This window comes from Musca autumnalis, unplaced genomic scaffold (genome assembly GCF_047663935.1).
Source record: "Musca autumnalis isolate F117 unplaced genomic scaffold, ASM4766393v1 scaffold_1, whole genome shotgun sequence".
NCBI classification, from domain to species: domain Eukaryota; kingdom Metazoa; phylum Arthropoda; class Insecta; order Diptera; family Muscidae; genus Musca; species Musca autumnalis.
Genome location: NW_027411644.1, coordinates 64,476,610 through 64,548,698, shown reverse-complemented (window position 1 = coordinate 64,548,698; position 72,089 = coordinate 64,476,610). Strand labels below are relative to the sequence as shown.

Genomic DNA, 72,089 nt, shown 5'->3' with positions numbered 1-72,089 from the left:
AATTTTTCTTTAAAAAATCCACGTTTATTTATCTGTGGATGCTTGAAAATTTTTCTTTAAAAAATCCACGTTTATTTATCTGTGGATGCTTGAAAATTTTTCTTTAAAAAATCCACGTTTATTTATCTGTGGATGCTTGAAAATTTTTCTTTAAAAAATCCACGTTTATTTATCTGTGGATGCTTGAAAATTTTTCTTTGAAAAATCCACGTTTATTTATCTGTGGATGCTTGAAAATTTTTCTTTAAAAAATCCACGTTTATTTATCTGTGGATGCTTGAAATTTTTTCTTTAAAAAATCCACGTTTATTTATCTGTGGATGCTTGAAAATTTTTCTTTAAAAAATCCACGTTTATTTATCTGTGGATGCTTGAAAATTTTTCTTTAAAAAATCCACGTTTATTTATCTGTGGATGCTTGAAAAATTTTCTTTAAAAAATCCACGTTTATTTATCTGTGGATGCTTGAAAATTTTTCTTTAAAAAATCCACGTTTATTTATCTGTGGATGCTTGAAAATTTTTCTTTAAAAAATCCACGTTTATTTATCTGTGGATGCTTGAAAAATTTTCTTTAAAAAATCCACGTTTATTTATCTGTGGATGCTTGAAATTTTTTCTTTAAAAAATCCACGTTTATTTATCTGTGGATGCTTGAAATTTTTTCTTTAAAAAATCCACGTTTATTTATCTGTGGATGCTTGAAATTTTTTCTTTAAAAAATCCACGTTTATTTATCTGTGGATGCTTGAAATTTTTTCTTTAAAAAATCCACGTTTATTTATCTGTGGATGCTTGAAAATTTTTCTTTGAAAAATCCACGTTTATTTATCTGTGGATGCTTGAAAATTTTTCTTTAAAAAATCCACGTTTATTTATCTGTGGATGCTTGAAAATTTTTCTTTGAAAAATCCACGTTTATTTATCTGTGGATGCTTGAAAATTTTTCTTTAAAAAATCCACGTTTATTTATCTGTGGATGCTTGAAAATTTTTCTTTAAAAAATCCACGTTTATTTATCTGTGGATGCTAGAAAATTTTTCTTTAAAAAATCCACGTTTATTTATCTGTGGATGCTTGAAAATTTTTCTTTGAAAAATCCACGTTTATTTATCTGTGGATGCTTGAAAATTTTTCTTTAAAAAATCCACATTTATTTATCTGTGGATGCTTGAAAATTTTTCTTTAAAAAATCCACGTTTATTTATCTGTGGATGCTTGAAAATTTTTCTTTAAAAAATCCACGTTTATTTATCTGTGGATGCTTGAAAATTTTTCTTTAAAAAATCCACGTTTATTTATCTGTGGATGCTTGAAAATTTTTCTTTAAAAAATCCACGTTTATTTATCTGTGGATGCTTGAAAATTTTTCTTTGAAAAATCCACGTTTATTTATCTGTGGATGCTTGAAAATTTTTCTTTAAAAAATCCACGTTTATTTATCTGTGGATGCTTGAAATTTTTTCTTTAAAAAATCCACGTTTATTTATCTGTGGATGCTTGAAAATTTTTCTTTAAAAAATCCACGTTTATTTATCTGTGGATGCTTGAAAATTTTTCTTTAAAAAATCCACGTTTATTTATCTGTGGATGCTTGAAAAATTTTCTTTAAAAAATCCACGTTTATTTATCTGTGGATGCTTGAAAATTTTTCTTTAAAAAATCCACGTTTATTTATCTGTGGATGCTTGAAAATTTTTCTTTAAAAAATCCACGTTTATTTATCTGTGGATGCTTGAAAAATTTTCTTTAAAAAATCCACGTTTATTTATCTGTGGATGCTTGAAATTTTTTCTTTAAAAAATCCACGTTTATTTATCTGTGGATGCTTGAAATTTTTTCTTTAAAAAATCCACGTTTATTTATCTGTGGATGCTTGAAATTTTTTCTTTAAAAAATCCACGTTTATTTATCTGTGGATGCTTGAAAATTTTTCTTTAAAAAATCCACGTTTATTTATCTGTGGATGCTTGAAAATTTTTCTTTAAAAAATCCACGTTTATTTATCTGTGGATGCTTGAAAATTTTTCTTTAAAAAATCCACGTTTATTTATCTGTGGATGCTTGAAAATTTTTCTTTAAAAAATCCACGTTTATTTACCTGTGGATGCTTGAAAATTTTTCTTTAAAAAATCCACGTTTATTTATCTGTGGATGCTTGAAAAATTTTCTTTAAAAAATCCACGTTTATTTATCTGTGGATGCTTGAAAATTTTTCTTTAAAAAATCCACGTTTATTTATCTGTGGATGCTTGAAAAATTTTCTTTAAAAAATCCACGTTTATTTATCTGTGGATGCTTGAAAATTTTTCTTTAAAAAATCCACGTTTATTTATCTGTGGATGCTTGAAAATTTTTCTTTAAAAAATCCACGTTTATTTATCTGTGGATGCTTGAACATTTTTCTTTAAAAAATCCACGTTTATTTATCTGTGGATGCTTGAAAATTTTTCTTTAAAAAATCCACGTTTATTTATCTGTGGATGCTTGAAAATTTTTCTTTAAAAAATCCACGCATATTTATCTGTTGATGCTTGAAAATTTTTCTTTAAAAAATCCACGTTTATTTATCTGTGGATGCTTGAAAATTTTTCTTTAAAAAATCCACGTTTATTTATCTGTGGATGCTTGAAAATTTTTCTTTAAAAAATCCACGTTTATTTATCTGTGGATGCTTGAAAATTTTTCTTTAAAAAATCCACGTTTATTTATCTGTGGACGCTTGAAAATTTTTCTTTAAAAAATCCACGTTTATTTATCTGTGGATGCTTGAAAATTTTTCTTTGAAAAATCCACGTTTATTTATCTGTGGATGCTTGAAAATTTTTCTTTAAAAAATCCACGTTTATTTATCTGTGGATGCTTGAAATTTTTTCTTTAAAAAATCCACGTTTATTTATCTGTGAATGCTTGAAAATTTTTCTTTAAAAAATCCACGTTTATTTATCTGTGGATGCTTGAAAATTTTTCTTTAAAAAAATCCACGTTTATTTATCTGTGGATGCTTGAAAATTTTTCTTTAAAAAATCCACGTTTATTTATCTGTGGATGCTTGAAAATTTTTCTTTAAAAATCCACGTTTATTTATCTGTGGATGCTTGAAAATTTTTCTTTAAAAAATCCACGTTTATTTATCTGTGGACGCTTGAAAAATTTTTCTTTAAAAAATCCACGTTTATTTATCTGTGGATGCTTGAAAATTTTTCTTTGAAAAATCCACGTTTATTTATCTGTGGATGCTTGAAAATTTTTCTTTAAAAAATCCACGTTTATTTATCTGTGGATGCTTGAAATTTTTTCTTTAAAAAATCCACGTTTATTTATCTGTGAATGCTTGAAAATTTTTCTTTAAAAAATCCACGTTTATTTATCTGTGGATGCTTGAAAATTTTTCTTTAAAAAATCCACGTTTATTTATCTGTGGATGCTTGAAAATTTTTCTTTAAAAAATCCACGTTTATTTATCTGTGGATGCTTGAAAATTTTTCTTTTAAAAAATCCACGTTTATTTATCTGTGGATGCTTGAAAATTTTTCTTTGAAAAATCCACGTTTATTTATCTGTGGATGCTTGAAAATTTTTCTTTAAAAAATTCACGTTTATTTATCTGTGGATGCTTGAACATTTTTCTTTAAAAAATCCACGTTTATTTATCTGTGGATGCTTGAAAATTTTTCTTTAAAAAATCCACGTTTATTTATCTGTGGATGCTTGAAAATTTTTCTTTAAAAAATCCACGTTTATTTATCTGTGGATGCTTGAAAATTTTTCTTTAAAAAATCCACGTTTATTTATCTGTGGATGCTTGAAAATTTTTTTTTGAAAAATCCACGTTTATTTATCTGTGGATGCTTGAAAATTTTTCTTTAAAAAATTCACGTTTATTTATCTGTGGATGCTTGAAATTTTTTCTTTAAAAAATCCACGTTTATTTATCTGCGGATGCTTGAAAATTTTTCTTTAAAAAATCCACGTTTATTTATCTGTGGATGCTTGAAATTTTTTCTTTAAAAAATCCACGTTTATTTATCTGTGGATGCTTGAAAATTTTTCTTTAAAAAATCCACGTTTATTTATCTGTGGATGCTTGAAAAATTTTCTTTAAAAAATCCACGTTTATTTATCTGTGGATGCTTGAAAATTTTTCTTTAAAAAATCCACGTTTATTTATCTGTGGATGCTTGAAAATTTTTCTTTAAAAAATCCACGTTTATTTATCTGTGGATGCTTGAACATTTTTCTTTAAAAAATCCACGTTTATTTATCTGTGGATGCTTGAAAATTTTTCTTTAAAAAATCCACGTTTATTTATCTGTGGATGCTTGAAAATTTTTCTTTAAAAAATCCGCGTTTATTTATCTGTGGATGCTTGAAAATTTTTCTTTAAAAAATCCACGTTTATTTATCTGTGGATGCTTGAAAATTTTTCTTTAAAAAATCCACGTTTATTTATCTGTGGATGCTTGAAAATTTTTCTTTAAAAAATCCACGTTTATTTGTGGGTGCCTGAAAAATGTTCTTTAAAAAATCCACGTCTATTTGTGTGTGGATGCTTAAAAAATATCGTTTAAAAAATCCACGTTTATTTGTGTGTGGATGCTTAATAAATATAGTTTTAAAAAACCACGTTTTTTTGTCTGTGATGTTTAAAAAATATTGTTTAAAAAATCCACGTTTATTTGTCTGTGGGTGTTTGAAAAATATTGTTTAAAAAATCCACATTTATTCGTCTGTGGATGCTTGAAAAATTTCTTTGAAAAATTCACGTTTAATGGTCAGTGGGTCTTTGAAAAGTATTCTTTAAAAAATCCGCGTTTATTGGTCAGTTGGTCTTTGAAAAATATTCTATAAAAAATCCACGTTTTTTGTTCAGTAGGTTGTTGAAAAATATTCTTTAAAAAATCCAAGTTTATTTGTCTGTGGATGCTTGAAAAATATTCTTTAAAAATCCACGTTTATTAGTCAGTGGGTCGTTGAAAGATATTTATTAAAAAAATCTGCATTTATATAACAAAACAAGTGAGCAAAGGCTATAGTCGGGACGGGGCCGACCATGTGATACCCTACACCACTACCCCTGTGCATATGCTTTTCACTGGTAAACATGCCTCTTTCTCTCTAGGACCCCCATAAGCAACCAAAATTTCGTGACCATCCGATCAAAATTACGACCTGTAGCTGGATTGCAAAAAAATGGAAGAATTGGATACATTACGGACTATTGTGGTATCTCCATTGTTTGACCACCTTCGCCAACCTGCTTTACACCAATGTAAAGGTAATATTTTCATCTTCCATTGACAGGCTTTGCCGTTGGAATACCCCAATATGTTCACAAAGAATAAAACTTTGAATTTGTCTCCAAATGAGTTTTTACCCATTCCGAGCCCTAAATATTATCCGACTATCACCAAAATCAATGGGGGCCCCCATCTACCCCCAAAATTTTCGTCACTATCCGATCAAAATTCCAACTTGTAGCGCGATTACAAAAAATGTAAAAATTGGAAAATTGGATGCATTATCGACCATTGCCATATCTCTGCTATTTGACCACCTACGACAACCTGCTTTACATCGTTGTAAAGGTGATATTTTCTACTTTCCTTGCCAGGTTTTGCATTAGATATACCTCTTAAAGAAACAGAGATATTGACTTTGAAATAAAGCGTCGACCTTTCTCCAAATAAGTGTTTGCTCATTCCGACCCTGAATATTATCCGACCATCATCAAAATCAATAGAATTCTTCATCTGTGAGACCCCCATTAACCCTCAAATTTTCGTGACGATCCGACCTAAATAGCGACCTGTTGTGTGATTTCCAAAAAAATAGAAAAATGGGATGTATTACCGACTATTGCGATATCTCCGTTATTTGGTCACCTACGCCGACCTAGTTTTACTTTCATAGTCAGGCTTTGCTTTTGAAAAGTTTTCAACCAAAGCTGTGATATTCGTCAAAATAATTAAAATAGCAAAAATGAAAATTGGGGTTTTATTTGCTACTATTGTGATATCTTCGTTGTTTGATCACCTACGAGCACCTACTTTACATCATTAGAAAGGGGATATTTTCTACTTTTATTGTCATGTTTTGCTTTTGGCATACCCCATATAGAAGATGAGATATTCGCTTTGGAAAAAAACGTTGTCTTTTTACCCACCTAGGTTGTTTGCCCTTTCCGACCCCTAAATATTATCCGACCATCACCAAAATCAATAGGCTTCTTCCCCTCCGGGACCCCCATCAACATGCAGAATTTCGTGACGATCCGATCAAAATTGCGACCTGTAGCGTGATTACAAGGTTTAGATGGACAGACGGACGGACGGACACACATAGCCAGATCGACTCAGCTCGTCGAGACATTCATTTTGGTATATATAAGTATGGGTCTACGACCATTATTTCGATGCGTTACAATGTTTTTGGCCAAAACCAACTTATAATACCCTCCCCACATAGTGGTGTAGGGTATAAAAAATATTACACGTTTCAAAATTATTATTCACGGTTTTAATTTATTTTGTAAATTCGCAAAAATGATATTTTAAAATGTAATAATTAATTTTAAATTTAATGTCCATAATATATGATCATTTTTAAAGCAACAACAATATTTGAAAATGCATTATGTTCGGCCGGCCGAACTTTTTATATGCTCCGCCCTGAAATATTTTGAACAAAGTTTTAATAATTAGTTTCCTTTCCCTTTTCAAAATTTTAGGTTGATAAGTTTTTTTTTACCATTGGGTGACAAATGTATGTCAAAACTTCAAATTACGTCAATTATTGGAGTTATATCAAAACGTGGACCTATGTCCATAATTTTTTGATGGCAAAGTTTTATGACCACTGAGTATCTCATATGTTAAAGTACAACTAATTTGGTCAAGAATATACATAAACTCCGAAAAAATACTAAAAATCAAAATACACCGGTGTAGATAGTACTCTAACTGGATCTGTCTATGTAAAAATACACCCAGTTGCATTAATTACAACATACGGACATGATAGTATATACTTTGTTGTTATTTCGATGAATTACAAACAAACTTAAAATACCCTACACACTATGGTGAGGGTAAAAAAAGCTTTAGCGGTTCCAATAAGCGAGCAACTAGATAGTTAGATGTATGTAAATATGAAAAATGTATATGACTTCCAATTTTACTTTTCATACAAAATATAAAGGTATTTTACATTGTCACAATTCTTATATTGTGATTTCTTTATTGGCTGAACGATTAAGCCTTTCATTGGGTTTAGTTCACATAGCTTTGAATGAAATTCTTAAATATGCCGTTATTGTATAATTTTCGTTAGAGTGTTTTATCCATTTTTTTTTTTCAAAAATCAACATTCTGCAGATAATACCCTACATACAGTTCTACAGAGTGCCCAGAACGTATTGTTTCCTCCCGTTCTTCTGTTGCACTCACATATCCTAGTGGTTTCTTTAATTCACGCAGTTTGCCAATTAATAAACATTCGAAATTTTTCGTTTTCAAGGAGTAATATTTTAGCTTCCTTATTCCAAACTTGTATTTCTGTAGACTGAGTGGTAGTTGTAGGTTCTGGTATTTTTTTAATAAAACTTTCCGTTTACAATAATCCGATAAACTCTGAAGCTTATCGTGGACGTAGTCTCCCATAGCTATAATCATATGGCCTGTTCCCGTACTTTATAAAGTGGTAAAAGTCGTAAAAGTTGTAAAAGTCGTAGACGATTTTCATATAAATTTTGCGTACGAGAACGCAAAATGTGTAAAAGTGGTAAAGGACCATCTGATACATGTAGCCTTGGCTTAATGGGACCAAGCGGTACCTGCAAATAACGGCAATCAAAGTCAAATAAAATAATTTCACACATCTTACACCAGTTTTGAATTCTTCATCGGTTCTGGGATTTATGGCAATAAATAAAACTTTCTTCTGGCCATTGAGATATTTTTTTTAAATATTCCACATGTTGTTCATGGGCACACTCCAGAAAATTTTCGATAGACAATTCAACAGATTGTTCAGAACGCTTCGCTTCCTTCAGTTCCTCAGTTGTACTCACATATCCAGGTGTTGTAGTTTTTTCGCGGTAAAAATTCTATAACTTTTCTACAAATAACACAATCAGCTTTCCGATGAATTAAAACAAGTAAAAAAGCATTAAGTTCGGCCGGGCCGAACTTTTCATACCCTCCACCATAAAATATTCATTCCTGTCCCCAACTTTAAGTGAGTACGTTAAAATGTCAGATAATGTACATAAAATGCTTCATTCGGGAGGTCCTTTTTTATGGTGCCTATATCTAACTGTTGACAATTTTTGGTTGGCTAGAAATTGGGAGGTACTGTTATATAGGGGTTATAATAAAACATGGGTCTATGTTGACAGTTTTTGATGGAAGCCTTTAATGTCAAATAGCTCCTAATTCGGTTAAAAAATTTAGCCAGAATCTTCAAAATATCGAAAATCGGTACATAACGTGGGAACTTCAAATGTCATTAACAGCTAGTTCGGAGGTATCTGGGCTCTACGAAAATATGAACTTAAATGAACAAATTAAAGAAAGTTCGTCTAAAAAATAAAGCTAAGGTACGGAAAATCGGGATGTTTGCTTTGTGGCTATACAAAAACATGGACCTACGTTCGGTTAAACATTTTAACTAAAATCCTCAAAGTACAGAAAATCGGGAAGTATCGTTATATTGGGGCTATGTTGAAAATTGTTGATGCAGATGTGTGGTGACCGCTACAACCTTCAAATGTCAAATTACAGTTAGTTCTGTTAAAAATTGTAGCTAAAATTGCCAAATTACTTAAAATTGGGAGGTACCGTTACATGGGAGCTATATCCGAACATGGACCTATGTTGACAATATTTGATGGAGAGGTGTTGTGACCACTAAGAACTTCAAATGTCAAATTACTGCTAGTTCGGTTTTATATTGTAGGTAAAATCATCAAATTACTGAAAATCGGAAGGTGCCGTTATATGGGGGCTTTCATGACAATTTTTGGTGGAGAGGTGTGGTGACCACTAAGAATTTCGAATGTCAAATGTTCAAATTACAGATAATTCGGTTAAAACTTGTAGGTAAAATTCTAAAGATACCTGAAATCGGGCGGTAACGTTATATGGGGGCTATTCCAAAACATGGACCTATGTCCACTAGTTATAAATGTTTATTGACATTTAAGAACCCTAAATGTCAATTGATAGCTAAATCGGTCTGAAAATGCAGATAAAAACGTCAAAATGCCATAAATCGGGGGGTACCATTATATGGGGGCTATACCAAAACGTGGACCTATGTCCACAAGTTTTGTCACAGAAGTTTATTGACATTTAAGAACTTCAAATGTGAAATTATAGCTTCATCGGTCTGAAAATGTAGCTAAAAACGTTAAAATACCGTAAATCGGGGAGTACCGTTATATGGGGGCTATACCAAAACGTGGAGCTATGTCCACAACTTTTGTTGTATAAGTTTATTGATACTTAAGAACCCTAAATGTCAAATTATGGCTAAATCGGTCTAAAAATGTAGCTAAAACCGTCAAAATACCGTAAATCGGGGGGTACCGTTATATGGGGCTATACCAAAACGTGGACCTATGTCCACAACTTTTGTTATATAAGTTTATTGGCATTTAAGAACCCTAAATGTCAAATTATAGCTACACCGGTCTGAAAATGCAGCTAAAAACGTCAAAATACCGTAAATCGGGGGCTACCGTTATATGGGGGCTATACCAAAACGTGGACCTATGTCCACAAATTTAGTTATATAAGTTGACTGACACTTAAGAACCCTAAATGTCAAATTATAGCTAAATCGGTCTGAAAATGTAGCTACAAACGTCAAAATACCGCAAATCGGGGGGTACCGTTATATGGGGGCTATACCAAAACGTGGACCTATGTCCACAAGTTTTTTTAAATAAGTTTAATGACACTTAAGAACCCCAAATGTCAAAATATAGCTAAGTCGGTCTGAAAATGTAGCTAAAACCGTCAAAATACCGTAAATCGGGGGGTGGCGTTATATGGGGGCTATACTAAAACGTGGACCTATGTCCACAACTTCTAATATATAAGTTTATTAACACTTAAGAACCCTAAATGTCAAATTATAGCTACATCGGTCTGATAATGTAGCTAAAAACGTCAAAATACCGTATATCGGGGGGTACCGTTATATGGGGGCTATACCAAAACGTGGACCGATATAGCCCATCATCGAACTTGACCTGCCTGCAAACAAAAGACGCATTTTCCCAAAATTTCAGCGTCCTATCTCCATTTTTGTGGATGCTAGAGTGATTACCACAGACGGACGGACGGACGGACGGACGTGCTCAGATCGACTTAGAATTTTACCCTGATCAAGAATATATATACTTTATAGGGTCGCAAATGAGTATTTCAATGCGTTACAAACGGAAAAACAAACTTAATATACCCTCCATACTATGGTGGAGGGTATAAAAACGCTAAAATTCGGACTTGCAGAAGAATTCTGGGGCAAAGGTAAATTTTTGAGTTTTTTTACAAATTTTCATCAAAATATTAGTTCGAAATATATACTGAAATGGTCAAAATTAAACTGTTGAGTTTTTTTTTTTTGTTACACTGTGCAAAATTTTTGAGCCAATCGCGTGCAAACAACTTCTGTCCAGAATTTTATGAAAGTAGAGGACCAATAGGCAAAAACCATATTTGGGTTTTGTTTTCTTAGATCGGGTTCGGTTTTTATGGCCTCATCTAAACATGGTTAAAGATCAAATTTTTAAAACAAATAGGGGCTGTATCTCTGAAACCAATACGAATCTTGTTTTGACATCTGCAGCAAACTTGTAGACAAGAGCAAGAAGAAAATATTTGGAGGAATAGTGAACTCGAAAAATTGCATTTAATGCCTCAAATTTTATAATATATCTAAAAATTCTATAATTTGTGTATATTTCGCAGCGTATCTCCCAAAATGTTAAATTCTTCTTAATGTTACCTTTTGGGAAAATATTCTCTGGAATGTAATACACAACTCTTCAGAACATTATATTGTTGTAAAATGCCTCTATCCCTTGTTTATAGCAAATTTTTCAACAACAATTTGGGAAATATTTCAATAATTCATTAAAATCCCCAACATGAGAATAAACAGCCTGTGTAAACATTGTTTGAAATAAGTTTTGTAAAAGGTATGTTATGAAATACCCCTTAAACAACGTGAAATAATCATTTTAGAGTTTCAGAATGTTCTGAAGAATTAATGGTCACATTATTTGGAAAATTTTTAGAATGGTTACTTGTTTCATCTTCCAACAGTTTAGTTGTTACTGACCAGAATTTCAGAAATTATGTAAACTTTTCTATATTTTAACGAGTTTGATGCGCTAGATGCAGCTTTTCCTAGTTCATCTGTTTGACACATAAGTTCTACTACTTTAGGGCTACAATATTGCTGAAGACTGCAAAGCTAAATTCTTATTAGTTTCGGAGATAAAGGTCCGATCACTGGAAAAAAGGATCATTTTAGGTCGGTTTAGACGAGGCCATAAAATCTAAACCCGATCTAAGAATACAAAACCCAATTAAGGTTTTTGTAGTCTCAATGTGTACTTTCAGAAAATACCCATTAGAAGTAGTTGTTTGCATTTCCAGTGTTGCACAGTGTTATATTCTATCAAAATATTAGTGTTTTTGTGTTTTTTATCTCTTTCGATATATTAAAAAAACATCAAAACTCCATAAATAAACAATAAAAATAGTAAAAACATTTTTTTTAAATATTTTTTTTTAATTTTTTTGGTTAATTTTTTAATAAAAAAATTATATCTTTCTATAGAAAATAAGAAAAACATTTTTTTATTTTATTTTTTTAATCTTTATATATAAAATAGAAAAATGTTTGTATGTTTGTTTGTTTGTTTGAAATTTCTAGACTCAAAAACCGCTGAACAGTTCTTGCTGAAATTTTCATTGTATATTACTACATCGCCTGAAAGTAACATAGGCTATAAAAAGTTTCGAAATTCCGCTCTGATCCGGAGATATAGCATCAGAATCGGAGGTACCTCCAAAAATTTTAAACTTTGTATGCAAATATCTATAGAACGGTTACAGATACAGACTCCAAATTTGAAATGTGTGATGGATTTTAGCCTAAAAATAAATGTGCCAAAATATATCGAAATCGGTCCCGATTTGAATATAGCTCCCATATATATTTTCGTCCGATTTCAAGTATTTGATGTACCAAACACGCTCTATATGTCCGATTTCCATGAAATTTGGAATGTGTGACTAAATTTGTTGTAGAAATGAGTATGCCAAATTATATTGAAATCGGTTCAGAAACTTTCAGGGTATATTACCACATGGCTTGAAAGTGTCACAGGCTATATAATTCTTAAAAATTCCGCCCCGATCTGGAGATATAGCCTCAGAATCGAAAGGTACCTCCAAAAAATGTAGACTTTGTATGCTGATATCTAACGAACGATTATCGATACAGTCTTCAAATTTGGAATGTGTGACGGAATTTGGTCTAAAAATAAATTTGCCAAAGTAATTTGAAATCGGCTCAGATTTAGATATATATTTTCGGCCGATTTAATGCATTTGATGCATAAAACTCGTTTTGTATGGCGAATTCCAATGAAATTTGGAATGTGTGACGGAATTTATTGCAGAAATAAATGTTCCAAACTATTTTGAAATCGGTTCAGATTGGGATATAGCTCCCATATACATATATTTTCGGCCGATTTCATGTATTTTCTACACCGAACACGCCATGTATGTTCAATTTTGACGAAATTTGGAATTTAGTAATTATTTTGCCAAATTATAATGAAATCGGATCAGATTTGGATATACCTCCAATATATATTTTTGGCCGATTTCATGAATTTTATGCAATAAACACCTTATGTATGTCCAATTTCAGTGAAATTTGAAATATGTGGCGGAAATTGATCTACAAAAAAAATGTCAAATTATATTGACATCGGTTCAGATTTACATACAGCTTCCATATATATTTTCATGTATTTGATGCACCAACCACGCTATGTAAGCCCACTTTCAATGAAATTTGGAATATGTGGCGGAAATTGGTCTACAAAACAAATTGGTAAATTATATTGAATGAATTTCAGTCAATAGAATTTCAGGAAATGCGCGAACGTACGAATCCATTGATACTGTGGCAACTGAAGAAGACGCGGTTACCTATCCAGTTGAATTCCTAAATTCGTTGGATCTTCCAGGCTTTCCACCACATAATTTAGTGCTAAAAGTTGGTGTTCCTATTATTTTATTAAGAAACATACACCCACCTCGCCTTTGCAATGGTACAAGGTTAACAGTAAAAAAACTACATAACTATTTAATTGAGGCAAAGATTATTACTGGGAAGTATATACATAGGTTCAGGTGTACTGCTGTTGCCAATAGCAACAGAAACGCCCTTCAATTTTATAAGATTGCAGTTTCCTGTACGTTTGGCATTTGCAATGACTATAAATAAATCCCAAGGACAGACTCTTCGTGTATGCGGCCTAAATTTAGCATGTTCTTGCTTTTCTCATGGTCAGCTCTACGTTGCATGTTCACGTGTTGGTAGACCGGCCGATTTGTTTGTTAACGCTCCTGAAGGAAAAACAAAAAACATTGTATATCCTGAAGCATTACAATAAATACTTTACTTTAAATTTTTGAATTTGATTTCTTTCTGATTTCAAAAAATCCGCAAAATTTCAAATGCATATCAATCTAAAGGGGTAGCGAAGCGCACCGGGTTCAGCTAGTTAATTACTAAAAATATATACTCCTTGTTTTTTCATATCTTAATATATAAAAGAGCTTACTGATAAGTGAGTGAGTGATTGCCTGACAGCTCATCGCCCAGGTAAAACGCTAAAACTAGAAGCTTGAATTTTTGAGTGTGGATTGTCCTTAGTGTGTAGGCATGATATACGGCGGGGTTTTTTGGAAATACGAACGAGAAGTGTACGAAAAGTACTAAATGTGATACCCTTTGTATAAAGCAAACGGGCGGAATGTGGATCACCAAAGGATTTTTGGGAATTCGAACTATAAGTGTACGAAAAGTACTGAAAGCTCCTATAGTTTGTACCAATTGTATATTTTTAACGGATTTTGGAAATTCGTACTTATGTGTACGAAAAAGTACTAAACACAACTATAATTGTTTTTTGGAGAACATATAGAGCTTTAACTGAATATCGCGGTTGGGATATAGTTTTGGATTCAGGGATGTACTTTTTGAATCTTATATCTATTATGAGTACTGAATTTGATAACGTTTTGATATTGCATAAAGGTATATAGCTGGAATTTCGAATTTTTTGTATTAGAGTCTTTTGTAATGTTTAGATAAGGAGTTTTTGAAATACATACAAATTCTGAAAGTAGAAGGTATGGAGGTCGCTAAGGACCGAATTATTGAATTGGTGTTGGAAATACGAAAAGTAAAAAAAGGTACTGAATTTGGTATTGGCTGAAGCTGAAATTATATAATGGGAAAAGTACGAAAGTGCAATAAATTTGATATTGGGCTGAGGAATTAAAGTGAAATTCTGATTAATTATTTATTTGACAGGTTCACTGTTAGAGGTGGTAGTACAATAAGTGTACTAGATATATTAAATAACTCCAAATATTGAAGTTATGAGCATCACTGTTGAAATTGGATCAGAATATTTAGGAAAATCTGCCTTTAAAATTTATGAAATGTTTCTACATGTAATACCATGGATTTTAAATGTTGTACTGAATACCCCCATTATTATAAGTGTTCTTTTGTTATAGTTTGGATTTGCCGAAAAGATTTATAACGTTCCGGTTAACTTAAAGTTAAAACTGATGATTGAATTTCAAGGAGGAGCTTCAAGTCATTAACTTTCAATGTGAAAATTATATTTTTATGCCTCCAAATTAGTTTATTTTGCATTTTCAAATCCATCAGATAGTAAAATAACACATGTAATAATGACCCATAGTGCACTATTGCGTTTATGTTGCTTTCATGTTAAAATCAAAAACTCAAACGTATCTTTAAAAAAAAAAATTGTTTTTTTTATTATGACAAGAAAGTACATTTGAAAAGTTAGATCTTTTTATCCCCTGAGAACAACAAGGCCTAAATTAAAATGTCTCAAAAAATTAACTGTTAACAGGTCAAAGCGTGAAGTAAATTTTTTTAATAAAGGTTTCTTACATTCTGATTTCACAATTTCTGAAATTACACCTACTTCGGTTGGAAAATGTGGATAGATCTTCAAAATACCCATACCGTTCTAATAAAACGTAGACTGACATTTAAAATGTGGGTTGATGTTAATGTGTAGGGGTGCAATAAGGTCTGTTTTGAAAATTCGAACTAAAGGTATCTATATGTGCCCTTGAAAAATATTGATAAACGAAACTAGTTAAGTTTTTGTTATTTTGCGCAGTAGACATTCTCAATCATAAAGACGGTGACGCACCCAACTACGCCATTGTCAATAAAGAATAGCCATGCACTTGCAACGAAAGTAGATAAGACGGTGTGTGTCCCAATTTAATGAACATATATACATACATATGTATTAACTTCCTCCATAACTCACAGAAAATATTATTGAGTGTATTGTGTGAACGATTAAAGTCAGTGATCAACGAATTATTTGTGCCATAACACCTGCCCTGTTAGAACTGGCAAATCTATCATACGTACCTCTAACTTATGGTAACCAATAATTTATGGAAAATGCAGAAACTGAGGGAACCTTTTTCAGAGACTAGATATAGCTCGAACATATACATTATTATACATCAACGTACACAAATAATAATTTGTAAGTAACATGTATAGACATTGGACGAAATAAATTAGGGGGTACTGTAGAACTCCCTGGGAAGAAAGAATTACTTCGTTATGGAACAAATTCGTTATAAATAGCAAAGTGTGCGATAGTTAGTATTTGGAAAGGTATACAAAACAACCAAAAACATGTAAAAAAGTATCAGTCGGCTTTGCCGACAGAGATATACCCTCAGCCTGTGCAAATTAAAACACTTTTTTCACAAAAAACTTATGTATTTAAAAATGTTGATTAGGATTAAAGTTCAAAAATTTTGCGGAAAAGATACTTAAAGGAATGGACCGACATAGACCTTGGGGGTGCCATAGGGGTTTTTACACACTTCGGGCTGTTTTCTCAAGAAGTATGGACTTGCCCCTGAACCAATTTTAACCATCGTAATTGAGACAGCGAATGTAAGTTGCTTCAACAAAAATCAAAGTGATTCAATAGCAGGTCTCAAAGTGAACTTATCCGAAATTTTGTGTGGGAGGTACGGGACTGAGTGGACAAATATAGTCCATATTCGAACCTGATCTATATCTGGTAGATATTATGAGAATGTGTAAAGTATGGACCAAATCGGTCACTCCCATCAAGAGTTATCGGGCGCACAATTTTTATACCCTCAGCCTTTAGGCTAAAGAGGGTATTTACACTTTGATACGACCAAAAATGTGCCTCATCGAAATAATGGTTTTAGACCCCAAGTATGTTTGTACGATATCCGTTTCAGACAATTTTGAGTCAATCTAGCAATGTCCGTCTGTCTGTCTGGCAGGCTGGTGCGCACGATAACTCTCGAACGGATCAATCGATTCGGTTCAAATTTTGGGTATCGAAATATTTTGTCCAGATTTGATTTAGGTTCGAAGATGGGCCATATAGGTCCACTCCTTCAGGTACCTCCCCCACAAATGTTCAACAATTGTCGCAAAACTTGTGCGCACGATAACTCTTGAAGGGAATAACCGATTTGGTCCATACTTTACACATCGTGTAATTTCTACCAAACTTAGATGCAGTTCCAATATGGACTCAATCGGTCCACTCCTTCGGGTACCTCCCACACAAAATTTCGTAAAAGTTCAGTTTAGGACCTGGTCTCGAATCGCTTTGATTTTTGTTTACGCAAGTTGTATTCGCTGTCCTCTATACGACGCTGTAAGTTTCATTAGGGGCAAGTCCATACTTCCTGAGAAAATAGTCTGAAAGTTACAAAAAACCCTATGACACCGTGTGTAGTGGTTGGAGCGCAAGATAACTCTCGAACGGATCTGCCGATTCGGTCCAAAATTTGGTTTTCGTAATATTTTGTCCAAACTTAGTTCAAGTTCAAAGATGGATTATATCGGTCCACTCCTTCCGGTACCTCCCCCACAAAAGTTCGAAAATGTTCGGAAAATTTGTGCGTACGATAACTCTTGAAGGGAGTAATCGATTTGGTCCATACTTTGCACGTTATGCAATTTCTACCGGACTTAGATGAGGTTCCAATATGGACTCAATCGGTCCACTCCTTCGAGTACCTCCCACACAAAATTTCGGAAAATTCAGTTTAGGACCTGCTCTCGAATCGCCTTGGTTTTTGTTGTAACATCTTGTATTCACTGTCCCCTATACGAAGGTACAAGTATCCTCAAGGGCAAGTCCATACTTCCTGAAAAAATAGCCTGAAAGTTGAAAAACAAACCGTATGACACCATGTTTATGGGTGGAAGCGCAAGATAATTTTCGAACGGAAATGCCGATTCCGGCCAAAATTTGGCCTTCGTAATATTGTTTCCAAACTTACTTTAAGTTCGAAGATAAGCCATATCCGTCCACTTCTTCAGGTACCTACACCACAAAAGTTCAAAAATATTCGGAGAAATTGTGGGCCCGATAACTCTTGATGGGAGTGACCGATTTGGTCCATACTTTACACATTCTCATAATATCTACCAGATATAGATCAGGTTCGAATATGGACTATATTTGTCCAGTCCATCCGGTACCTCCCACACAAAATTTCGGATAAGTTCACTTTGAGACCTGCTATTGAATCACTTTGATTTTTGTTGAAGCAACTTACATTCGCTGTCTCAATTACGATGGTTAAAATTGGTTCAGGGGCAAGTCCATACTTCTTGGAAACAATATTACGAAGGCCAAATTTTGGCCGGAATCGGCATTTCCGTTCGAAAATTATCTTGCGCTTCCACCCATAAACATGGTGTCATACGGTTTGTTTTTCAACTTTAAGGCTATTTTTTCAGGAAGTATGGACTTGCCCTTGAGGAAACTTGTACCTTCTTATAGGGGACAGTGAATACAAGATGTTACAACAAAAACCAAGGCATTTCGAGAGCAGGTCCTAAACTGAACTTTTCCGAAATTTTGTGTGGGAGGTACTCGAAGGAGTTTACCGAATGAGTCCATATTGGAACCTCATCTAAGTCTGGTAGAAATTGCATAACGTGCAAAGTATGGACCAAATCGGTTACTTCCTTCAAGAGTTATCGTACGCACAAATTTTCCGAACATTTTCGAACTTTTGTGGGGGAGGTACCGGAAGGAGTGGACCGATATAATCCATCTTTTATCTTGAACTAAGTTTGGACAAAATATTACGAAAGCCAAATTTTGAACCGAATCGGCAGATCCGTTCGAGAGTTGTCTTGCGCTCCAACCACTACACACGGTGTCATAGGGTTTTTTGTAACTTTCAGGCTATTTTCTCAGGAAGTATGGACTTGCCCCTAATGAAACTTACAGTGTCGTATAGAGGACAGCGAATACAACTTGCGTAAAAAAAATAAAAGCGATTCGAGACCAGGTCCTAAACTGAACTTTTTCGAAATTTTGTGTGGGAGGTACCCGAAGGAGTGGACCGATTGAGTCCGTATTGGAACCAAATCTAAGTATGGTAGAAATTACACGATGTGCAAAGTATGGACCAAATCGGTTACTCCCTACAAGAGTTATCGTGCGCACAAGTTTTGCGACAATTTTTGAACATTTGTGGGGGAGGTACCTGAAGGAGTGGACCTATATGACCCATCTTCGAACTTAAATCGAATCTGGACAAAATATTTCGTTACTGAAATTTGAACCGAATCGATTGATCCGTTCGAGAGTTATCATCCGCACCAGCCTGCCAGACAGACAGACGGACGGACGGACATTGCTAGATCTACTCAAAATTGTCTGAAACGGATATCGTACAAACATACTTGGGGTCTAAAACCATTATTTCGATGAGGCACATTTTTGGTCGTATCAAAGTGTAAATACCCTCTTTAGCCTAAAGTAAGAGGGTATAAAAAAGAAACAATATTTAATATGAAAACAAGTAAAAGCGGACGAGGCCGACCATGTGGCACCCTACAACACTTCCCCTGGACACTAGTTTTCCATGGAATTCATTTATATGATTGCGAATTCTCCCTTGTTCATTCGGGGTTGTTGTGGGAATATATGTATGTATACACTCCCTGGCATAATTATTTTGAAAAAAAAAATATAATTTAAAAAAAAATAAGTTTCAGTGTTTTATTTAGAAATGCACTTAAAACTAGGAAATAATTTGTCGCTTAGCCTCAATAAATATATTCTTTCTCATGATGGAATCTCTCAAATAAAACGCTTGCCGTTTAATTTTGCCACCATTTATAATTTAAATGCAAGCGTTTTATTTGAGAGATTCCATCATGAGAAAGAATATATTTATTGAGGCTAAGCGACAAATTATTTCCTAATTTTAAGTGCATTTCTAAATAAAACACTGAAACTTAATTTTTTTAATTATATTTTATTTTTAACCTTTTAGTAAATACATTTTTTTGACCACTGAGAACAAAATTATAGTCAATTTAGGCCGAAAATTTCGATAAAAACTTTAAAATGCCGGAAATCGTGTAATACCGTTATATAAAGGCTACACCAAAACCTGGACTTATGTCCATAATTTTTGGTGGGGAAGTTTCTGTACCATTGGGGACTCCAAATGCCAAGTTACAGCCAATTCGGCCTCAAAATGAAGATAAAATCCTCACAATACTTGAAATCGGGTGGTACCAGTATAAGGGGGCTATACCAAAACCTGGACCTATGTTCACAATTTTTGTTAAGGAAATGTCTGTATCATTGGAAATACCAAACAGTAGTGGGTATATGATTTTGATTATTCTGACTCAATTGTGCGGTCAACAGATTTAGGAGGATACAGAAAATTTCTCGTTCTGTTTAATTTTCTGGTCACTCTTATTGACCTGTTTATCGACACCGAGTCAGCGGTTAAGAGAACTGATGAGGAAGTTTGGCTGCTTCCGAAACTATAGTATTCTCTGCCTCCGCTCGTAGTAATCAATTTCATTATCCACTGTTAAACATTTTGTTTCTTCAAATTTTGAAGCAACAAAATATGGACTATAGCTGAAATAAATACACAACAAGGAAATACCAAATGATAACTAGTTCGGGAAAAAATGAAGATAAAATCCTCAAAATACCTGAAATCGGGTGCTACCGCTATATGGGGACTGTAGGAAAAAATTGGGCCCATATTCATGTATTGTCATGTAAATCTAAAAAGTGTGCAAAATTTCAGTTCGATTGGTCAACTGCAACTGTGTTAAAAACAAGTAAAAAAGTATCGGTCGGTTAGAGATATACTCTCAGCCTGTGTGGATTGAAATACTTTTATTCCCAAAAAAAATATATGTATTTAGGGGTGTTTTCAAAATGTTGGGCATATGAACCGACAAAAGTATGGATAGGATTAAAGCTCAAAAATTTGCGGGGATATCGATAGATAGAACTTTTTTATCACACTAGCCTACGAACAACATAATATCGCTGTAAACAGGACCACTAGGAAAACCTTCGGTAAAAATGTCCAAATTGTTGTCGAACAGACCCTTAACCACACAAAAATGTTGAACATTTGTGTGGGTGGTACCACAAGGATTGGCCAGATGGGGCCCAAATTTGAACATAAATTAAGTTTCGACAATATTTAGAGATCCAAAGCTTGGACCAAATCGGTTGCTACGTCTATGAGCAATTGCGCGTAACCTTTTAGCGAATATTTTCGAACTTTTGTGGGGTAGGTACCGGAAGGAGTGGACCTATAAGCACCACCTTCGAATTTCATCTAATATTCGAAGAAATATTACAATATCCAAAGTGTGGACGAACGCATTATGGTGCCATACATATGGTGCCATAGGGGTTTTTTACAACTTTCAGGATGTCTTCTCAAGAAGTATGGACTTGTCCCTGAAAAATCTTTTACTGTCGTAATTGAGGCTGCGAATGCAATTTGCTTCAACAAAAACTAAAGTGATTCGAGAGCAGGTCTTACAGTAATTTTTTCCAAAATTTTGTGTGGGAGGTACTCGAAGGTGTGGACAAATATTGTCCATATTGGAACTTGATCTATATCTGTTAGACATAAAGAGTTATCGTGCCCACAATTTTTCCGAACATTTTTGAACTTTAGTGGGGGAGGTACCTGAAAAAGTGGACCGATATGACTTATATTCGAACTTAAACCTAAGTTTGGACAAAATATTATGAAAGCCAAATTTTGGACCGAATCGGCAGATCCGTTCGAGAGTTATCTTGCGCTCCAACCACTAGACACGGTGTCAAAGGGGTTTTTGTAACTTTCAGGCTATTTTCTTCGGAAGTATGCACTTCCCCCGATGAAACTTATACCGTCGTATGAGGAGCAGTGAATGCAAGTTGCTACAACAAAAATCAAAGCCATTTGAGAGCAGGTCCTAAACTGAACTTTTCCGAAATTTTGTGTGGGAGGTACACGAATGAGTGGAGCGATTGAGTCCATATTGCAACATCATCTAAGTCTGGTAGAAGTTTCACGATGTGCAAACTATGGACCAAATCGGTCAATTTCCTTCAAGCGATATCGTGCGCACAAATTTTCAGAACATTTCCGAACTTTTGTGGGGGAAGTACTGGAAGGAGTGGACCAATATAACCTATTTTCGAACTTAAACTAAGTTTGGACAAAATATTACGAAAGCCAAATTTTGGAGCGAATCGGCAGATCCGTTCGAGAGTTATATTGCGCTCCAACCACTACACACGGTGTCATAGGGTTTTTTTGTACCTTTCAGGATGTTATATCATGAATATGGATTTGCCCCTGATGAAACTTTTACCGTCGTATGGGGGGCAATGAATACACGTTGCTACAACAAAAATCAAAGCGATTCGAGAGCGGGTCCTAAACTGAACTTTTCCGAAAATTTATGAGCGAGGTACGAGAAGGAATGGATCGATTGAGTCCATATTGGAACATCATCTATGTATGGTAGAAATTGACCAAATCGGTTAATTTCCTTCAAGCGTTATAGTGCGCACAAATTTTCTGAACATTTCCGAACTTTTGTTGGGGAGGTATGGGAAGGAGTGGACCTATATAACCCATCTTCGAACTTAAACTAAGTTTGAACAAAATATTACGAAAGCCAAATTTTAATCCGTATCGGTTGATCCGTTCGAGAGTTATCGTGAGCTCCAGTCAGCCAGACAGACGGACCGACATGGCTAAATCAACTGCAAATTGTCTGAAACATATTTCGTCCAAACATACTTGGGGTCTAAAACCATTATTTCGATGAGGCATATTTCGCCCGTATGAAATTGTATATACCCTCGTTAGCATAAATGCTGAGGGTATAATGAGTTACCAGATTTGAACTTAACGGAAGAAAGCAAGTTAAATAAAACACTGTAATAAAAAGGTCGGGTTCAAACCAGAATAGACCCCTATAATTTTTGGCGATGATCGTGAAATATTTAGGGGATGAAATGGACGAAAAACAAATCATTCACCCAATTTTGTAGCGGTTCTGTGGGTTGCAATGGCAGTCTTATCGGCGAAAATTTTTATGTAAGGTTTGGGTTTACGACAGAAAGTAGCTTGCAATGACCAGAACTTTTGTGTGAAAATTGATAAAGTGTTTGGTGACTTGACTATATCTTTATTACTGGAAACGGTGTTAAACCCATGTAAGTTATATTTAGAAAAGAAACGCATGACCTTTCCATTGATGCTAATTATGTTTATGTACTTGGTCAAGTAACAGAGTTACAGCCTAGTATATTGGCCGTAGATCTTTTGAAGAATTTTTCTCTCAAACACACCAAGCACTGCGTTATCTGCTTGCGCATGTTACCAGGCTTCGGAACCATACATTAGCACGGGTAGTATCAGTGTTTTGTAAAGCGTTGTTTTTGTTTGACGAGATGTGACTTTGTTTTTAACTGCTTACTTAAGCCAAAGTAGGGTGCCACCGTGGTGTAATGGTATGCACACCCGCCTTGCACGCTAAAGGTCTTGGGTGGATATAATATCTCTGAAACTATTGAGCCGATGTTCGTGAAAATTTTCGTGATGGATAGCTTTTTGAATTTCGGAAGGGGCGGGGCTATTTTTGAAAAAAAAAAAAAACAAAAGTACTTCGGTTAGCAAATATATCCGTTTCAGACAATTTTGGGTAGATCTAGCAATGTCCGTCCGTCCGTCTGTCTGTCTGGCTGGTGCGCACGATAACTCTCGAACGGATCAATCGATTCGGTTCAAATTTTGGGTATCGAAATATTTTGTCCAGATTTGATTTAATTTCGAAGATGGGCCATATAGGTCCACTCCTTCAGGTACCTCACCCACAAATGGTCAAAAACTGTCGCAAAGCTTGTGCGCACGATAACTTTTGAAGGGAGTGACCAATGTAATCCATACTTTGCACATCCTAATATATCTACCAGATATAGATCAGGTTCGAATATGGACTATATTTGTCTCCTCCTTCTGGTACCTCTCACACAAAATTTCGGATAAGTTCACTTTAAGACCTGCTCCCGAATCACTTTGATTTGTGTTGAAGCGATTTGCATTCCCCACCTCCATTAGACGGTAAACGTTTTTTTTTCAGGGGCGAGTCCATATTTCTTGGGAAAACAGCCCGAAAAGTGTAAAAACCCCCTATGTCACCATATGTGGCGGTCTTAGAGAACGATAACTCTCGAACTGTTCAGCCGATTTGTTCCAACATTAGGTCTTCGTCATATTATATCCAAACTTAGTTTCATGGGGCAATACCGGTCCACAACTTCCGGTACTCCTCCCCAATATTTGAAAAAGTAACTAAAATGTTAGGACGATATCACTTCAATGGAGCAACCAATTTGGTCCAAACTTTAAATCTCCTAATATTTTGTCAAAATTTAGTTTAACTTCTAAAATGGCCCATATCGGTCTTTCCTATGGGTACCTCCCCCACAAAAGTTCAACATTTGTGTCTTAGTGCAGTTAATTCCTAATCCACATTTTTGTCAACAAGTTTAAATGTCCAAAAAGGGCCTTAAAATTCAGAAGAGACCTTAAATACATTCGATCTGTCCGCAGGTGAAAGTTTCACTTCACATTGACTGAGGGTATATATCTGTCGGCAAAGCTGACTGACACTTTTTCACTTGTTTTAAAAAGGCTCCGGTGATTTTTTTATTTTACTCATCTGTAAACATTGTAGTTGCAGAATCCGCAGAAACTTGCCAAGTGTAAGCACCTTTCATTTAAAGTTGTTTCAGGCGCACCGTGACATATATGTAAGTGTGTTTTCCTTTATAGTTTTAGTTTGATTTTAAAGAACTACGTTTACCTTTAATGCAACAAAATTTCGCAACCATGATAGAAAAGTATAAAAATCATGATGCAAATTACAATGTTGTACGGGGTTTTGAAGTTTTTATGCTACTGTCGAGGTTTGGAGTCAATAGCAAGGCGATATCGGTACTTGCCAAAACCTCGACTATCTGTAATTATCGGCGCCAGATACTATGTCAAAAAGGACTACTCAAACGTCAAATCATTCTGTCAAAACAATCATCTGTTAACCTTTGAAGCAGAAGCAGCAACTTTGCCGCAAAAGAATTAATTATAAAATAAATAAAACCAAAGTTCAGACCGCCTGCGTCTATTAAACTAAGTGTTTAATTTAACCTACACCACCAGTTTCCTAATAGCAACACGTAAGTATCGCCTGAATACTTGTTGTGTTGTCTATATTCATTGAAGTGCTGTTGTTGTTCGTCTTTGGACAACAATTAATTTCGGCTCTAAAACTACTCTGTAGATTTAGAACCCCTACAAGTCCATACGCCTGCATCGGAACTTGTACAGCTACCTTTGTAATACCTCGAAATATTGATCTCTTTCATTGATCGAAACGGATAAACTCACCAAGAGCTATTTCTAAGTACGTTTGGTATTTTTTCTTTCTTAATAAACATTTTTAATTTTTTAAAGAAATAAATATGTATAATAGAAATAATATATAACATGTCGCAATCATACATATATATTCTTCCCCCAACGAGGTTAAGTTCGCAATCATATAAATAAATTCCTCGGAAAACTAGTGCCCAGGTAAGTGGTGTAGGGTATCGTATGGTCGGCCCCGTCCGACTATAGCCCTCTTTTACTTGTTTTCTTCTCTTAAATACATGAGAGCGTAATATGGTATCCTCTTCAAAAAAGCTTTCTACTAGGCAAATCTTTTCGAGCAAAAACTACCAACATGCTTACTGACATTTCCAGCATTTGTGATAACACAGACCAGTTTAGACGTTGGCGTTTTGACGTTGGCGACAACTACCGCCAAGCGACATTCGCAATGGGTGCAGCGCTGCAATTGTCCATTGTTTAGATCGATTGCGGATTGTGTGAAGTGGATCTTAATGGTCTTACCATACATACATACATATGTGTGTGTGTATGTGTGATTTTTTTGATAAGCCATATGTTATAATTATCAGCTTGTACGGTATGTGGTTTTACAGCAATTGTATAAAGAGGCTATTTAGTTATAGTATTTCATAATAAAATGTTAAGTATTATTTGTTTTTAGCGAGAAACGTCTCCCCCTGTCTCTTCTCATAAACTTGCATATGTATGTAAAAGTCTTTGTAGAAAAATATTTTATTAGTTTATTTCCCATCGTTTGACCGCCCATGCTCGTTTCGTTTGTTAGGTTGTTGTTGTTGTTGTTCTTGTAGAAATTCCATGAAATACCGAATAATAACTATTTTAATTGATATTTATTTTCAGTTAAGTACTGTTCGAACACATTTAGTCCGAATTAGCAAAAAAGGCATTATCGCAGTGGCAAAATACCACTCAATAATGTTGGCGACATTTCCTTAGTATTTCAGCCTTATAAAAGTGTATCGTAAACACGCCGTTTGGGCTCGGCGATAAACAGTAGGTCCCATATCATTGAGCTAATATGAATCGGGGCGAACTCTTTGATATGAGAGAAGTCTCCCTTGTCCCTTCTGGGATGTTTGTGGAACAATTACATTAAACCAAAGTAGCATCTGTTGACTAATACAATTCTTCTTCTTATTTGACAACTGATGTTGTTTGTTGTGTGTTGGAGGTGCCGAGGCAGACGAAGTCTTTTACTACCTCAAAATTATAGGAACTAACTTCAACAGTTGGTCCGAGCGCAATGGACGCATTGCGCGTCGACACCACATTACACATTATAGATCCACATTAGCAGATTCTCCTTCGGTCAGTTACTTATTTTACTGATCGTCCCATGATGTCTATATCATCAGCATAAACAAGTAACATGTGACTATTGGTGTAGATTATGCCACTTATTTTGACGTTTACCTCACGTATAACAGAATGTTGAAGAGATCACACGAAAGGCTGTATCCTTGCCTGAAACCTCTTTTGGTACAAAACTCATCGGAGAGGTTTTTTCCTATTTTAACTGAAGATCTTGTGTCAGTTAGAGTCATTTTACAAAGCCGTATGGGCTTTGCGGGGATACCAAATTCAGACATGGCTTGGAATACTTTTGAACGTAGCGGGATGTCAAGAAGGTGGTAGGTGTCGATCTGCATCTCTTGACTCTTCTCCAGAATTTGCCTCAGGCTAAATATCTGGTCGATGGTGGATTTGCCCTATCTAAATCTGCATTGGTATGGCCCTAGGGTGTCCAAAAACCGGTTTTTCCAAACAAAACGGTTTTCGGTTAACCGAAATTTTCAATATTTTCAAAAACCGGTTTTCGGTTTTCAAAAATTTTCAAAACCGGTTAACCGGTTTAAACCGGTTTTGTTTAAATAGGTACAAATTTGCTCATAATTGATATATATTTGATTAAAATTGTGGGGCAAGCGGTAAATTAAGTATAACGACTTCGTTATTATATAATTATCTCATAATATCCTTGTTATTTGACAATAAACCTCGAAGTGGGGACATCAAAATTAGGACCGAAATTCTGCCCTATGAATAGTAAAAGCTCTTACAAATATAAAATTGTGTACCAAAAGAATTGAGTTTACATTTTATTATGTTCGGATTCTTCGTCTTGCTTTGCCAATCTCAAAATATAGTAAAATTATTGAAAATTCGGCGACAATTTGATTAATGACTAAGTTGAACCAAACATTCGTTTTATATTGTAGATACTATAGCTATAGTTCCTAGTTCACTGCATTAGTTCCAAAATGTATGAGCAACTTCATAAAAATTAACGTGTGTATATTTTTCATACAAATGGTGTGTACCATTGGAACTGCGTAGTGAACTAAATTGGCACAACTATACATTTTACACACAATATTTTTCAAATTTAAAGGTATCTGACATTTAAAACTTTGCCGTACCTTGTGTTAGTTAATTTAGTTTACCTTCAAGAATACAATTGTAATGAAATATTAAAAATATTACTATTTTTTTAAAACCGGTTAACCGACACAAATAACCGGTTTTTTTCGGTTAACCGAAAATGACGTTTTTGGCGAAAACCGGTTTCGGTTTTGTAACTCAAAACCGGGTAACCGGTTAACCGGTTTTGGACACCCTATATGGCCCGCTTATTTCGTTGACCATAGGCTTTAGTCGTTTGCACAATATCCCTGACACGATCTTGTAGGCAATCGGGAGTAGACTTCTGCCCCTATAGTTAGAGTATAAACTCTTATCCCTTTCTTGTAGACAGGGCAACGGATACTCAGTTTCCAATCGTGGGGTACTCGTTCTTTCTGCCAGATGGTGCTAACTAGCTGATGAATACACCTTATCAGGGTGTCACCTCCGGTTTTGAACAGCTCGGCTGGTAAGCCATCGGCTCCTGCTGCCGGTTTGGTCAAGATAGGGCCCATAATTTTTCTTACGAAAACTGAACTTGAAAACCAACTCTTGACCTATCACTTGATGAAAATTATATCAATGTATCATAGATGAGAAAAATAAAAAGAAAAAAAAAAAAAAAAAGATTGTTTAATCAATCGCTGTAAAAATTTCACATTTTTAGGATTTTGCTTGGAAACCGCAAATCCCATTGAAATGGGATTAGAGAAAATGTTGTAGCTGTGGAAATTCTCTACAAGGTTGAGCTTTATGATATGATAGAAGTTCAAATTGGGACAATGTACTGACTGTATCGCCTTAGCTAACTTTAAATGAAAACCGCTTACACCTGCGACATCTTTGCAGATTCTGAAACAGCAATGTTCATAGATAAGATAAAATCCAAAAACAAGAAAAAATTGCTGGAGGGATTTTTAAATAAATCGAAGTAAATTTTATATTTTAGATTTTTTTAGGTTTTCAGGATTTTACGTGGAAACCGCAAGCCTTATTAAAATGGTACTAAAACAAGTAAACAAGTATCAGTCGACTTTGCATACAGAGTTATACCCTCAGCATATGTGAATTGAAACTACGGACAAATTGAATGTATTTAGAGTGTTTTCTGAATTTGGTCTATGTATTTTGGATGTGGACCACTAGTCATTTCAGTGGGTCATCGTATAACTTATTGACCAGTATGCCAGGAAACATAGACTTGTCCACGAAAACATAATACGCTGTAAGCAGGACAACAACAAACAGCATCGGTATACATTTTCAAAGGATCTTCGAACAGATCCTAATCTGCACATGCACAGAAATGTTGAACTTTTGTGGGGGAGGTACCCTAAGCAGAGAACCGATGCGGGCCAAGATAAACTAAATTTAGACAAAATATTAGGTCATCCAAAGTTTGGACCAAATTGGTTGCCCCGTTCAGGAGATATCGGTTGATCAGTTCGAGAGTTATCGTGCTCTCCAGCCACTACACATGGTGCTTTTGAGGGGTTTTTACACCTTTCAGTTAGAAGATAAGCCATATCGGTCCACTCCTTCAGGCACCTCCTCCACAAAAGTTCGAAAATGTTCGGAAAAATTTTTCGCACGATAACTCTTGAAAGGAGCGGCCGATTTGGTCCATACTTTCCGCATCCTAATATATCTAACAGATATAGGCCAGGTTCGAATATGGAATATATTTGTCCACTCCTTCGGGTACCTACCACACAAATTTTTGGATAAATTCACGTAAGACCTACTCTCGAATTACTTTGATTTTTATTGCATTCGCTGCCTCAGTTTTTTTTCAGGGGCGAGTCCATGCTTCTTGAGAAAACAGCCCGAAAGTTGTGAAAAACCCCTATGGCACCATATGTAGTGACTGGAGAGCTCGAACCGAATACTGCGTTCGTCCACACTTTGGATGTCGTAATATTTCTTCGAATATTAAATGAAATTCGAAGATGGTGCTTATAGGTCCACTCCTTTCGGTACCTCCCCCACGATAGTTCGAAAATATTCGCTAAAATGGTACGCGCGATATCTCATAGATGCAGCAATCGATTTGGTCTAAACTTTGGGTCTGTATATATTGGCGAAACTTAGTTTATATTCAAATTTGGATCCTATCTGTCCGATCCTTGAGGTACCACCCACACAAATGTTCAAGGGTCTGTTCGAAGATCCTTCCTGTTAATAGCGATATTATTTTTTTCGCAGGCTAGTATGGTAAAGAAGGCCTATCTATATACCCGCAAATTTTTGCGCTTTAATCCTATCCATATTTTTGTTGGTTCATACGCCCAAAAAAAAGTATTTCAGTCCACACAGGCTGAGGGTATATCTCTGTCGGAAAAGTCGTCTGATACTTTTTGCTTGTTAGTTCGCTTATCTATGAACATTGTAGATTCTGAATCTGCAAAAATTTTCCAGCTTTAAGCACTTTCCATTTAAAGTTAGTTAAGGCGCACCGTACATGTCATTGGTTTATAAGGAGGAGTCAGTGCATTGTCCCAATTTGAACTTCTATAGAATGTAAAGGGAACACCCGCGGTGAAAATAGGCTATATATTTTTTTGGAATTTCGGAGGGGGCGGGGTACCTCCCCTTATTACCATTTTTATACCCTACACCACTATGTGGTAAGGGGTATTATGTGTTAGTGCATTTGTATGTAACATACAAAAGGAAGCGAAATAGACCCATACTTCCTTCTAGGGATATACATAGAATCACTTTCTGAGTCGATTTATGCATGTCCGTCCGTCCGTCCGTTCGCAACATACAGGTCGCATTTGTTGACCCATTTCGCTGAAAATTGGGGAATACCATTTTTTTAGCCGTCGGAAGATCAACTTCGAAGATGGGATATATCGGTCCACGTTTTGGTATAGCCCCCATATAACGGTAACCCCCGATTTACGGTATTTTGACGTTTTCAGCTACATTTTCGGACCGATTTGGCTATAATTAAACATTTAGGGTTCTTAAGTGTCAGTAAACATATATAACAAAACTTGTGGACATAGGTCCACGTTTTGGTATAGCCCCCATATAACGGTACCCCCCGATTTGCGGTATTTTGACGTTTTTAGCTACATTTTCAGACCGATTTAGCTATACCTTGACATTTAGGGTTCCTAAGTATCAATCTATATTAATAAAAGAGTAAAGTGATTGACTCACTGACTGACTGATTGATTCATCAACGCCCAGACGAAACGGCTGAAGCTAGAATCCTAAAGTTTTGGGTGTGGATCACTCTTGGTCCGAAGGGGTCAGATAAGGCTGGGTTTTTGCAAATTCGAACTGGAAGGGTACGAAAAGTACTAAAAGGTACTAAATATGGTACCGTTTGTATTTGGCGATCCGGTAGAGCTAGAACTTCGAAATTTGAAATGAATGTCACTGATGGAGTGTAGAAAAGATGTGCTAAAGGGTTTTTGGAAATTCGAACTATAAGTGTACGAAAAGTACTAAAGTGTACTAAATTTGGTACCAATTCGTATTTTGTGAACGGATAAATTTGGTGTGAGAACCAAAGTTAAAAGGTACGGTTGACGTAAGGTGGTGGTTTAGGAAAAGTGTACACATGTGTACGAAAAGTACTAAATGGTACTAAATTTGGTACAATTATGATTTGGGCGAACGGATAGAGCTGGAATCCTGAAATTTTGAATTAAGGTTACTGTTGGAGAGTAGAATGGACGTTGTTTTGAAAATTCGTAGTTATGGGTACGAAAAGTACTAAATGGTACTAAATTTGGTACAATTATGATTTGGGCGAACTGATAGAGCTGGAATCCTGAAATTTTGAACTAAGGCTACTGTTGTAGAGTAAAATGGAAGTAGTTTTAAAATTCGTACTTATGGGTACGAAAAGTACTAAATGGTACTAAATTTGGTACAATTTGGATTTAGGTTGAACGGAGAGAGCTGGAATCCTGAAATTTTGACTTAAGGCTACAGTTGGAGAGTAGAATGGAAGTAGTTTTGAAAATTCGTACTTATGGGTACGAAAAGTACTAAATTTGGTACAATTACGATTTGGACGAACGGATAGAGCTAGAATCCTGAAATTTGAATTAAGGCTGCTGTTAGAGAGTAGAATGGAAGTAGTTTTGAAAATCTGTTCTTATGGGTACAGCAAGTACTAAATGGTACTAAATTTTGTACAATTTGGAGTTAGGTTGAGCGGATAGAGCTGGAATCCTGAAATTTTTTAACTAAGGCTGCAGTTGGAGGGTAGAATGGAAGTAGATTTGAAAATTCGTACTTATGGGTACGAATAGTACTAAATGGTACTAAATTTGGTGCAATTATGATTTGGGCGAACGGAAAGAGCTGGAATCCTGAAATTTTGTACTAAGGCTACTGATGGAGAGTAGAATGAAAGTCGTTTTGAAAATTCGTATTTATGGGTACGAAATGTACTAAATGATACAAAATTTGGTACAATTATGATTTAGGCGAGCTAGAATCCTGAAATTTTGTACTAAGGCTACTGTTGGAGAGTAGAATGGAAGTTGTTTTGAAAATTCTTATTTAAGGTTAGGAAAAGTACTAAGTGGTATTAAACTTGGTACAATTTGGATTTAGGGTTAACGGATAGAGCTGTAGCCCTAAAAATTCGAATAAACATTGATGTTAGAGTATGGGATTGAGATAATTGGGAAATTAGTACTTCGTAGGCTACATTTAGAGTGTAAAATGGAAGTAGTTTTGAAAATTCGTACTTATGGGTACAAAAAGTACCAAATTTGGATGAACGAACAGAGCTGGAATAATTAAATTTAGAACTAAACTTGCTGGTGGGGTGTAAGATGGAGTTACTTACTTACGGGTAAGAAAAATACAAAATTTGGTATAGTTTGGATTTGGATGAACGAATAGAGCTGGAAACCTTAAATTCGTAATTGAGATTACTGTTGAAGTGTAGGATTGAGGTAGTTTTGGAAATTCCTACATATGGATACGAAAATCACTAAATTTGGTATAATTTGGATTTGGGTCAACGGATAGACGTAGAAGCCTGAAATGTGGAATTGAGATTTCCGTTGGATTGTAGGATTGTGGTAGTTTTGGAAATTCGTACTTATGGGAACGAAAAGTACTATATTTGGTACAATTGGGATTTGTTGAAGTCTAGGATTGAGGTAGTTTTGGAAATTCGTACTTATGGGTACGGAAAGTACTAATTGGTATTAAATTTGGTACAATTGGGATTTTAGTGAACGAATACACCTGGAATCCTTAAATTTGGAATTTAGATTACTGTTGGAGTATAGGACTAAGGTAGTTTTGGAAATTGGTACTTATGGGTACAAAAAGTACTAAATGGTACTAAATTTGGTACAGTGGGTATTTGGAGAAAGGGATAGAGCTGGAATCCTGGAATTCGGTAAGACTACGGTTGGAGTGTAGGATTGAGACATGGAGGTAGTTTTCGAAATTTGTACTTATGGGCACGAAATATAGCAAATGGTACAACTTGAATTTGAGTGCACTGATAGCGCTGGAATCCTGTTTTTTGGAATTAAGTTTACTGGTGAAGTGAAGGATTGAGGTAGTTTTGGAAAATCGTACTTATGGGTACGAAGAGTACTTAATGGCACTCAATTTGTTGTTGGGTGTAGGGACATTTTTGGAATAGGTATTTTTTTTTTTGGATTTAGTGTGAGTAGTGGCGTGCAATATTGGTCTCTGACTGACTGATTGATTCATCAACGCCCAGACGAAACGGCTGAAGCTAGACTACTGAAATTATGGGTATGGATTACTCTTGGTCCAAAGGGGTCAGATAAGACTGGGTTCGTACTTATGGGTACGACAAGTACTAAATGGTACTAAATTTTGTACAATTTGGATTTAGGCTGAGCGGATAGAGCTGGAATCCTGAAAATTTGAATTAACGCTGCAGTTGGAGGGTTAAATGGAAGTAGTTTTGAAATTTCGTACTCTTGGGTACGAAAAGTACTAAATGGTACTAAATTTGGTACAATTACGATTTGGGCGAACGGATAGAGCTGGAATTCAGAAATTTTGAACTAAGGCTACTGTTGGAGAGTAGAATGGAAGTAGTTTTGAAAATTCGTACTTATGGGTACGAAATGTACTAAATGATACTAAATTTGGTACAATCATGATTTAAGCGAACGGATAGAGCTGGAATCCTGAAATTTTGAATTAAGGATACAGTTGGAGGGTAGAATGGAAGTAGTTTTGAAAATTCGTACTTATGGGTACGAAAAGTACTAAATTGTACTAAATTTGGTACACTTGCGATTTGGGCGGACTGATGGAGCTGGAATCCTGAAAATTTTAACTTAAGCTACTGTTGGAGAGTAGAACGAAAGTAGTTTGGAAAATTCGTACTTATGGGTACGATAAGTACTAAATGGTACTAAATTTGGTACAATTATGATTTGGGCGAGGAGAGTAGCATGGAAGTAGTTTTGAAAATTCGTACTCATGGGTACGAAAAGTACTAAATTTGGTACAATTACGATTTGGGCGAACGGATGGAGCTGGAATTCTGCAATTTGAATTAAGGCTGCTGTTAGAGAGTAGAATGGAAGTAGTTTTGAAAATTCGTATTTATGGATACGAATTACGATTTGGGTGAACGGATGGAGCTGGAATCCTAAAATTTTAAAATAAGGCTTTTCTTGGAGAGTAGCACGAAAGTAGTTTTGAATATTCGTACTTATGGGTACGAAAAGTGCTAAATGGTACTAAATTTGGTACAATTATGATTTAGGCGAACGGATAGAGCTGGAATCCTGAAATTTGAATTAAGGCTGATGTTAGAGAGTAGAATGGAAGTAGTTTTGAAAATTCGTTCTTATGGGTACGAAAAGTACTAAATGGTACTAAATTTGGTACAATTACGATTTGGGTGAACAGATAGAGTTGGAATCTCGAAATTTGGAATTGAGATTACTGGTGGAGCGTAGGATTGAGGAAGTTTTGGAAATTCGTACTTATGTGTACGAACTGTACTAAGTGGTAGTAAATTTAGTACAATTTGTATTTGGGTGAACGGATAGAGCTTGATTCCTCAAATTTGGACTAATGGTCACTGATGAAGAGTAAAAAAGATGTACCAAATTACTAAATGGTACAAAATTTGGTTCGATGGGGATTTGAGTGAACTGATAGAGCCGGGATCCTTAATTCGTAATTGAGATTGCTGTTGAAGTATAGGATTGAGGTAGTTTTGGAAATTCGTACTTATGGGAACGAAAAGTACTAAATGGTATTAAATTTTTTATAATTTGGATTTGAGTGAACGAATAGACCTGGAAGCCTTAAATTTGGAATTGAGATTACTGTTGGAGTATAGGATTAAGGTGGTTTTAGAAATTCGTACTTATTAGTACGAAAAGTACAAAATGGTACTCAATTTGGTACAGTGGGTATTTGAGGGAGCGGATAGAGCTGGAATCCTGGAATTTGGTATGCATAGTTTTTGAAATTCGTAGTTATGGGCACGGAATATACCAAATGGTACAATTTGGATTTGAGTGCACCGATTGCGCTGGAATCCTGTTTTTTGGAATTAAGTTTACTGGTGAAGTGAAGGATTGAGGTAGTTTTGGAAAATCGTACTTATGGGTACTAAGAGTATATAATGACACCCAATTTGTTGTTGGGTGTAGAGACAGTGCTGGAATCTGTAATCTGTGGATTTGGGGTGAGTATTGGTGTGCAAAGTTGGTCTCGCTGTTAATATGTAAGGGTGAGATACTGATGATCTTTTTGAAAATCGAACTAAAGAGACACGAACAGTACTAAAATAACAATAAATGGGGTAACCCATTGTACACGGGTGACCCCATATTTTGTTGAATTTCGGATGGGGCGGGGTACCTCCCCTAGGCCCTATTTTTTAAAAACGCTATTTTAGCGAAAGTGACGAACGTGTCGGTGGAAAAAATTAATTTGCGAGGCAAAGGTGGTTGTGTTCCGACCCTACGTATTTATTTGGAGCCTAAAGACCCGACCACGCCCACATTTTTAAATATGTTATATATTCAAAACTACTTGACCGATTTTCTAGAAAATTTCAGAGAATGTATGTGGATGATCAGTGGTGAAAATAGGTTAAATATTTGGTTGAATGTCGGAGGGGCGCGGTACCTACCCAAGAACCTATTTTGAAAATCCTACGAACGAATCGTTTAGAAAATTAATTTGCGACCCAATGGTGATTGTGTTTCCGACCCTATGTACTCATTTGGGGCCTAAAGACCCGACCACGCCCACTTTTTATATATGTTATATATTCAAAACTACTTAACCGATTTTCTTGAAAATTTCAGCGAATGTACAGGGAAAATACGTTTAATATTTGGTTGCATTTCGGAGGGGGATGGGTACCTCCGTAGGCCCTTTCTTTTAAAAACGCTATTTCTTAAAACAACCTAGGAACGTATCGGTTAGAAAATAAATTTGCGAGGCAACGGTAGTTGAATCTCCGACCCTAGGTACTTATTTAGTGCCAAGACCCAAAACTTATGAACCGAAAATTAATTCGATAGACAATGGTGGTTGTGTCTACGACCCTATGCACTTATTTGTAACCTTATGACCCGACCACGCCCACTTTTTTAAATATGTTATATCTCCAAAACTTCTGAACCGATTTCCATGTCATTTTCAGATTATGTACAGGGATCGCCCCTGGTGAAAATAGGATATATATTTTGTTGAATTTCGGAGGAGCGGGTTATCCCCTGTGCCTTATTTCTTAAATGCGCTATATATGTAAAAATTTCGAACGAGTCCGTTTCCCCAACCCTGGGTACATATTTTAGCCATAGACCCGACCACTATGTTACAAATAAACGGAAATACCACATGTTATGCATAACGAAGCTTTGGTCTTATTTGAAAGCAAGTGTTTAGATTAGAAGGCAACATATCGATAGTTCTAGCTTCATCAGGTATATAAGATACATTATAAGAAGGTGGAAGGACGACACATTCGACCCTTAAGTAGTCACTGGGCATTCATTTGAATGAAGGGCACACATGAATATTAAATAGAAGTTATCATCTGCAACGAATGTATGATGGCACATACAAATCCCCTAGAAGATTTAGATCGATTCTTGAAGGATTTAAGAAGCAATTCACATTTTAGACAAATACTTTCAGTCATACTATTCCAGCAGATGAAATAAATGCATGCAAGTCATCAGTTCTTTGGGGGTATGTTAAAATTGCATATCAACACCAACATTTCTGAAAATTTTTTTATTTAGTCACTTGCAGATCCAGACTAATTAGCGATGCAAGAAAAATATAATTGACTTAAGAAAATTTAACATAAAACGCGGTCGTGTTAGCCATAACTAGCCAGTCCCATATAAATGGGACTTTTGGTTTCCAAGCAAAATCGTGAAAATCTGAAAAACCTCTATAAATGTGAGTTTGATCGCGATTAATTTTAAAAAGGCTCCGGTGATTTTTTGTTTTATTTATCTCATCTGCAAACATTGTAGTTGCAGAATCCGCAAAAACTTCCCAGGTGTAAGCACATTTCATATAAAGTTGGTTTAGGCGCACCGTTACATATATGTAAGTATGTGTTTCCTTTATGGTTTTAGTTTGTTTTTAAAGAACTACGTTTACCTTCCATGCTACAAAATGGCGAAACCATGATAGAAAAGTATTAAAATCATGATGCAAATTACGATGCTGTACGGAGTTTTGAAGTTTTTATGCTACCTGTGATTAGAAGTAATGTAATACCTCGAAATAATGATCTTTTTCATTGATCGAAACGGATAAACTCACCAAAAGCTATTTCTAAATACGTTTGGTATTTTTTCTTTCTTAATAAATTTTTTAATTTTTTAAAGAAATACCCAGCAAAATGTTCGATGACAAATCATGAGTTTAATCATGGGTGCAAGTTACATGTCATAGGTGAAAATTTAGGTGAATCACCAATGACATTTACAAGGGAGTGACACACACTTTCACCAATTCATTGTCATAGCATTTTGCACCAGTTCATTGTCATGGCTTCTTGCACCAGTTCATTGTCATGGCTTCTTGCACCAGTTCATTGTCATGGCTTCTTGCACCAGTTCATTGTCATGGCTTCTTGCACCAATGCTTTGGATCCGGATTTTCGGCAATCAAAAATAAAATTTGCAATACAATTATGTAATTTGTTGAATTAATAAGAATACAATGCACAGATGACTGGTATCGCCAGATGTTATTATACCCTCAGCCTTTAGGCTAAGGAGGGTATATACACTTTGATACGACGAAAATGTGCCTCATCGAAATAATGGTTTTAGACCCCAAGTATGTTTTGACGAAATGTGTTTCAGACAATTTGGAGTCGATCTAGCAATGTCCGTCCGTCTGTCTGTCTGTCTGTCCTGCTGGCTGGAGCGCACGATAACTCTCGAACGGATGAACCGATTCGGTTCAAATTTTGGCTTTCGCAATATTTTGCCCAAACTTAGTTTAAGTTCGAAGATGAGCTACATCGGTCCACTCCTTCCGGTACCTCCCCCACAAAAGTTCGAAAATGTTCGGAAAGTTTGTGCGCACGATTACTCTTGAAGGGAGTGACCGATTTGGTCCATACTTTGTATGGCGTAAACTTTCTAGCAGAGTAATATGAGGTTCCAATATGGTCTCAATAGGTCCACTCCGTCGGGTACCTGCCACACAAAATTTCGGAGAAGTTCCGTTTAGGGCCATTTCTCGAATCGCTTTCATTTTTGTTTTAACAACTTGTATTCACTGCCCTCTATACGACGGTACAAGTTTCATCAAGGGCAAGTCCGTACTTCCTGAGAAAATAGCACGAAAGTTGCAAAAAACCCCTATGACACCGTGTGAGGTGGTTGGAGCGCAAGATAACTCTTGAACGGATCTGCCGATTCGGTCCAAAATATGGCCTTAGTAATATTTTGTCCAAACATAGTTTAAGTTTGATGATAAGCCATATCGGTCCACTCCTTCAGGTACCTCCCCCACAAAAGTTCAAAAATGTTCGGAAAAATTGTTCGTACGGTAACTCTTGAAGGGAGTGGCCGAATTGGTCTACACTTTACACATCCTAATATATCTACCAGATATAGATCAGGTCCAAATATGGACTATATTTGTCAACTCCATCCGGTACCTCCCACACGAAATTTCGGATAAGTTCACTTTCAGACCTGCTCTCGAATCACTTTGATTTTTGTTGAAGCAACTTGCATTCGCTGCCTCAATTACGATGGTAAAAGTAAGTAAAAGAAAACGGTCCGAAGGGTGTAAAAACCCTCTATGGCACCATATGTTGTGGCTGGAGATCCACTTCCATAACGGTCAGTGTCGATCTATTCCTTTTAGTATATCCTCCGCAAAACTTTTGATCTTTAATCCTAATCAACATTTTTGTCGGTTCAAACGCCCAAAAGTTTTAAAACCACCTAAATACATACGTATTTTGGTCTCCAGCTTCACCCCAGTGAATGAAAGACTTGCTACAATTCGATTTAAAGCAAAATTCTTCAACATCAGCTTTATCTGCGCTCATGCCCCAACCGAAGACAAGGACGAACAGACCAAAGATATATTCTACGAGAGCTTAGAAGAAACATATGACCGTTGTCCTGCCCATGACATTAAAATTGTTCTAGGCGATTTTAATGCCAAAATTGGAAAGGAGAATATCTTTGGACAAACAGTTGGGAAATTCAGTCTACATAGTGAAACATCAGACAATGGAATGAGGCTGATAGACTTCGCAGTGGCAAAAAACATGGTAGTTAGCAGTACCAGATTTAAGCATCTCGATATTCATAAGGGCACTTGGCTGTCTCCAGACCAAAGAACAATAAATCAAATTGATCACGTTGTGATAGATGGAAGACATTCATCGAGCTTGTTGGATGTACGATCGTTCCGAGGAGCAAACATAGATTCGGACCATTACCTCGTTGCAGCAAAGGTACGTACCCGTCTAAACGTTGCAAATAAAGCACGGACAGACACAACACGAAAGTTGGACATCGCGAAGCTGCAAACACAACAGATAGCCACAGCATATTCCACTCAACTGACCCAATTGCTTAATGATAGCGTTTCTCGTCCCGATAACATATCAGCACAATGGCAAAATATTGCCCACTCCATGCAAATAGCCGCAAAATCAGTACTTGGATACCAGAGACCTCCACCAAAGAATCCGTGGTATGACCAGGAGTGCCGTGCTGCTACCGAAGAAAAAAATGCGGCATATAGGGCTACTTTACAATCAGTAGCAACGCGTAGCGCACGAGAGAGGTATCGGGAGAAAAGGAGAGAGGAGAAACGTCTTTTCCGCAGGAAAAAGAGAGAAATGGAAAAGAGGGAGTGTGAGCAAATGGAGATGTACAGGAGACAGAACGAAGTCCGAAAATTCTACCAAAGAGTGAAGCATCAAACTGATGGCTTTGGTACAGGAATATCCTCCTGTAGAGATCAACAAGGTAATTTGGTAACTGATACAGATAGTGTGCTCAGGATATGGAAAGAACATTTTTCCAAACTGTTGGTATCCGATAGCAGTGAAGACGGCGAAGATACCACAGATCCAATCCCAGATGATGGTATTGAATATATACCGCCCAGCCAAGATGAGGTAAGGACAGCAATAAACCGGCTGAAGAATAATAAGGCGGCAGGAGCAGATGGCCTACCAGCCGAGCTGTTCAAAACCGGAGGCGACACGCTGATAAGGTGTATGCATCAGCTAGTTAGCACCATCTGGCAGGAAGAACGCGTACCCGACGATTGGAACGTGAGCATCCTATGTCCAGTCCACAAGAAGGGTGATAAGACTGTGTGCTCCAATTATAGGGGCATAAGTCTGCTCCCTATTGCATATAAGATAGTATTTGGCATATTGTGTGAGAGACTAAAGCCTATGGTCAATGAAATTATTGGACCCTATCAGTGCGGCTTTAGACCTGGCAAATCCACCATTGACCAGATATTTACCTTGAGACAAATCCTGGAAAAGACCCAAGAAATGCAGATCGACACCTTCCATCTTTTCGTCGATTATAAAACAGCATTCGACAGCCCTATACGTTCAAAGGTGTTCCAAGCCATGTCTGATTTTGGTATTCCTGCAAAGCTCATTCGACTTTGTAGAATGACATTAACTGAGACGAGATCCTCAGTTAAAATTGGAAAGAACCTCTCCGAAGAGTTTACTACCAAAAGAGGTTTCAGACAAGGAGACGGCCTGTCGTGTGATCTATTCAACATCCTGCTGGAAAAGGTCATACGAGACGCGAAGGTCAAAAGAAATGGAACGATATACACGAACAGCCATATGTTACTGGCTTATGCCGACGACATTGACATCATGGGTCGATCGGTAAAGGAAGTAACTGACACCTTTGCAAAAGTCGAAAGAGAATCTGCTAAAGTTGGTCTGGCAGTAAACGGCGTAAAAACCAAGTTGATGGTATCGATTGGGAAAATACAGCAGCAAACAGAGATGATTGGAGATTTTTTCTTAGTTCGGCTTATGGAACAAATGTTCTGTAAAAGGCCAGCTAAGTAAGTAAGTAAGTATTTTGGGAAAAAAATAGTTTCAATATACACAGGCTGAGGGTATATCTCTGTCGGCAAAGCCGACTGATACTTTTTTACTTGTTTTTCTTTATTTTTTATGTAATTTTCAAAATTATATATTATATTAATCTGCAATATCATATTTATCTCTTCCGATGGCTGCAAGATATTTCTTTCGACTTGGGGGGTTCCGTTTTTCCAATATTCGATAAATTATGTGTCGATCTCTGAACCAAGCTCATCATTTGGGAAATCTAGTATACATTTGAATTCTGTTATGTTTTGTGATATCATATTGAACTTGGTCTTTCCATTGGAGTTTTGTTCTTCCCTCGGGTCGCATAACGTCAAATGGCTCGTATTCATATGCCGGTGGCATCTTTATCCATCCTGTTAATATGGCCTAACCAACCCAAAAATTGCAGCTCGATATGTTTTACTATATCGGTGTTGGTCGGCTGGTGGAGCTCGTGGTTTATAGACCGGGTCTCTTTCATTCTTCTTTTTAATATCCACAAACACAAAAACACAAGACAAATGTCTTTTGTTTTATATCAATTTACATTGTATTTTTAATTAAAGTATATAAATTTTGCCACTATCGATCACTTTCATCTGACTTTTATTTTCATTTTAACAATTACTTTTGCAAATACACAATTGTTCGGGTACATTACTTACTTACTTAGCTGGCCTTTTACAGAACATTTGTTCCATAAGCCGAACTAAGAAAAAAATTTCCAATCCTCTCTGTTTGCTGCTGTATTTTCCCAATCTGGGATATGTAGCTTTATGATGTCTTGTTTCACTTGGTCGCTCCAACGAAGCTTTGGCCTTCCAGATCTGCGAGAACCACCATGCGGCCCGTATTTATACGCCTTTTTAGCGGGTTCATCATCACTCATTCTTATAACATGGCCTAGCCATTGCAACCGTTGTATCTCGATTCGTTCAACTACATTGATGTCATTGTATAGTTGATACAGCTCGGTGTTCATACGACGCCGATATTCGCCGTCAACACAGATTGGCCCGTAGATCTTTCGAAGAATTTTTCTCTCGAACACACCAAGCACTGCCTTATCTGCTTGAGCAAGTACCCATGCTTCGGAACCATACATTAGCACGGGTAGTATCAGTGTTTTGTAAAGTGTTACTTTTGTTTGACGAGAGGTGGCTTTATTCCTAAAGTCAAAGTAGCATCTGTTAGCCAACACTATTCTTCTTCGTATTTCACAACTGATGTTATTTGTTGTGTTTATGGCGGTGCCGAGGTAGACGAAGTCCTTTTGGGTACATGAGTATTTGATAATTTATTGTGCGGCTACTTATCAATTTATTTCAACTCATGACAATATTATGACAAAGATCGGATCTTTCACCACTTCAATTTCACTCATAAAAATTCGATGAAAAAGATCGGATCTTTCACGACTTCAATTGCACTCATGAAAATTCGATGAAAAAGATCGGATCTTTCACGACTTCAATGGCACTCATGCAAAAGAACCAGTGAAGTCATGATTTCACATGGAATCACTTCCATTTAAGTTAGCTGGGTATATATGTATAATAGAAACAATACATAGCAGGTATAGCTTTCATCTAACGGTATATAAAATAAAAAAAAGTAGTCAACAAACAATCGTTAGTAATGTTGTGGTAATGGTGGAGTTAATCGAAGTGTGTACTGAAAAAAGTAATAAAGTTAGGTCATGAATTTTTTTATTTTTTTATTAACGAAAAACTTAGTTTTATACACATATATTACAGGTTTTACATAAAAATGAATGTTGGCAGTTCGGTTATAAAACAATATTTGTAACAAGTAAAAAGTGTCAGTCGGCTTTGCCGACAGATATATACCCTCAGCCAATGTGAAGCGAAACTTTCACCTCCGGACAGACCGAATGTATTTAAGGTCTCCATTAGAATTTTGTGGCCCTTTTTGGAAAGTTTTAAGGAGAATTCTCTTAATTGAAGACAAAATTTTAATATATATACACTAAACTCACAAAAATATATGAAGACTGAACACAAAATTTCTGTAACTTTGGGTGGATAATGTGGCTAAAACCTTAAAAACCCGAAAATTGGGCGGTACCGTTCCACGGGGGTTAAATCAAAACGTGAACCAATACCAACAATTCTCTGTAAAAATATTTCGCAAGACCTGGCGAAAACTAAGTACCAAATATCAGCTACATTGGTTGTTTAATGTGGCTAAAACCTTGAAAATACCGAAAATCGCGGGATACCGTTCTATTGGAGCTATATCAAAACGTGGACCTTTGTACATAATTTTTATCAGAAAAATTTTTTGATCCATTGGGAACCCTCAATGCAAATTTTCGGCGTATTTGGGCGTGAAACATATGTAAATATTCAAAATTCCGAAAATCGGGAGGTACCGTTATATGGGGTCTATATCAAAACGTGGACCTATCTCCATAATTTTTATCGGAAAAATTTTTTGTAAAGTGAAAACCCCGCATCTCAAAATTCAACAAATTTGGTTGATAAGTTTAGCTAAAATATTCAAAATACCGAAACATTAAGAAGTACAGTTACATAGGGGTTATCCCAAAACGTGGTCCGACCTTCCAAATTGTTTGCTCTCGACATTGTCAGTACATAAGTATTTATACCAAAATTCATCTGCCAACGCCAACTCCTTTTATATTTGGCCACCGTTTATTTGAAGTCGCGACATAGTGCAGCGTTTTTTGAGGTTATGCGCCATTATCTCGGGAACTATGGACTTGTCCTCGAAAAAAATTACAATGACGTAACGGGGGCCGCACGAACATCCTGTTACAAAAACTTTCATAACGATTCGTGAGGTGTCACTAAACTGCACTTATTTCAAATTTTGTGTGGGAGGTACCTGAGGGAGTGGACCGATATAATCCATATTCAAACTTTATGTATGCCTAGAGGTAGTATTACCATATGCAAAGTTTGGTTCAATTCGGTTACTCCCTTCGAGAGTAACCGTGCGCACAAGTTTTGCGACAATTTTTGAACATTTGTGGGGGAGGTACCTGAACTTAAATCAAATCTGGACAAAATATTTCGATACCCAAAATTTGAACCGAATCGATTGATCCGTTCGAGAGTTATCGTGCGCACCAGCCAGTCAGACAGACGGACATTGCTAGATCTACTCAAAATTGTCTGAAACGGATATCGTACAAACATACTTGGGGTCTAAAACCATTATTTCGATGAGGCACCTTTTTGGTCGTATCAAAGTGTAAATACCCTCTTAAGCCTAAAGGCTGAGGGTATAATTAATTCATGTTAGCTTTATGTTAGCGGCATTCTTCATTGGGATGATGGCTCTTTCTTTCTTTTTACATGTTTTGATTATATGGTACCAATCCTCTGACGAAAAATTGTTTTTTTTTTTTTTTTTTTTTTTTTTTTTTCGAACGTTCCCACGCCTCACTTTCCCACCCCTGCCGACCGAGGGGGCGACCTCCCTTTTACGTAGGGATCGCGTACACACCATGATCCGCATCATGATGGGGTATGAGAGGGAAATTGAAAACCAGCTACAGAATTTACTTCATCAGCTAGTTAGTTACTTACTAATACATTTTTATATACTATTCATTTAAAAATAAAATTATGTTAGATTTTATAAGGTCAAGGCTCATGCCAAAGTCTACATTACAATACATGGAATTAAAATCTACACACATTTTGTTAATAGGATCTCCCATAGAGTAATTCGTGCGGTGGAAATCTCTAAATAAGGGTTGATAGTTTCTAATTGTTCTACAAGGAATATTTATTCTAATAGATGATATTAAGAAATCCGAGGGAATATTACCCATTAAAATTTTATGCACCATCATAGTGTTTAACATTGTGCGTCTACTTTTTAATGTAGGTAATCGAATTAATTTTAACCTGCTTGTATATGAAGGCAAGACAAAATCGCTATTCCAATGTAAACCTCTCAGTGCAAAAAGCAAAAATTGTTTCTGCACTGATTCAATTTTATCAGAATACACTGCGTATTGAGGGTCCCATACAACAGAACCATATTCTAATATAGGTCTTACAAGTGACGTAAATAGTTGTTTTGTTATATAGGGATCTGAAAATTCTTTGGCCCATCTTTTTATAAATCCTAAAACTCCATGCGCTTTATTAACAATAGAAATTACATGATTATTAAATTTTAATTTTCGATCCATCAAAAGGCCAAGATCAACAAATGATGCTACAGTTAATAATTGAGAACCGTTAATATTGTATTGCCTTATTAAAGAAGAAGATCTGGAAAAACACATATGTTTACATTTTTTTAAGTTTAAGTCCATACAGTTGATTTTACACCATTGAAAAAGGCTATTTAAATCACTCTGGAGAAGATCAGCTTGCTTTTCCGATTTATGAGTAATGAATAGCTTGACATCATCAGCGTACATTAGCAATCTAGAATGCATTATTGAGTTTGGCAAGTCATTTATAAATAAGAGAAAGAGAACCGGTCCGAGGTGACTTCCTTGCGGAACACCCGATGGCACGTCAATCGATTTTGAGACACATCCATCAAACAAAACTGTTTGTGATCTATTTTGTAAATAAGAAGATATCCATCTTACTAAATTAGTATTAAAGCCCATATAATCTAATTTATACAACAAAAGCCTATGGTTAACCCTATCAAATGCTTTGCTGAAATCTGTATATATTGTGTCAGTTTGATTATGCCGAACAAATCCTTTTATTACATTCGATGTGAATTCTATAAGGTTTGTTATGGTCGAAAGACCACTACGAAAACCATGCTGATATGGACTTAGCATGGGTTGAATTTTATGGGAAATTACAGAAGTAATTAATTTTTCGAACAATTTAGGAATTGCACTTAATTTTGCAATTCCTCTATAATTGGATACATTAGTCAGACTGCCTGACTTATGTAAAGGTACAATATAAGACTTTTTCCATATTGCGGGGAAATGACCGAATTTAAGGGAATAGTTAAACAATAGAGTTAAAGGGGTTGACAATGCAACTGAACAATGCTTCAGAATTAAACTAGGTATTCCATCGGGACCTGGACTTTTAATGGGTTTTAAACATCGCAGACTTTTGGAAACGTCTTGGTATTGTAAGAAAGGCATGTAAATTTCATCAATCTGAGATAATTTATAAGGATATGTATCTCTAATTTGGCAAGATGCACTTGAATAAGTTGTAGCAAAAAATTCTGCAAAACATTCAGCAATATCTGTGTTTTTAGTAAATTCTTGATTATTGAATTTCAATAAAGAGGGCTTAGAAGGTGTTTTTCTTTTTAAATTAACAAAGTCATAGAAGGACTTAGGATTGGACTTAAAATTATCTTTAATCTTGTTAAGGTACTCATTATATGATCTACGAGATTCTAGCGTATACTTAGACCTAGCTACAGAATAATTGGCGTAGTCAATTGAAGAACCTGACTTTTTATATTTACGAAAAAGTTTATTTTTGGAATTTTTTATAGTTGATAACTCAGGAGTAATCCATGGAAATTTATAAGAATTTGTGATTTTAATAGTTGGAATACATTCAAGCATAAATTTATTTATGATCTCATAGAATTTGTTAATTTTAATATCAAGATCAATATCACTGCTGCAAAGACATACCGATGTCCAGTTAACAGAAGAAATAAGAGAATTGAGTTTCCGAAAATCTGTTTTTTTATAATTAAGGACAGTTTTTAACACTTTGGACTGATTTTCCCCAAAGGAATGAGTATGGGTCATGGTTATACATAATGAGGGATGATGAATATCTTCAGGAATAGAAATTGGTGGAATTCTAATTATTTCAAAATATTGAGTAACATTTACAAATGCTAAATCAAGGATTCTATCGTAACTATTCAGTATATCGTTTATTTGATGAAGATTGAGGTCACAAAATCGACTAACAATTTCGAATGTATCTTGATTAGCATTCGCCCGGGATGTTAGTGGTGTTAGAGCTTCAGAATCTGGTAATAAGAGCCATTTAACAGAGGGCATATTAAAATCGCCCAGAACCAAAATTCGATCGGTTTCATTCATATTTCCAACGATTGAACTGATTGCGGATATATGTTTTTTATATATGTCAAGTTGAGAAGAAGGAGGAATATAGGAACAAGTTATAAATAATTTAAAATTGCCTAGTTCAATGGATATACTTAAAAATTCAATATCAGGAATATTATTTATTTCAATTAAATTAGTGGAATAAGAGGAGTCAACTGCAATAAGGACTCCACCACCTTTTTTAGCAACACGATCATTTCTGAATATTTGATATTTCGGACATAAAACTTCACTATTTAATACAGCTTTTTTTAACCAAGTTTCAGATAAAACAATTACATCATAATTAAAACCGAAGCTATCAGTATATAAGCGAGTTAATTTTGTATTTAAACCCCTTACATTCTGATAGCATATAGAAATAGAATTTTTTAGTTTTTTGAAACTGTAGCTGTTCGCGGAGGCAAATGTGCTAACTTGTCGTTTCTTTCCACAAATTCTTTTATAAAAGCATTTACAGGCCAAAATTCTCTCGATATAATTTGATTAAATATTGACTGATTAGTAACAATCCTGAAAGAAGATCTACTTTCCGAAAATGCTGAACGAAGCTTGTAACATTTAAGAAAGTAATCTCCTTGAATACTTGATCTTATATAATCATAAATTTCGTCAGCCGTCGTTTCGGGAGGGAACCTTGACGCAAATACCATTTTCATAGCTGGAGGCATAGATAATGATCTTTGCACAGGTTGTTGGGTATGGCCTACATTGGCAGATGAGCCCCTTGAAGAGACAACAGGCAAGGATGTTGCCAACTCCTGAATACCTTGAGCGGATTGTGAGGTCTTTTCAAGACTAGCACCATCAGTACTCATTAACTCAGGAGTTGCTACAACCTCCTTTAACTGCTTGCTTACTTCCAAAGGCTTATCCAACACAACATTGGCGTATAACTGAGCACGACCAGATTCAGTTGTATCAGAAATATTAACTGGATCCGATTGTACTACAGTATCCCGAGAAACACTAGGTTTACGACTAGAAACAGTTTTACCTGTACTCTTTTTCGTCGACCTTTTGCGTTTCTGCCCGATAACCGATGGTGACGATGCAAATTCGTCCAAATCCGGATATTTGCTAAACAAATTTGAAACTTTATCAAAACGGGAACAAATTATGGAAAGTTCCCCTTTAATTGAAACTAGTTCGGAATGTAGATTCTTTGCAAAATTGTAAAAATCAGCAGAGATTTTTCTACAATTGGGACAGCACCAACGAATTCCATCATTTTCTTTAATTATGTCAGTAACTATTACTCTCATACGAGCACACTTACAATGCCATTGATCTAAACAAAACCAACATGTAACACAAACTTCACTATCATCACGAATATTACATATTTCGTATGAACAGACCATGTTAACTATATTTCAGTTTACTAATAAGTTAAAATTTTTTGGAGATTTTGTAGCTGAATTTCTTAATCCTTTAATTAAAAAAAAGCAATCTTTGGCAACTCTGTTTTGATATGATAACCAAGCTGTTACAACAACACAATAAGCTAATGTAACAGAATATATGCACAAAACGAAATAGCCAATTAGACAAATTCAACACAAAAAAGGAGCTTATTAGCACAAATGTAATTAATAACACTTCACCAATTAGCACAATATTTAGACAATAAGTTATTTAATAATTTTAATAAACTTTTGATAACGTATACACGCTAATTTAATTAAAAATTTAATTTTTTTAGAAAATGCACAGAGCACACAAAAATTTGACACTACAGCGAACAGGGTTGCCAACCGAATTTGATTTTTTTTCGCGCATGACTCGATAATGGCATGACTCGCGCATGGCTCGAAATCTGAGTCATTGGGCAAATAGATGTGTCCACTTACTAAAAATTTCATTTCAATTGATTCAGCCTTGATTTCCGTACTTTGTACAAGTTTTAATAAACTTAAGATGGTTTAAATATTCATTTTTTGCCCGGAACATGAATCCGAATATGTTATTATTTTTTCAAAGTTTGCAGCGTTAGTCTTTATGTACTTTATTAGACAAGATGAAACTTCTTGCGACCCACGAGATCCTTCAGTTTCTGACCAAACAAACATGTGGCTTATATTTTTATTAAATTCATGACATCCAAAATTATAAACATATAAATTTCGCTTGTAATAAGCTACGGATGTTGTCAACTTGGGGAAAGCTAAAGCTTTTTCCAAGTCAAAAGAAAATACAAACAATTTTTCCGATGTTGCCATTCTATCGGCAGCCATTTGACTGCGAGCTCGTTCAGCCTCTTTTAAGTGAGTTTCCTTTTCAATTTTTGCCATCTTAATTTCCTCATCGTCTGAAGATTGAATTTTTATATGAAAAGCATCACAAGTTTGACACGTATCCTTTGCTGGCTGTTTAAAATGTAAAATAAATAAAATAATTGAACAATAAATTGGATGACGCACGCCATCTACCGTACAATCTGCACACTTCCACTACTTCACGTGTGTTGCATCTGTCTGCAAAGTGATTTTGTTTATTTTGTCGAAAACCTTGTTTTGGCTAGGTTTACGACGTTTCCGACGTATATAATATACATCAAAAATGTATGTCATATATGGTAACATGGGGCGCCTTCGCCACGTTTTTGTTCAAAACGTTCTCATATCGACATCATTAAAGTTTTTCCAAATATTATTTTTGGTGAGGATATTAGCATGTCTTGACTATAAGTTTTGATATATAAATGATTATAATTTTGTTATACCCTTCACCATAGTATGGAGGGTATATTAAGTTTGTCATTCTGTTTGTAACACATCGAACTAATCATTTGCGACCCTATAAAGTATATATATTCTTGATCAGGATAAAATTCTAAGACGATCTAGCCATGTCCGTCTGTCCGTCTGTCCGTCTGTCCGTATGTTGTAATCACTCTAGCGTCCGCAATAATTGAGATAGAGTGCTGAAATTTTGCATCCGAGGGTCTTTTTTCCATAGGCAGGTCAAGTTCGAAGATGGGCTATATCGGTCCACTTTTTGGTATAGCCCCCATATAACGGTACCTCCGGATTTGAGGTATTTTGACGTTCTTCGCCACATTTGCAGACCGAATTAGCTATAATATGGCACTTAGGGTTCCTAGTGATCAACAAACTTATATCCCAAAGGATATGGGCATAGGTCCATGTTTTGGTATAGCTCCCATATAACGGTACCTCCCGATTTTCGGTATTTTGAGAATTTTAGCCACAATTTGTAACCGAAATATCTGCAATTTGACATTTGAGGTTCTCAGTGGTCATAAAACATCTCCAAAGAAACATCGTCAACACAGGTCCATGTTTTGGTATAGCCCCCATATATCGGTAGCTCCCGATTTTCGGTATTTTGAGAATTTTAGCTGCAATTTTTAACCGAACTAGCTGTAATGATCGGTATTTTGAGAATTTTAAGTACAATTTTGTCTATTCAAAAATAATCGTCAATATAGGTCCATGTTTTGGTATATCCCCCCATATAACTGTACCACCCGTTTTTCGGGAATTTTCAGTGGTCACGAAATTTCTTCACTAAAATTCGTCAACATGGGTCCATTTTTGAGGGTCTACATTGTTTTGATGAAACTACCCTCAATTTGACTCTTGATGTTCCCTGCAGATATAAAACTTTTCCGCCAAAAAATTTAATGATAGGTTTACTCTTTGATATAGCCCCGTAGGTGGTACCTTTCACCTAGCTGAACACATTTTTTTAGATTAGATCAGATAACACTGTGCAACAAAATGGAGGTGAAAGCCTGGGGCACGGAAAATTCCTCTTGGGGAAGAAAGGCCTTGGTGAGTATATTATGAACCCCGAAGGACAGATCTTCCGCCTTATGGCGTGATGAAATTTTTGTTAGAGACCCTGTGGGCCATCAGGAATTAGCGTTATATCTTTGTTTACTGTTGCTTAAGTGCTCTACAAAAACAACAAACAAAGATATAATGCTAATTCATGATAGCTTACAGGGTCTCTTGCAAAAACTTCATCACGCCATAACGCGGAAGTTCGAATCACGGCGCATCTGTCCTTCGGGGTTTTTAATATACACACACCAAGGGCTTTCATCTCCAAAAGGAATTATCTCTGTCCCAACATTTGTGTTCACAGTGCAATTTAAGCAATAGCGGGAGGCAGTAGAAGTCTAACCATTATCGAAAAGTTGTTCCACCTAAAATTGTAAAAGGACCCTAATTATTCCATTTTAATTAAGACTATTTTATGGTGGAGGGTATAAAAAGTTCGGCCCGGCCGAACTTAACGACTTTTTACTTGTTTTTAAAATATTATTTTTGAGAATTTACAAAATGTCTAAAATGTGGCGAAGCCTCCCCACCCATGAGGTAGCTTCGCCATCAACATAGGACATATATCAACGGACTCTAAAACTGGCATTTACCATACTTCCTCCCCAAATATCAACATCTATACTTATAAAAGAGTTCAGTAATGATGACTCACTGATTCACTGACTCACTGACTGACTGACTGATAATCAACGCCCAGACTAAACGGCTAAAGCTAGAATCTTGAAATTTTGGGTGAGGGTCACTCTTGGTCCGAAGGTGTAAGATAAGGCTGGATTTTTGGAAATTCGAACTAGAACTGTACTAAAAGTACTAAAAGGTACTAAATATGGTACCCTTTGTATTAGGCAAACGCGAAGAGCTAGAATTCTGAAATTTGGAATGAGGTTCACTGATGGAGAGTTAGAAAGGTGTACCAAAGGGTTTTTGGAAATTCGAACTATAAGTGTTCGAAAAGTACTAAAAGTTACTAAATTTAGTACTATTTGGTATTACGTGAACGGATCGAGCTAAAATCTTGAAATTTGGAATGAAAATCATGGTTTAGAAGATGAGTTAATATAAGGAGGTGGTTTTGAAAATGTGTACTCATGTGTACGAATAGTACTAAATGGTACTAAATTTGGTACAATTTGAATTTAGGCGAACCAATAAAGTTGGAATTCTGATATTTAGAATTACTATTACTGTTGGAGCGTAGGTTTGAGATATGGAGGTAGTTTTCGAAATTCGTACATATGGGTACGAAAGGTACTAAATAGTACCAAATAAGGTTAAATTTGGATTTGGGGGAACGGATGGAGCTGGAATCCTGAAATTTAGAATTAGGATTACAGTCGGGGTGTAGGATAGAGGTATTTTGGAAATTCGTACTTTTGGGTACGAAAAGTACTATATGGTACCAAATTTGGTACAATATGAATTTAAGTGATCGGATAGAGCTGGAATAGTGAAATTTGGAATTAAGATTACTATTGGAGTGTGGGATTGGGATACTTTTGGAAATTCGTACTTATGGCAACGAAAAGTACTAAATGGTACCAAATTTGGTACAATTTGGATTTGGGTGATCGGATACATTTGGAATCCTGAAATTCGGAAATAAGATTACTTTTGGAGTGTTGGATAGAGGTAGGTTTGGAAATTCGGACCTTTGGGAACAAAAAGTACTAACTGGTACTAAATTTGGTACAATTTGGATTACGGTGATCGGAAGCATCTGTAATTCTGAAATTTGGAATTAAGATTACTGTTGGCATGTAGGATTGAGGTAGTTGTGGATATTCGTACTCATGGGTACGAATAGTACTAAATAGTACCAAATTTGGTACAATTGGATTTGGGTGAACGGATATAGCTGAAATTCTGAGATTTGGAATAAATAGTACTATTGGAGTGTAGGATTGATAAAGTTTTGGAAATTTTTAGTTATGGGTAGGAAAAGCACTAAATAGTACTAAATTTGGTACAATTTAGATTTCAATGATGGGATACATTTGGAATCGTGAAATTCGGAATTAAAATTGGAGTGTTGATAGAGGTAGGTTTGGAAATTCGTACTTTAGATACGAATAGTACTAAATGGTACCAAATTTGGATTTGAGTTATCGGATGTATCAGGAATTCTGAAATTTGAAATTAAGCTTATTGTTTGAACATAGCACTGAGGTAGTTTTGAAAATTTGTACTTATGTGTACGAAAAGTACTAAATGTTACCAAACCTGGTACAATTTGGATTTGGGAGAACTGATATAGCTGGAATCCCGAGATTCGGAATAAGGTTTAATTACTATTGGTAAGTAGGATTGATTAAGATTTTGAAATTTTTAGTTATGGGTACGATAAGTACTAAATAGTACCAAATTTTAATTTATGTGATCGGATACATTTGGAATCCTGAAATTTGGAATTAAGATTACTGTTGGCGTGTAGGATTGAAGTAGTTGTAGAAATTCGTACTCATGGGTACGAAAGTACTAAATGGTACCAAATTCGGTACAGTTTGCATTTGGGTGAACGGATATAGCAGGAAACCCGAGATTTGGAATAAGGAGTACTGTTGGAGTGTAGGATTGATAAAGTTTTGGAAATGTGTAGTTATGGGTAGGAAAAGTACTAAATTTGGTACAATTTGGATTTCAGTGATAGGATACATTTGGAATTAAAATTGAATTTGGGAGAAATTCGTACTATGGATACGAATAGTACTAAATGGTACCAAATTTTGATTTGAGTTATCGGATATATATGGAATCCTGAAATTAGGAATTAAGCTTAATGTTTGAACATAGCACTGAGGTAGTTTTGAAAATTTTTACTTATGGGTACGAAAAGTTCTAAATGGTACTAAATTTGGTACAATTTGGATTTCGGTGATCTGATGTAGCTGCCATTCTCAAGGTCGGAATTAAAATACCTGTTGATTTGTAGGATTGATAAAATTTTGGAAATTTTTAGTTATGGGTAGGAAAAGTACTAAATAGTACTAAATTTGGTACAATTTGGATTTGAGCGAACGGATAGAGTTGGAATCAAGAAATTTGAAATAAGGATTACTGTTGGAGTGTAGGATTGAGATATGGAAGTAGTTTTTTAAATTAGTACTTATGAGTACGAAAAGTACTAAATTTGGTACAATTTGGATTTGAGCGAACGGCTAGAGCTGGAATCTTAAAATTAAGATTACTGTTGGGCTGTAGGATTGGGGAAGTTTTGGAAATTCGTACTTATATGTACGAAAAGTACTAAACGGTACTAAATTTGGTACAACTTGGATTTGAGCGAACAGGTAGAGCTGGAATCAGGAAATTTGGAATTAATATTACTGTTGGAATGTAGGATTGAGATATGGAAGTAGTTTTGTAGTAGTTTAGTACTAAATTTGGTTCAATTTGGATTTGAGCGGCTAGAGCTGGAATCTTGAAGTTTGGAATTAAGATTACTGTTGGGGTTTAGGATTGAGGAAGTTTTGGAAATTCGTACTTATATGTACGAAAAGTACTAAACGGTACTAAATTTGGTACAACTTGGATTTGAGCGAACGGTTAGAGATGGAATCTTTAATTTGGAGTTAATATTACTGTTGGGGTTACAAGGGCAGTTCGGAAACTTCTTAGCCTAGCACAAAAAGCGCGGTATAAACAGAAAAAAGTTAAGTGTTTTGAAAACTTCCATCTCTGTTATGAACACATGTTAAATTTTGTTTCGATCTGGCAACTCCTTCATATAGAAACAGGTGTTCAAAAAAGACGCATCCGAATTTTTTTAACAATTGAAAAATTAGAAATGCGTGCTGTCATTAAATATTTATATAAAAAAGGTTTATCGGGACAGGAAATTCTCAAAGATATGGTGAATGTGTTAGGTGAAAGTGCTCCTTCATATACTTACTTACTTAGCTGGCCCATTACAGAACATTTGTTCTATAGGCCGAACTAAGAAGAGATCTCCATTCCTCTCTATTTGTTGCTTTGCTCTCTGGAATACCGCGCCTTTTCATCTCAACATCCACTTGTTTGCGCCATCTATTCCTTGGCCTGCCAATTCTGCGTGCACCGCCATGTGGCATGTATTCATACGCCTTTTTAGCGGGTTCATCATCGCTCATTCTTATGATATGGCCTAGCCAACGCAATCGCTGCATCTCGATACGTTTAACAATATTCATGTCGTTGTATAGCAGATACAGCTCGTGGTTCATGCGACGTCGATATTCACCGTCAACGCAGATTGGTCCGTAGATCTTTCGAAGAATTTTTCTCTCAAACACACCAAGCACTGCCATGTCTGCTTGCGCAAGTACCCAGGCTTCGGAGCCATACATCAGCACGGGTAGTATCAGTGTTTTGTAGAGCGTTATTCCTCCTTCATATGCAACAGTAAAAAATTGGGTTGCTGAATTTAAACGTGGTCGTACAAGCATTGAAGATGAACCACGTAATGGACGTCAAAAAACAGCAACAACAACAGAAATTGTAGCCAAAGTGCATGATATGGTATTAAATGATCGACGAATAAAAGTGCGTGAAATTGCTAATATCATGGGCATCTGAAATGATCGAGTCCATTTAATTTTGCATGAAGAACTACAGATGAAAAAGCTTTCTGCAAGATGGGTGCCGCATTTGTTAACAGTCGATCAAAAACGCATAAGAATGAACATTTCTCAAGCTTATTTGGATCGTTTTAAGCGAAATAAAATGGATTTTAAGCGTCGTTTCATAACTGTTGATGAGACGTGGATCCACCACTATACTCCAGAGACAAAAGAACAATCCAAACAATGGACTGAAGCTGGAGGAAGTGCCCCAAAGAAGGCGAAAACAATTCAATCGGCTGGTAAGATTATGGCAACGTTTTTTTTGGACTTCAAAGGTATTTTATTGATTGACTATCTGCAAAAGGATAAAACAATAAATTCAGAGTACTATTGCAACCTTTTGGATCAATTAAATGTACAAATTCGAGAAAAATGTCCTGGCTTACAACACAAAAAATAATTTTTCATCAAGACAACGCACCAGTGCACAAGAGTGTTTTAACAATGGCTAAAATCAACGAATTAAAGTAGGAGTTGCTTGACCACCCACCTTATTCTCCTGATTTAGCTCCCAGTGACTTTTACTTGTTCCCAAATCTAAAAAAATTCCTTGCTGGCAAGCGTTTTACCTCAAATGAAGATGCAATTACAGTTGTAAACCACTATTTTGAAGACCTTGAGGAAAACTATTTTAATCAAGGGATAGAATTGATAGAAAAGCGTTGGACTAAGTGTATTGAAGTTTCAGGCAATTATATTGAAAAATAAAAATATTTTTGAAAAACTAACTATTCTCTTTCATTGATAGGCTAAGAAGTTTCCGAACCGCCCTCGTAGTTTTGGAAATGCGTACTTATGCTTACAAAAAGTACTACATTTTGTACAATTAGGATTTGGGTGAAATTATAGCGCTCGAATCCTAAAATGTGGAATTAGGTACACTTAGGGGTACGAAATGGTTCCATGTATGGTACACTTTTGTATTGGATGAACGGATAGATCTGGATTCGTGAGATTTGGAATTAAGATTACTGTTATCATTTGCTTATAACGTCCGATTTAAGAAATATGTGACATAAATATACGAAAAGTTGTTAATGGCACAGGATTTGGTACAATTTGTTATTGTGTAAAGGGAATTTTGAAATAATAGGAGGAGGTTCGTATTTGTGTATTTACATGTAAAGTACTAAATAGTTCTATAATTGGTTTTGGAGGAACAGATAGAGCTGGAAATGAGGATGGCGGTTGTTGGGTTAGGCCGTATTTGCGCTGAAAACCTCAATTAAACTATCTAAAAAAATGTGGATTGCTCTTAATGTGTAGGCGTGACGAAAATCGAACTAAAGTGGTACGTATTAGTACACAAAATGTTTCCACCATTCTATATTATATATTGTTTATTTGTTTTGTATATTTAACGCATACGAAGTAGCGGGCACTTTGCTAGTTATGCATAAAAGGAATATGTTTTCTATTTAATTATAAAAATTATTCTAAAATTTACAAAAAGAAGCATATTCTAGCCGTTAATTGAAGTAGGTACCTTGAATTTAGGCATAAAAATGAAAATTTTGCCAAATTAGATAGGTTTAGCACAATATTTGATTTCAACTTCACATTACACTGTGAACCAAAATTTTGGGGGGTGGAAAATTCCTTGTGGGGGTGAAAGCCCTTGATGAGTATATTCAGAACCCCAAAGGGCAGATCCGCCGTGAGTCGAACTTCTGAGTTATGGCGTGATGAATTTTTCACTGGAGACCCTATTAGCCATCAGAAACTAGCGGTATATCTTTGTTCGCAGTTATTGTAGCTTATCTTTAAGATTATATGTCTTCAGTCAAATCGAATGAGGATTTTTTTCGTAGAACATTTCGACCTTCTAACTCGCTTCCTTCCATGTCCTTTTCGTCCTTTATTTTAAGAGCCACTATAAAAGTACCACAAGATGATGTTTTTCAGCTTCGAAATGTTCTGCAAAAATGTCGGCCAGACAATTTTAGATGCGGTTCTCATTGACAACTAATCGATTTTGTCGCGTTTTCGTGGTCGTTTTGTGCATTTACCCTGTTTTTGTTCAGAAAAAGACTATATTTTGTTTTTTGTATATTCGTTGCAGAACATACAAAAACACAAAACACAGTTTTTTCTGAGCAAACAGGGGTAAATGTAAAAAATGACTATGAAAACGCGACAAAATCGATTAGGTGTCAATGAGAACCGCACCAAAAATTGTCTGCCCGACATTTTTGCAGAACATTTCGAAGCTGAAAGACATCATCTTGTGGTACTTTTATAGCGGCTCTTAAAATAAAGGACGAAAAGGACATGGAAGGAAGCGAGTTAGAAGGTCGAAATGTTCAACGAAAAAGATCCTCATTCGATTTGACTGAAGACATATAATCTTAAAGATAAGCTACAATAACTGCGAACAAAGATATACCGCTAGTTTCTGATGGCTAATAGGGTCTCCAGTGAAAAATTCATCACGCCATAACTCAGAAGTTCGACTCACGGCGGATCTGCCCTTTGGGGTTCTGAATATACTCATCAAGGGCTTTCACCCCCACAAGGAATTTTCCACCCCCCAGATCTGGAGCTCCATTTTGTTGCACAGTGTTATAGCGTGGTATATTAATAGCATAAGCAATTTAAGTTAAACCTGACATATTTCTCACATTAACCCACAACACCCCTATCATGGCGTAGCCACCCCACCCCCTACATAGTTCATAATATGAATATATTGACATTTAAAATTACTTTTATCATGTAAGTTATTTGGATTTATATTCTTCAGTAGATGTCTATTAACGGTATCTCTATATATATAAAATTGAAATTTGTTTGTCTGTTTGTTTGTTTGTGCCTTATAGACGCGAAAACCGCTGAACAGATCTTACTGAAATGTTTAGGGTACATTGCTACATGGCCTGGAATGAAAATAGGCTATATCATTTTTTGAAATTTCGCGTTGATCTGGAGATATACCATCAAAACCGGAGGTACCTCCAAAAAATTTAGATTTTGTATGCAAATATCTTTAGAACTATTACAGATACAATCTCCAAATTTTGTATGTGTGACGGAATTTGACGTAGAAATAAATTTACTACATTATATTCAAATCGGTTCAGATTTGGATATAGCTCCCACATACATATATTTTCGGCCGATTTCCTTCTTTTTTATGCCAAACATGCTATTTATGTCCAATTTCTATGAAATTTGGAATGTGTGACGGAACTTGGTCTGGAAATAAACGTGCCAAATTATATCAAAATCGGTTCAGATTTGGATATAGCTCCCATACACATATATTTTCGGCCGACTTCCTTATTTTATGTACCAATCACTCTATATATGTCCAATTTCGCTGAAATTTAGAATGTCTAACGGAATTTGTTCTAGAAATAAATGTGCCAAATTATATCGAGATTGGTTCAGATTTCCATATACATATATTTTCGGCTGATTTCCTTATTTTATGCACCAAACACGCTATATATGTCCACTTTCGCTGAAATTTAGAATGTGTGATGGATATTGGCCTAGAAGTATATGTGCCATTTTACATCGAAATCGGTTCAGATTTGGATATAGCTCCTATATATATTTTCTGAGGATTTCATGTATTTGAGGCACCAAACACGCTATTTATATCCAATTTCAATAAAATTTGGAACGTGCGACTGAACTTGGTCTAGAAATACATGTGCCAAATTATATCGAAATCGGTTCAGATTTGGATATAGCTCCTATATATATTTTCGGCCGATTTTCCGCATTTGATGCACCAAACACGCTATGTATGTCCAATTTCGCTGAAATTTGGAATGTGTAACGTAATTTGGTCAAGACATAAATGTGCCGAATTATATCCAAATCGTTTCAGATTTGGATGTAGCTCCCATATATATTTTCGGCCGATTGTCCGCATTTGATGCACCAAACACGCTATATATGTCCGAATTCGCTGAAATTTGGAATGTGTTACAGAACTTGGTCTAGAAATAAATGTGCCAAATTATATCGAAATCGGTTCAGATTTGGATATAGCTCCCATATATATTTTCGGCCGATTTTCCGCATTTGATGCACCAAACACGCTATATATGTCCAATTTCGCTGAAATTGGGAATGTGTAACGGAATTTAGTCTAGACATAAATGTGCCGAATTATATCGAAATCTGTTCAGATTTGGATATAGCTCCAATATATATTTTCGACCGATTTTCCGCATTTGATGCACCAAACAAGCTATATATGTCCAATTTCGCTGAAATTTGGAATGTGTAACGGAATTTGGTCTAGAAACAAATGTGCCAAATTATATCGAAATCGGTTCATATTTGGATATTGCCCCTATATGTATTTTCGGCCGATTTTCTGTAATTTAAGCACCAAACACTGTATGTATGCCCAATTTCGCTGAAATTTGGAATGTCCGACGGAATTTGGTCTAGACATAAATGTGCCAAATTAAATCAAAATCGGTTTAGATTTGGAAATAGCTCCCATATATATGTTCGGTCGATTTCCTGTATTTGATGTACCAAACACGCTATTTATGTGCAATTTCAATGAAATTTGGTACGTGTATATATTTTCCCGTATATATTTTCTGCAGATTTCCTGCATTTTGTGCACCAAACATGTTATGTATGTTCAATTTCATTGAAATTTGGAATGTCAGACGGGATTTGGTGTAAAAATAAGTGTGCAAAATGATATCGTGATCTGTTCAGATCGGAATATAGCTACCATATATATTTTCAAGTTTTTGTTACGTATGTCCAATTTCAATGAAATTTTGAAGATACTTAGAAGTCATCATTATATACACAAGTACTTATGGTTGAGAAGGAATTGACCAAGGCTACAGCTTTAAATATTATATCTTTGAGAGACTTCTTAAGAATAATGTTTTAATATGATATAACTAAATCATTATTTGAGTAAAAATTATGAATACGAGTGGGAGTTATCCTAAGATTAAATTAAGATCTCACAATATGTTAATATGTATATGACCTGGAAATAATAAGTCCCATTTATAAAATAAAATACAACTATCCTCAAACCTAAGAATCTCAAACCTGGTTCTATTCTTAATTTTATTCACTCAAAATCGAATCTGAACAAATAAAGAGAAATTAATACCGTAAGAGTGCAATGGTATGCACACCCGCCTTGCACGCTAAAGGTCGTGGGTTCGATTCCCCGGCCAGTCAACATCAAACACTTTTCAACGGTGGCAAAATACCCCTCAGTAATGTTGGCGACATTTTCTGAGTATTTCAGCCTTGTACAACTTTTCTACAAGTGGTGTCTTAGACACGCCGTTCGGACTCGGCGATAAACAGTAGGTCCCATATCATTGAGCTAATATGAATCGGGGTGCACTCATTGATATGAGAGAAGTCTCCCCTGTCCCGACTGGGATGTTTGTGGAACAATTATATAAGAGTATATAACTACCGTAGGAATACTTATAGTCGAAAAGGCCTTAGGAGGAGTGTTACCTCCTGAAACATACAAAAATAACATAGTAGCTCCAAAACAGCCCTGGATGGGTAGAAAACGCCTTCATATCTCCTATATTTATACGCTAAAATATTAAAAAAGCATTCCATTATATTTTATCTAAGTCGGGGTAGCAATGCGCACCGGGTTCAGCTAGTAAAATATAATTTCGATATCACAAAAGGTATACAAGATATCACAAAATATACCTACCATGAATATTTTTCGCAATACCCCAAAAACATGAAACCGCGTGTATCAGCAATCATATATTTGATAGAAATGCCAATTTTTGGGAGATGAAATATCTTCGTTAAACTCACTTTAACGGCATTTCTGTAGCAGTTATAATTATCAAGAAAATCAGCGCTGGCGAAGGCGCCCCAGTGGCGAAGCCGCCCCATGTTACCATACGTCATAATTTCCTAAAGACCACCTACGGTTTCAACAAAAGCCGAAAGAGCATTGAATGAAAAAATGTACACGTTGCGAGCAGAGCTACATTTGAATGTGGAGTTAATCGAAGTGTGCACTGAAAAAAATTGCATATTATTCAGTGGTCAAAAAAACTTCTTATTTAAAGGTGCTCCTCTTTATTATTCAGGAAAGATATTATAATCATAAATAGATATGCCTATATCAAAGGCTTTGACACTAAAATCTCAAAATTTTCAAAAAGTGGAGTTAGTCGAAGTGTGCACTGAGCGGCTCATTTCCAACATTTGTGATAACACAGACCAGTTTAGACGTCGGCAATTTTGACGTTGACGACAACCACTGCCAAGCCACATTCGCAATGGGTGCAGCGCTGCAATTTTCCATTGTTTAGATCGATTGCGAATTGTGTGCAGGGGATCTTAGTGGTCTTACCATACATACATATGTGTGTGTATATGTGTGATTTTTGATAAGCCATATCGTCTGCTCCGTCGGAAAATGTCGTAAGTCCCTCTCAATAAATTTTTCAGGAGAAAGAAAAAACATTCCAGCGCTGTTTGTATTAAAGATTTTATTATGGTGGTAAAGGCAGTATTCTTCGTTTATTTATTCCGCTTCAATACCTGTACTTTGTTCGATAAAATTCCGTCGCGTTTGGGAGATAATTGGATGTCTTTGGACTTACGACCTTTTCCTTGTGCAGTTTTGTATTTTTGTTGGGACTTACGACCTTTCCTACAATTTACGGACGTTTTTAAAATAAAATATTTATACTTTACAAAACAATGTGGAAGGGGTATTATAAGTTTGTTTTGTTCAACATTCGTGTAACATCGCGAAGTATTCGTCGTAGACCCCTTCCCCTTGCCATTTTTTCATATCTTGACGAGATAAAGCGATCTAGCTATGTGTGTCCGTCCATCCATTAACAATTGTAATAAAACTCCAGGCCTCAATTTTGGACCGATCATCACCAAAATTTTGTAGAGAGGTCGGGTTCCGACCAGAAGTGCCCCCATTAGATGTTAGTTATGATCGAAAGGTGTGAAATGGACCAAACCCACAATTTTTACCCGACTTTGTAGCTGTCCTGTAGATCGCAGTAATATTCTGATAGGCGCGAAATTTTAAGAATGAATTGAGTTTAAGACAAAGAATAAGCTTGCAATTTAACATGGTGATGAGATAATTATTAGCGAGGACCAAAACTTTTGTGTGAAATGTAATATATAAAAGACAATGTGTGTATGTTTGTAAGTTCCGCATAGACTCAAAGACGGCTAAACCGATGTTTTTTGAAAATTTCAGAGAATATACAAGGAACAACCGAGGTGAAAATAGGCTTTATATTTAGAATTCAGAGGGTGTGGGGCGGGACCTGTTTTTAAAAAAACGCTTTTTTGCAAAAGTTATGAAAGTATCGGTCAGAAAATTAATTTGCGACGCAACGGTTAATGAATCTCCGACCCTATTACTTCTAGGATGTTTGGTACTGACGCCTTCATATAGCCCCCATAGAACGGTACCTCCCGATTTTTGGTATTTTGAAGGTGTGGCCTCAGTATTCCTCCGAAATGGCTGAAATTTGGTATTTATTCTTCGTTTCGGGTATAAAACTTTCTCCCATAAATTTGTCTCTATAGGTCCACGCCTTCATATAGCCCCAGGCCAAGTAACGACGTTCTTACTTGTTATTGATATTCACTTGCATATCCCAACTAATTTGCGATGCAAACAAATTTAATTGACATAAGAAAAGGTAACATAAACTGTTTCAACGTGGACCGGTTCGGCTAATATTTAATATAAAATATGACACGTTGTACTTACGACCTTTTATTTTTGCCTTACGACCTTTTCCTTCAATTAAATTTCATGATTAATTCCGTTAATGTACATGGTTTCTTAGCTACATTGTAATCCCAAATAGTATCCTTTTTTGTTTTCCCAAGTATTTCTGCCCCAACTCACTGCATATTTTGTTTTTGTCTGCAAACCATGTATAATCTTCAGCATGTAATGTCTTCCTGCGTTTAGGAAGTTTATCATCAGAATTTTCAGAATCACCGTGAAAACCATAGGGAACTAGACCCATGACACCATCGTCTAATTCCATTCCAAATTCATACTGCTCTTTGTTAGCAAGAACCATGATGTCTTCTTAGTTTAATAAAATGTCGATCAATTATTATTTTAGAATCATTTAATAATATAGACATTGCACTTACCCGTCAGGTATTACTTTATTGAATTCAGAATACAAACTAATCTCGTTATGTGAATAAATGTCCCTAGAGAAGCCACAAATTACCAGTTGATAAAGTTAAGTAAGATATACGACAGTAAAAACAGTAAAAATTTTGATTTTTTTTACAAATTTTTCAATATATGAGGTATTTGAACACATACAGCATCCCAATTTGTATCAATGAAAAGGCCAGAAGTCCATCTTTCATAATCAGTTCGCTTATAGGGGAAGATAGATTTCAAATGTAAATTTTCTTTGCAATATAGAAATTATCACATTTTTGTTCAAAAGTTTGGTTCACAGGCTCCGCCAAATATCATCCGATTTTCATCCAAAGGTGTAGGCTAGTTCTTTACATTGTACCCCAACCATGGATGACGTTAAACATTATATCTGAACTACATTAGCTGTAGTATTCTTTTAAAGTATACATTTTCCTGTGGACTTACGACCTTTTCGTACTCAAATTTGTACGTTTTGTGGACTTACGACCTTTCCCGACAAGGGCAAAACATATAGAAAAACGCGACATACTACCATTTTCTTTGTATCATACGACGTGTTTTGACTTGTACTATCATCCTGTAACAAAAACGCGATTTCCAAAAAAGTGGACTTACGACCTTTTCCGACGGAGCAGACGATATGTTATAATTATCAGATTGTACGGTATGTGGTTTTACAGCAATTGTATAAAGAGGCTATTTAGTTATAGTATTTCATAATAAAATGTTAAGTAATATTTGCTGTTAGCGGGAAACGTCTCCCTCTGTCTCTTCTCATATACATGCATATGTATGTAAAAGTCTTTGTAGAAAAATATTTTATTAGATTATTTCCCATAGTTTCACCGCACTTGCTCGTTTCGTTTGTTATGTTGTCGTTGCTGTAGAAATTGCTTGTAGAAATTCCATGAAATTCTAAATGCGGGGATTGCCCTTTATAATTGTGTGTTTTCCACTATTTATAACTATGCGTATGCGAAAAGTGAATAATTTACAAATAAACAATATTTAACATAAAAATGGTAAACACTGAATATTTTGATGTACTTATACCTATTTTAATTGATAGTTATTTTCATTTAACTACTGTTCGTACACCTTTAGTCCGAATTACCAAAAAAAGGCATTATCGCTCACCTACACATCAACAGCAACCCACATTTTAAATTTCAGTTTACGTTTTATAAAAACGGCACGGATATTTTGAAGATTTATCAACATTTTCCAACCGAAGTAGCTGTAATTTCGGAATTTTTGATATCAAATACGACAAAATTTACTTAGTGTGCACGCTTTGACCTGCCATTTTAATTTATTTTCTAAAACGTACAGAAAACAAGTAAAAAAAGTATCAGTCGGCTGTACCGACAGAGATATACCCTCAGCCTGTTTGGATTGAAATACTTTTTGTCCCAAAAAAAACGTTCAAATAAAGTCGTGAAAAATCCGATCTTTTCATTAGCTAAAAATGGAATTTTGTAAACAAAAGGGAATTTTGTAAATAAAATTCCAACGACATACTCACAGGTAACTGTGCTGATGTTATTTCAACTTAACAGAAATCGATGATTTCTTAGTTGAATCGTGCTGTCAGCTTGCAAATATTTTGTTCTGGTGTTTGTTTGGGAAAGCCGAAAAGTGAGCATCATTCTAATTAACATGAGAATACTCTATGCTTAAAGAGTTCAGGTTTTCACTAAAAACTCATCATTTCAAAAACTGAAAAGCCAATTGATAATTCCCTTCGCCGGGATGAAATCATGATATTGGTAGCGATCAGTAAATTTTGCAAGCTGTCAGTGCGTTTTGTAAACATTTTTCTCTGCAAAGAGGAAAGTGATGAAGTTAAGCCAATGGAGGAATACTCGAAAATGTTCATAAAATTTGTGCGCACGATAACTCTTGAAGGGAGTAACCGATTTGGTCCATACTTTGCCCATCGGGAAATGTCTACCAGGCTTAGATGATGTTCCAATATGGACTCAATCGGTCCACTCCTTCGGGTACCTCCCACACAAAATTTTGCATCAGTTCAGTTTAGGACCAGGGCCCTATTCCACGAAATAACTTATCGCTTTTCACTTTGCACTTATCAAAAATTAGCAGAAGAAAACGTTGGTGGAACAGAAATTAAAAAGAAAGCAAATAATTTTTAGGAACTTAGGCACTCAATTAAAATATCACTTACCAAAAATAACGGTTCTGTGGAACACAAAAATGTGAACATTTTCAAAAATATTGCTAAGTGCAAAATGAAAAGTTGATAAGTTGTTTCGTGGAATAGGGCCCTGCTCTCGAATCGCTTTGATTTTTGTTTTAGCAATTTGTATTCACTGCCCCCCCATACGACGGTACAACTTTCATCTGGGGCAAGTCCATACTTCCTGAGAAAATAGCCTGAAAGTTGCACAAAACCCCTATGACACCGTGTGAGGTGGTTGGAGCGCAAGATAACTCTCGAACGGATCTGCAGATTGGGTCCAAAATTTGGTCTTAGTAATATTTTGTCCACATAGAGTTTAAATTCGAAGATAAGCCAGGTCCTTCAGGTACCTCTCCCACAAAATTTCAAACATTTTCGGAAAAATTGTTCGTACGGTAACTTTTGATGGGAGTGGCAGAATTGGTCCATACTTTACACATCCTAATATATCTACCAAATATAGATCAGGTTCAAATATGGACTAATTTGTCCACTCCATCCGGTACCTCCATAAAACCTTCTATCGAATCACTTTGTTTTTATACCCTCCACCAAAGTATGGAGGGTATATTAAGTTTGTCATTCCGTTTGTAACACATCGCATTAATCATTTGCGACCCTATAAAGTATATATATTCTTGATCAGGATAAAATTCTAAGACGATCTAGTTATTTCCGTCTGTCCATCTGTTGTGATCACTCTAGCGTCCGCAATAATTGAGATAGAGTGCTGAAATTTTGCACCCGAGGGTCTTTTTAACATAGGCAGGTCAAGTCATCGTCAACATAAGTCCATGTTTTGGTATAGCACCCATATAACGGTATCTCCCGATTTTCGATATTTTGAGAATTTTAGCTGCAATTTTTAACCGAACTAGCTGTAATGATCGGTATTTTGAGAATTTTAGCTACAATTTTATCTATTCAAAAATAATCGTCAATATAGGTCCATGTTTTGGTATATCCCCCCATATAACTGTATCTCCCGATGTTCGGGAATTTTCAGTGGTCACGAAATTTCTTCACTAAAATTCGTCAACATGGGTCCATTTTTGAGGGTCTACATTGTTTTGATCAATTTGACTCTTGAAGTTCCCTGCAGCTATAAAACTTTTCCGCCAAAACATTTAAAGATAGGTTGATTCTTTGATATAGACCCGTAGGTGGTACCTTTCACCTAGCTGAACACATTTTTATACCCTATACCACAATGTGGAAAAGGGTATTATAAGTTTGTTTTGGTAAAAATTCATGTAACACCGCGAAATATTCGTCGGAGACCCCCAATGTGGTATACCAATCTTCATATCTCGACGAGATAAAGCGATTTTGAGATGTGTGTCTGTCCGTCCGTCCGTCCGTCCGTCCGTCCTACCGTCTGTCCATTATAAATTGTAAACACGCTCCAGGCCGCAATTATGGACCGATCGTCACGAAATTTTGTATGAAGGTCGGGTTCAGATCAGAATAGATCCCTATTCTAATTGTTGATGATCGTAAAATATTAAGCGGGTGAAATGGACCAAAAACATAATATTTATCCAATTTTCTAGGGGCTCTGTAGGTCTCAATAATAGTCCGATCAACGCGTAATTTTAAATAAGGTAAGAGTATATCACAAAGGTGAAGCTTGCAATTTGAGATGGCGATCGGATAATATTTAAAGGGTAAAATGGACCAAAACTTTTGTGTGAAAATTGTGAAAATTTTTAATATACAGCTTATATCTTAATTCCTGGAAGTGACATTCCGGACAAGTGAGATATACTTGAAAGTGGAACGCTTGACCTTTCAATTGATGCCAATTATGTTGGTGTGCATGATCAGATAACAGAGTTACAGCCTAATATATTCCGTTATTTGTTTGTAGTGTAATAATACACTCGCTAGAAGTCGCAATTATACATTAATAGTCACGAAATTTTGCACCGGGTAAGAGTATAGGTCGAAAAAGATGCCTACAATTTTGTATGATGATCTGATATTCTTTAGCGGGTGAAATGGACCATTACTTTTGTATGAAAAATATAAAAATTTTATTTTTGGTCGATATTTTAATTCCTTGAGGACATATATATTTCGCAAGGTAGCCTACATATGGAAAAAAAACTACTGACCTTTCTTCTGATGTAATTGCAATAAAGTGTTTGCTAGATAACGGACCTACTGCCTAATATATAATGGGTTCTGTGTAGAGAACCACATTTTTATCCCATGCTGCATATTGTCTCTCCAAAAGTTTATGTAACACCACGAAATATTCGTCCTAGACCCCTTATTTGGTATGCCAAAATTCATATCTCGACGAGATAAAGCGATTCAGCGATATCTGTCTTTCCATTAAAAATTGTAAACAAGCTTAAGGCCGCAATTATGGGCCGATTGTAACGAATTTTTTAAGGAGGATGGGTTTGGGCCAGAATAGGAATAATTATGTTTTGGTGATGATCGTGAAATGTTCAGGGGATGAAATGGACCAAAAACAAAATGTTAACCAATTTTGTAGCGGCTCTGTAGTTCAAAATAATAACCCGCAACATTTTAAACAAAGTTTGAGTTTATGATGAAGAAGCGTACAAACCAACGTGAAGATCAGATAATACTTAGCGAGTTAAATGGACTGAAACTTTTGTGTGAAATTGGTAAAAATTTCAATAACATAGCGGTTAAACAACGGAAGTAGTAGTACTACATAAGTGGGTTTCATTATATTTTAGTTTGTGTGAACTAAATTTTTTTTTTTTTAATTAAATTTTCACAATCACTGAAAAGAAGTTCCGTGGAGAGCGATTGTCCAGGGATAGTGGTATAGGGTATCCCATGGTCGGCTCCGTCCGACTATAGACTTTTCTTACTTGTTTTAGATTAGATTAGATAACACTGTGCAACAAAATGGAGGTGAAAGTCTGGGGCACGGAAAATTCCTCTTGGGGAAGAAAGGCCATGGTGAGTATATTATGAACCCCGAAGGACAGATCCGCTGTGAGTCGAACTTCCGCGTTATGGCATGATGAAATTTTTGTTAGAGACCCTGTGGGCCATCAGGTATTAGCGTTATATCTTTGTTCACTGTTGCTAAAGTGCTCTACAAAAACAACAAACAAAGATATAAAGAAAAGGACCCTAATTATTCCATTTTTATTAAGACTATTTTATGGTGGAGGGTATAAAAAGTTCGGTCGGCCGAACTTAACGACTTTTTACTTGTTTTATTTTTGCCTTGTTAAGGCGAAGGTCATTTATAGTGATATTTAATTAATTCTCTTTCGAGTTGAGCTCTTAGACCTAAGAGATACATTGAAAATATAGGAGTCTACCGAAGTCCCACGCATCCAACCAATACGCTACGTTTCACGGGTTGTTAAGCCGATCTTCAGGCGTATTAAGATGTTGTTTTTGTGGCAGACGAAGGTAAAGCTTGGTAACTAGTATATATATCGCACTTCATTAGATAAATGCAAATGCGAAATTATGTCAGTTAATTGAAACTCCAATCTTTTCCTATAGTCCTGCTTGGTAATCCTATTTTTTCAATGTTCATGATTTTTGTTGAATCAACTTGCATTTGCTGCCTCAATTAGGACAGTAAAAGTTTTTTCAGTCCATACTTCTTGAAGGGTGTAAAACCCTCTATGGCACCATGTAGTGGCTGTTGAGCACGGCAACTCTCGAACCAAATACTGAGTGGACCACCACACTTTGCATGTCTTAGTATTTCTTCCAATATAAGATGAAACTGGAAGGTGGTGCTTGTAGATCCACTCCTTTCGGTACCTCCCCAAAAAATTCGAAAATATTCGCTAAAATGGTACGCGCGATATCTCATAAAAAGGGCAAACCGGTTAAGGGTCTGTTCGAGGATCACTTGAAAATTTTTACAGAGTGGTCTTGTTTACAGCGATATCATGTTTTTCGTAGGCAAGTACATGCTCCCTGATATAATGGTCCAAAACCTCTGAATTATATGATGACCAACTGAAACGACAGGTGATCGCGATTTTTATCGAATGACACCCAAAATAAGACTCACTTCCAAAATGAACTTTTTCGGTCCATTCCTTTAGATATCTTCCCCGCAAAACTTTTTGAGCTTCTATCGAAAACAATATTTTTGCGGGTTCATACGCGACCACCATTCCAATTTCAGAAGTTGTATCCATTTTAAAAACTCCTTATCTAAACGCCAACACAGACCCTAACACAAACAAGTAAAAAAGTATCAGTCGGCTTTGCCGACAGAGATATACCCTCAGCCTGCGTATATTGAAACTATTTTTTCCAAAAATACGTATCTATTTATGTGGTTTTAAAACTTTTGGGCGTTTGAACCGACAAAAATGTTGATTAGGATTAAAGATCAAAAGTTTTGCGGAGGATATACTAAAGGGAATGGATCGACATTGACCGTTATGGAAGTGGATCTCCAGCCACAACATATGGTGCCATAGGGGTTTTTTACACCCTTCGGGCCGTTTTCAAGAAGTATGGACTTGCCCCTAAAAAAGTATGGACTTGCCCCTAAAAAAACTTTTACCATCGTAATTGAGGCAGCGAATGCAAGTTGCTTCAACAAAAATCAAAGTGATTCGAGAGCAGGGCCCTATTCCACGAAACAACTTATCAACTTTTCATTTTGCAACTTATCAACATTATCAACTTTCATGTTCCACAGAACAATTATTTTTTGATAAGTGATAAGTTGCTAATTATAAAGTGAGTTTGCTTACTTTTCACAAAAATGTAGCTCTTTTTTTGATTTCTGTTCCACAAACGTTATTTCTGCTAAGTGAAAAGTTGTAACGGCAAAGCGTATTTTGCTAAGATTTTGCAAAAAAATTTGCTCTTTCGTTCCACAGAAAACTCTGCATTTTGATTTTGCAGATCAAATTTTGATAAGTTTGCCTTAAATTTGCGAGGTAAACGTTCTCTTTGCCAATATACATTGATAAAGCGAAATTTTGTTCGGAAATAGTGAAAACACGGTTATGACAAGAAATTGTAAAGATTTTTCCGAACTTCTACCCTTCGAACTCTCACTATCCCAAACTCCACCCTACGAACAACCCCATTCCGAACTGAGCTCATTCCACCCTGCGAACAACCTCACAAATCGATGTTTCTCGATTTTACATTTAGACTAAACTCTATTTGAGAGACTATTTTTATTTATTACTATACCCTCCACCATAATATGAAGGGTATATTAGGTTTGTCATTTCATTTGTAACTCATCGTGATTACAACAGATAGGGGATGAAATGCTGTTCACGCGTGTCTTAAATCAAGTTGGAAGTTGAGCTTTGTTATAGCCCCCATGTAGCAGTGCCGTCGATTTCAGCTATTTTAAGGTTTTTAGCTACATTTTCAGAACGAATTAGTTATAATATGCTTCCAAAACTTACCGACATAGGCCCATCTTTTATTATAGCCCCCATATACCGCCCAATTTCAGCTACTTTGGGGCTATTAGCTACATTTCCAGGCCGAATTACCAGTCAATCACCAAGAAACGTCTGCACAAAAAATTATGGATATAGGTCTACGTTTTTTTATAGCCCCCATATAGCAGTACCGTCCGATTTCAGCTATTTTAAGGTTTTTAGATACATTTCTAGAACGAATTAGTTATAATTTTGCAAGTAACTTCTCCACTTTGTCTAGAAAGAAAACTAATTACTCTATGCCGAACATAACGCTTTTTACTTGTTTTATTTCGCTTAATTTTTTTGTATTTTATTTTATTTGTATTTCCCTTCATTTTATTTTAGATTATTTTATTTCACTTATTTTTATTTTGTTTTATTTTATTTTGCTTTATTTTATTTATTTTTTAACTTTATTTTATTTCAATTTACTTTACTTTATTTCACTTAATTTTATTTTATTTTACTTCATTTGATTTATTTTGATCTTATTTTAATTTATTTCATTTAATTATTATTTAATCTTTATTAAAATTATTTTATTTTATTTTCATATTAATTTATTTTGTTTTATTTTTTTTTCATTTCATTTCATTTCATTTTATGTTATTTTATTTTTTATTTTATTTTATTTTATTTTATTTTATT

At 35.5% G+C, this 72,089-nt stretch overlaps 1 protein-coding gene across 2 annotated transcripts; it reads right to left on the bottom strand.

Annotated features, from left to right (window-relative positions):
• Positions 1 to 43,087: 43,087 nt before the first annotated feature.
• On the bottom strand, positions 43,088 to 50,049 carry LOC141399946 (uncharacterized). 2 transcript variants are annotated; one of them, XM_073979325.1, is made up of 2 exons: positions 48,849 to 50,049; positions 43,088 to 48,610 (listed from the first exon to the last, which is right to left on the bottom strand). In XM_073979325.1, exon 2 carries the CDS (start codon positions 48,603 to 48,605, stop codon positions 47,613 to 47,615), a length of 993 nt encoding a protein of 330 aa, XP_073835426.1. In that variant the 5' UTR covers positions 48,606 to 48,610; positions 48,849 to 50,049; the 3' UTR covers positions 43,088 to 47,612. The 2 variants fall into 2 exon arrangements, with proteins under 2 accessions (XP_073835426.1, XP_073835419.1); XM_073979318.1 differs by having other exon boundaries at positions 43,088 to 48,673; positions 48,849 to 50,047.
• Between the last annotated feature and the right edge of the window lie 22,040 nt (positions 50,050 to 72,089).

Coding starts and splice junctions, on each gene's coding strand:
- LOC141399946 (XM_073979325.1), bottom strand. CDS start 48,605: ATGGTCTGTTCATACGAAATATGTAATATTCGTGATGATAGTGAAGTT.